The following is a 72,089-nucleotide window of genomic DNA, read 5'->3' on the forward strand; positions in this document are numbered from 1 at the left end:
GTCTTGTCTCCTGCACAGAAAGCTGCAAATCTGACTTCAACCTCCTGTGCTTTATTTATGTCCTTCCATAGACCCTTCATTTTACTTATGAACAACCCTGTGCGTAGCTATAAGGTTATTTATCTTTATGAAAGGAAGTACTGCCCCCTTTAGTTCAAATGTAGAAAGTTTTTGTAAAAGTGTTTCTGCATTTCCTGAAGATAACTTTATAATGCCTTCTCCATAAAAAGTTAAAAAACGAGATTGAAAGAGAAGGAAAGGTTCTTAGAGAACACACACACACACAGAGCAATAGTAGAAAATGATAGCTGAAAATTAGAGAATTACATAAGGTCAAATGACTGACACCTTGTCAACTGGCATACTAAGGCAGACATCTCATTTAAAAACGTTAATAAGGATTGATACTTACTGGGGACACGTATGGGTATGATGTTTTATTTTATTTTTTTATTTTTATTTTTATTTTTTAACTTTAAACAAATTTTTATTACACAAAGGTTGTCACATAATTGGATATTTCTCTACGTTGTACACAATTATTCTCACTCTCCACAGAAAGGCTGCTTAACTTCTCATCTGGTGGTAGCAAGCACTAAAATCCTGATTTTAACAGAATAGTAGTAAAAATGCCTCAGTGATTTAAGTTGAAAGCAGTACATTGGTACATGGCTCTTGTACCCATTATCAGGAATGTACAAATGTTTTTTATTCAAAAATACAAAATAAATTATCTGTAGGCATGGACAATGACAGCAGTAAACCATTATATATTTTGTCAACTGAAACCAGTAACTGATGGTTATAGTGATTTTCAGCCAGCCTTTTTCTTCATTTTCTCCAACTGACTTCTCTGAAGTTATTGGAGAGGAACACTGCCTTGGGCTTCCTGTCACAGTTCATTAATAAAGGTAAAGCACTACTAGTCTAGGAGTTAGAACATGCCACCTCCCATACCACCTCCCATTCCACCCATTGCACCCATTCCAGGGTCCTTCTCTTCTTTAGGAATTTCTGTGACGACAACTTCTGCTGTAGTTAACAGAGAGGCCACACCAGCAGCATCCAATAAAGCAGTTCTCACAACCTTTGTTGGGTCAATAATTCCTTTTTCCACCATATTCACAAAATCTCCAGCCATAGCATCATAACCAACTTCTGAGGAACTCTGCATAATTTTCTCAACTATCAAAGATCCTTCAACACCTGCATTCTTAGCAATGGTCATTGCTGGAATTTTGAGTGTTCTTTTAATAATTTCTATACCAATTTTTTGATCTTCATTAGCTGGAGTCAATGAGTCCAAGGCTGGAATGCATTGAAGCAGGGCACAACCCCGTCCCAAAACAATGCCTTCTTCAACAGCAGCTCTTGTAGCATTAAGTGCATCTGTAACTCTGTCTTTCTTTTCATTCACTTCAACATCACTTGTCCCACCAACCTTCAGCACAGCTACTCCATCTGAAAGTTTTGCCAGCCGTTCATTCAGTTTTTCCTTTTTATATTCACTAGTTGTGACATCTAACTGCTCAATGATTTCTTGAATACGTTTTTCAATTTTAACCTTGTCACCTTTTCCTTTTAAGAGCATGGCATCGTCTTTGGTCACAATGACCTCTCCAACTTTTCCTAAGTCATGAGGCTGAACATCTTCAACATTTATGGTCAACCCCTCTTCTCCAAACACTGCACCACCAGTAGCAATAGCCATATCTTTAAGCTGATTCTTTCTGTTGTCAGCAAACCCTGGAGCCTTGACTGCCACAACCTGAAGACCAACCTTTAGCCTATTCAAGACGAGTGTACTTAGAGCTTCTCCATCAACGTCTTCAGCGATTATGACCAAAGGCTTACGGTGAGCACTGGCAATTTCAAGAGCAGGTACAATGGACTGGACAATAGAAATTTTCTTTTCACTCAGCAGAACATAGGCATCCTGGAATTCACATTTCTGACCTTTTGATGTATTAATAAAGTATGGAGAAATATAGCCTAGATCAAACTTCATGCCTTCGATAATTTCTAATTCATCATTCAGTGTTTTTCCATCCTTTACTGTGATGACACCCTTTCTTCCAACCTTTTTCATTGCATCAGAGATGATATTGCCAATTTCTTTGTCTCCATTTGCAGAAATCGTAGCAACCTGTGCAATTTCTTCAGGGGTGGTCACAGGTTTAGACTGCTTTTTAAGTTCAGCAATTACAGCATCAACAGCTAACATCACACCCCTCCTGATTTCCACGGGATTAGCACCTTTGCTAATCTTCTCGAAGCCTTCCTTGGCTATAGAGCGTGCCAGTACAGTAGCAGTGGTAGTGCCATCCCCAGCCTCTTCATTTGTGTTATTGGCAACATCTTGAACAAGTTTAGCTCCAATGTTTTTATATTTATCCTTTAAGTCAATTGACTTTGCAACAGTCACACCATCTTTTGTTACTTTGGGACTTCCCCAGCTCTGCTCAATAATCACTGTTCTTCCCTTTGGCCCCATTGTAACGGCCACAGCATCGGCTAAAAGGTCTACACCTTGAAGCATTAAGGCTCGGGCATCTGCACCAAATTTTACAGCTTTGGCATAAGCCCGAGTGAGATGAGGAGCCAGTACTCTGGACACCTGTCTCATCTGGCGAAAGACTGTGGGTAACCGAAGCATTTCTGCGGGGCGGTGGCGGGGCGTGCGCGCGGCGAGACAAGTCGTCGGCGGCGAGTGAGGGACAGAGTGCAGGGCGCACACGGCAATGACGATGTTTTATTTTAATACAATGATTATGAATTTAGAACACAGAGAAGTTTTGTAGCTTAGTCTTTAGTGTAATTGAATTCTAATATGGTCTTCAAATGTGCCATATTTTCTATATTATAAATAGCATAACAAATTAAATTAAATTTAAATTCTGGGTACCTCTCTTAAAAACACAAATCAGCACAACAAAATTTATCTTCTGTATTAGATCACCTTCTGAACTGAAATTATTTCTTTTGGAAATTGAATGAGATCATTTACTGTGTTCTGTATTTTCAAAGGAGAAAAATGGTGACATAATCCTATAAAGTCTATAGACAATATATTCATGAAATTTACCAGAAGATGCCGAAAAGGCAACATAGCTGCTTACCTTCACTCTTGGTCCACAGGTAGTGTATTTCTCCATGGTTTACTATAATGGAGGAAGGAAGCAGAATCAATTGTACTTTTAATGCTGAATTAGTAGGGCAACTAGTGATTTCAGCTAAGATTAAATTCCAAAATATTTTTTGAAATTATTTTTAGCAAAGACAGATAACACATAATAAAATAATATTTGATGCATATTTTATTACGGTAATAAACATTTTGAATTTTCACTTGAAGAATAATGAAACAAATACTCAGAAAAGTTAAAATGCCTCTATTAAAAGTGTTTTAAGTCCATTAATATATTAAGTCTGGCCAGGCGTCATGGCTCACGCTTATAATCCCAGCACTTTGGGAAGCCGAGGCGGGTGGATCACCTGAGGTCAGGATTTCGAGACCAGCCTGGGCGTGGTGGCACCTGCCTGTAATCCCAGCTACTTGGGAGGGTGAGGCAGGAGAATCGTTTGAACCCAGGAGGTGGAAGTTGCAGTGAGCCGAGATCACGCCATTGGACTACAGCCTGGGTAACAAGAGCGAAACTCCATCTCAAAAAAAAAAATATATATATATATATATATTTATACACATATACACATAAAATTTATATACATATAAAATATATATATATATGGTTATGGGATAATCTTCATGCATAAATACCTGATAATCTGAAGAGAAAGACAAATGTGTAACTACATATTTACAACATAGCATGAAACATGAGTGTTTTTATGAGGAAAACATAATGGCGATCCATTAGTTCTGCTGAGGAAGTTAGCAGTGTGGAGTCAGGGAAGACCCTACAAAGGTACAGCTCTTCAGCTGGGGCCTTAAGAGATAAAGGAAGATTGATGAGTTGGCTGTGTAGGAAAAGGGCATTCTGGGCAAAGTTATCTGCAATTTTAAAAGCACACAGAAAAATTATAGCCAGGAGTGCTCAGCAAATGAACTCAGTTCATTATAGTTGAATTTCAGTATCTGTGTGTAGGAAATTTGTGACTTGATGTTAGGAAGGGTGGTCACAGGCAAAACATGAGGATCCATGCATGAATCATGTATAAGAAGGCTGATTTTCCAGGTCCATGGGGCCTAGTGGACTGTAAATCTCTCTCGCTCACGCTCTCGCACACATGCACACAGACACACAGACACACACATCATTTAGACAACAAAAGTACAAAATATACAATGCACAGATGTACCACAAGTCCCATGTTGAATCACTGGATATGAGTGACTCCTTGCCTTGCTACAAAAAACTGTTTTATTTGGGAAGGGTGTTGGTGCAAATTTTTTCAGCAAGCTTTGAGGCTGATTGTGGGTTATTGGCGACTCACGATTTTATATTTGTGGTGAATTCACTTTGTTGCGTGTTTGTGTGTGTGTGTGTGTGTGAGAAAGAGAGAGAGAGAAAGAGAGAGAGAAAAGAGAGAGTATTACAGTCCACTAGGTCCCCTAGACCTGAGGAGATTCTGCTCCTCCTGGGGTATGTATGCTGGAACCAGGAGAAGTTCTCACACTGAAGACTGTGTCATTAAAATGATTCTAAATCATATCATAGAATAATTAGAATGAAATAGAACTTTTATCTACTGAGAGTGGTGAACATTACAAGAACTGATGATGGCTCAGCCACACAAGAGCAAGAGGTTCCATTCTGGAGGTATAAAAGATTCCCAGTGTTTTGAGCTTGTAGGAGAGCAGAAGATGAGCCTATCAATTTATTAATTTTATAACGTGTTCAAAGCACGTTACAAGTCACGTTGACACTTCTGTTCCTAGGGAAGTAACCACTCTAAAGAGCCTGAATCTTGGCCTTATTCAGTTTTATGACAAGTCCTTTGCAGAATCAGTGGAGATGGGTGACACAGCTGTCTCTGCACAGGAAATTAGTTGGGGGAGGGGGTGGGGACACTTGTCATAGCATATCCATATTCATATTTGCATACACCAAATTGAGTTACCAGATATGTTTAGAGAAGTCTGTCTTCTCGAATAAAGACGACTCAGTTATACTACCAGGAATTTCTGAAACATGGGAGTGGACTTATTCCTTTGGTATCTTTATTATAACAACACAGAATTAGATTGACATATGTTAAATTATTCATAAAGTTATATTATAAGTAATTTCTTCCTGATGAGAATTTTTTAATTAAAAATAATTCCTATATCTTCACATAGTGATAAATTTGATTCTTTACACCCAGTGTTTCATGGAAATGTAGGTGACCACAGACTGCATCCCTTTTTTCCCTCTCTTCTTTCCCTTGCAACTCACCTTGCTACATGTGTTCTTTTAAGATCTACTCTTTTTCTGCTAAGACTAGATTTCTGATTGTTCTTTCTCCCAATAGGTATCTGGATACACATTTTTTTAAGGACAGGGCAACTTTCCATTGAACTAATTTATATTTGCCTAGTGCATCAATTAAGGTACAGTCAAGTACAGGAAAGTCACCATGAGTTGTATGGGATACGGGCTTAATTATGGGAATTTGGCTTTACATGATTGTGAAAGGAGACAGGGAAGTGAAGGTCTAAGGGCTGTGGGAAGGCCAGAGAAGGAAACTCTAACCAGTTAATCTGAGAAAGCAAGCATCTGCAGCTGCTGAAGTGTGATTTGAAGGCAAAGTTCAAGAAGTCTAAGGAAGCTCTTGCCTTTGTGTGGTTACCATCTCCATTCATCTGTCGCCAGGCATCTGAAGGTGACTGGTCAACAGGAAGGCATGCTAGACATGGAGTGGAACAGAGTGACGAGAAGCTGGAACGAGCTGGGCATATCCGTGTCTATTTGTCACATATGACAAATGACTGCTTCAGAGAGCAGTGGCTACTGTTTCACTTTTGCCTTCCATATCTCACACACATTTCTCTTTGGCCAATTTTATCCTGCTACCATACAAAAAAGGAAACTCTGGGAAACTTGGTTCTCTGCTTAATCCAGTACAAACCACCATTTTGTACCTCCTTATAAACTTTGCATTAGGTCATACCTCATTTGATGGTATTTAATTTCCATATAAGACAATAATAAAATAATTATTCTATCTAATATGATGCAATTATCTTCCATAAAATTGTAAGAATGTTAACCTTTTCCCCAAAAGAAAATGCAAGGTCCCTTGTGTCACTTTATACATCTTTAAGTGAAGTTTATTATTTTTCTAGTTGAGTCATACTTCTCCTTCGATAACCTGTAAATTTTATAGTGAGCCATAAAGCTAACAAATAAAAACACAGACTATTGCAGAGAGTAGAAGAACAAAATAAATAAAAAGAATGGGTTGTTAACCTCTACCCTCCTGCCACACACACACACATCAAAGGAAGATGTACCCATAACTACTTCAGATCTTGTTTCTGTCACTGGTGAAGTGGTTGTAGCTGCTAGGCACAATTTCATTCTTCTGCCATCATTCATTATTGTTTTTTGCCCTCAGCAAGCACTTTCCTTTGTCTGGTGGGATGATGACCTCAAGATCTATGTCTTTAGCAGTCCTGCCTATATTGAGTTGCTGTAGTTTTCCATTAAATTTTATCATAATTCATGGTGGGATTAAGAATTTCCACAGACATACTCTTCTTTACCCCACTGTATTGTAGCAAACCATTTCTCCATGAAAGGCAGTATCAATAATCTCAGCCAGTAGAATAACCCCCTTCTTTGCTTTTGGTTGACTGGAATGAGGAGTCCACACCATTCTCTTGCCTATACTATAATGTCAAATGAGTTTTGGCCAGCCCAGCTGCTCAGGTATCTACCTATGTGGGTCAAATGCAGTGATCTTCAGGCCCCCATAGGCTGTCCCCAAATTTGCAACTGGGTCACATATGTTTCCTGGCTCCTGAAGAGGGCTGGGCATTTACTAGGCTCACTCATCCATGATTTCAGAAAAACTTGAGGGAAATGCAATCGACCCTTTGAAAACCAAAAGCAAAGCTGACTTTAAGGATTTTTCTCTTTTTCCTTGATTTTCAGCAGTTTTACTCTGATATGGAGAAGTATGCTTTTCTCTTGTTCTGTGTGTGTGTGCGCGCATGCTGAGTTCCTTGAATCAGTGGAGACTTTTATCAAATTGGAAATTTCCACTTATTATTTCTTCGGATTGTTTTAGTTTCATTTTCTCTCTCCTCTCTGTGGCCCCAGTTACACATATATTAGGCCATTTGAATTACCTCACATCATTTGTGTGCTCAGATCTGTTCTTTAATTTTTTTTTCTTTATTTGACTTAAAGGCATTTCATGTTGATTTGTCGTTACATTAACTAATTCTGTGTCCCTCTTCCAGTCTCATATTAAGCCTACTCAATGGCTTCTTAATTTCAGATACTGTATTTTGCAATTCTATAATGTCTATGTAATTTTTAAATGTATGCTGTTACTATTTTAAAACTCTGTTAAAATATGCTATTGAAATAATTTCCTGTTGAAAATTTTGATTTATTTTATTCACGTTTCCTTAATTTTAGAAACATATTAATTATAGTTATTTAAAAATTCTTGTGTGTTAATTCCACATTTAAATCATTTGTGGGTCTGCTTCTATTCATTATATTATCTCTTGATTATTGGCCCTTGTTCTTGCTTCATTACATTTTTTATACACTACAAAATCTGTAGATTATTTTGTTTTTCTCTAAAAATGTTAATTTTGTTAAATTACAAGCAGATAACCCTGATACTGTTGAAACTTACTTTAATCTCTGTGAGGGGTGGGTTTTTTTCCTCAATTATTATTTTTGTCTTAGAACATAGCCCTGACTCTTAGCATGTAATCCCTACTCTAGTGAGTCAATTGAAAGCCCAAAGTGTTTCCCAAGGTTCCTTTGCTCTGGATAGGCCAGAACGCCAATGTCTTTCTGCACAGTGCAACCCCTGAAATCTCCATGGAGCTTTTAGACCCCCAGAAGTTGTTTTCTGTGAAGCTTCCCAAAGTTTCTCCCTGTGCATGTGCAGTTTACGTGTAGGCTCTGCAAACACTCTACACGTATTTTAAGACCCTCTTATATAAGATTCACTTCTCTCTAGTACCCTTTTCTTCAAATCACAGTTATATTCATCTCTGTTTTTTTCCATGCAGTAAGGCTGCCACTCTCTTCTGGGACTCCAAGTCCCAGTGCTGAGGCTTAGAAAATAGCCACAAGGGAGAAATGCTGAGTGAATGTGGGAGTCACTGTGCAGTCTTTCCCTCTCCCAAGAATTGCAAACATTCACTGTCTTCTTTCCTTAAAAAGAATTGTTTCATATGTCTTTTCAGTTTTGCAGTAGTTTGTAGCTAAAAGATAACTCCAATATCAGCTATACTGTAAAAATCAGAAAATCTTTTTTTCTTTAAGTCAAAGCTTTATTATATATTTCCTCCCTTTTAAAGACAATTGTCAGCTTTATTCAGTAGTCAAAAATGTATCACGTTTATGTATCATATTTTTCATATTTTCTACAACTTATCTAGAAATGCTTCCCACACTTAAAAGGGATTAGGGTCTCTAAAGAACTAACTTTTCTTATCATCAATCAGTATCATGATTCTTTTCATTTGTTCTTAGTGCAGTTATCCCTACCTGTGCTCTGTTAGGATGTAGATATGCTTAGTAATTTTGTTCCCATATCCTTCATCTTACCATATTAAGATTTACAGACGATTCATTTCAAGGTTCTTGTTTAGTCTTACATAAATGAGAGTCACTTATGTACAGTATATAATAACTTACAAATTATACATTATGTCTTAAAATTGCTATAATCTGCCTTGCTTCCTGCCTGTATATGTATGCTGTTCCTCAAACTGGAGCACCTTCCCCCACATGCTTTTGTTCTTCAGTCTGATTAACTCCTATTAAATTGCCAGATTTTGAACTGAGGCATCACATACTCCAGAAAACTTCCTTTAACAGACATCTATTTGTTTTTATAATACCCTTTACTGCCCCAGTTAAGTCCTTCTCTATTTTATAGGAACTGATAACAAAAATGTGTTCCCCACTAGAAATATATTCAACAGGCTGAGCAATTTCATGAGACAGATCCAGCCGCAGCAGCTCCTGGGCGTTGCCACTCAGCTTTGTAGTGGAAAGCTCCACCTACCTGTGGTTTAGTCCACCTTCTGCACACTGTGGTGCATATGTGTGAGTGCTTGTGTGTGTATGTGTGTGGGTTGGGGGTAATGGAGGGGTCATCTTTTTAGGGTTTAAGAATCTTTTTGGGGAAAAGTAGGAACACAGCAGCTTAGAGAGACAATAGAGAAATAGTCTATATGTCTTTAAGGAGTCAGAGATAAAAGATATTGACCAAGGTAAAGTCTGGAACATGATCAGACTGAATTTTTTTTTGCATTGTGAATGAATTGTATAAAAAGTTATATATATTTATATATAAAAATATATGTTTTTATATATATCACAATTCCCATTTTTACATTGAAATTATCTTATTTAATTAAAGCCAAATGAAATAATAGCAACTTAGGACATATGACCACCATAGGAATAAAAAGTGTCATAATAGTAGAAAAATGTTAACATCCTCATTTTGTATATATGAATATATATATTATAAATATATATATATATACACATATATATGTCTCCTAAAAGTTTTTCCTGCTCTATCAATTCAACATTCAATATGTAGACATACAGACCATTGGTTTTTAACCAGGGGCTATTTGCCTCCAGGGACATTTGGCAGTGTCTGGAGACATTTGTGTTTGCCACAGCTGAGGATCTTACTGGCATCTAGTGGGCAGAGACCAGGGATGCTATTAAACAGTCTACAGTGCCCAGAAAAGCCCCTTCCCCCAAAAGAATTACCTGGCCCAAAATGCTAATAATGTTGCTGTTGGCAAACTCACAGAGACAATGCTTTTCAATTCAGACAGTCCTTCACAATTTTCTTCTTACCTTTCTTAACCTTTTCTTCCCAGCTACACCTTACATTTTCTCAATCTGCTTCTTTTTAAAATTTTTTCTTGGCCTTGAGTTTCTTCAATTTTTAATTTTTGTGAGTACTTAAGTATGTGCATATATTTATGGAGTACATGACATGTTTTGTTACAGGAATGCTATGTGAAATAAGCACATATGGAGAATGGGGTATTCATCCCCTCAAGCATTATCCTTTGAGTTACAAACAATCCACTTACATTCTTTATTTTAAAATGTACAACTATTATTGACTGTAGTCACCCTGTTGTGCTATTAAATAGTAGGTGTTATTCGTTCTATTTTTTGTACCTGTTAAACAGTCTCACCTGTCCCCCAGCCTCCCACTACCCTTCCCAGCTTATGGTAATCATCCTTCTACCCTCTATGTCCATAGGCATGGTTTAGATAAGAACAGTGATCAGAGATTAGAAATAATTTTTGGACAAACAGATCAAGTCTCATATTGGCCCTGATACTGAAAAATATTAATTCATGAATCTATAAATAAATGTTAAACAAATTGTCTTCTTTAAATCTCAAGCTTCATTTTGGCTCTTAGAGATAAAGCAGAATTGGTGATAAGAAAGCAGGATTATGCATGTTATTAAGAATTTTATGGTCCATATACTCTTTTGCTACTGATCCCCCACCCTCAGCCTAAATTATTAGTCTTCTTCATGTTTCAGAGAGTTTTATTCTCCATTCATCCATCAATCCTCCTGACAGCCTAAGGAGACTTTTCTCAGGTTAGAGTACCACCTAGAGCTAACACCACTTCCTCTGCAGTAATGCAGATGCCCCACCCAGGGGAGGTGCCTGAGTCTGGTCTTAAACATCAGCAGTGTGTTTTCAGGAAGGCACACAGTGATTCAGGATTGTGGAGAGTGTCCAGTTTCTCTCAGAAATTATTGCTCTGAATGGAGGTTGTAGGTCACAGGATTCTTCAACTTACAGCCCCTGGAGAATGATGGCTATGGGAGCTAGTCGATGGCTATGGGAGCAAGTCTATGGCTGTCTATCACCATGAGAGTAAGTTCCTTGGAAGAGACTGTGTCCTTTCCATACTGACAGAGCAGGAACATTGCCATCTTGGACAAGCCCTCATTCTAAAGTTCACCTTAATCAGAAACCTCCTAAGTCCAAAGGGCATCAGCCTAATGGCTATGGTCAGCATAAACCACAAATAACCACATAAACCATATGCCACATAAACCATAAACCACAAATAACATCTCCAACCAGAAACATTCCAAACTCCTCCTCAGCCAGAGGCATGCTAGCCCTGAGATAACCCTGCTCCGACCAGGAAGGTGCCAGCCCTGAGATAACCCCCTCCTACCAGAAAGAGGTCAGCCTCAAGATAACTTCCCCTCCTGTGAGAGAGATTCCAACCCCCACCATAAACTTCTCCTCCACACATGAACATTCCAAGCTTGTGATAAACCCCCTCACCCTAAAACCAATATACACTCTTAGTCTGTAAGAGAAAGTGCTCCTGACCAAAAAAATAAATAAATAAATAAAAAATCAACCAGAAGCCCCCTTCAGGTTTTATCTAAAGTAAACCTGTCTTTAACTGTCAAGTTGTGTTTCGCGTTTCTTTACTCTTTCTTTAACTTTTACACATATTCCTGGCTCAAAATGTATATCAGGACACAAATGAAGTTTTGAGTGTACCTTGTGGAAGCTGTGGTTCCCACTTTCAATTTTTTACTTTTTAAGTCCATTATGCTAGGGATTTCCCAAAACATTGCTAATCTTTACAATAATACTGTAAATTAAGTATTTATACTTACTTTCTGCAGTACTTATCAGGAAATTGATGCTCATGAAGTTCGTATAATATTTCCAAATTTACACAGCCAATAAGGGACAGAGCTGCTAGAAACCCTTGCTCTTTTCTTAGTTTCATGGTGCTTTTCAGGAAGAGACATGTAAGCCCAGTGATTATGGAAAGACCCTGGGCCATTTTGTTGAGGAAGTAAAACAGAATCTCCTATCAACCCATAACACCGTCCCACAAAGGTAGAAGAGAAGGAGAAAGAAAACAGTTTTGGCTGGGTATGGTGGCTCACACCTGTAATCGCAGGACTTTGGGAGGCCAAGGCAGACAGATAGGTTGAGCTTAGGAGTTAGAGACCAGCCTGGGCAAGATGGTGAAGTCCCATCTATACAAAAATACAAAAAAATTAGCTGAGCATGATGGCACACACCTGTGGTCCCAGTTACTTGGAAAGCTGAGGCAGGAGGATCGCTTGAGCCTGGGAGGCAGAGGTTACAATGAGCCCTGATTATGCCACTGCATTCCAGTCTGGGTGACAGAGTGCAACACCATCTCAAAAAAAAAAAAAAAAAAAAAAAGAAACAGTTTCATTGAATAAGCATTAAACCAGAATGTGATGCATCTCACAGGCAATCCACTAAAGATATTACAAAGAAATAAAGAAATCTTATCCTTTTATATAGCCAAGCAGATGCAACTGATTGTCTACAATTTCTCAAGATAAACAATAACTAGAGGACTTGACAGCATCATTTGTCAAACATAGTTCATCCTCAATTTACCTGGTAATTGAGGTAGCCACCTGTTTTGTAATTGCCTTCAGGCAAAGGAAACATTTCTCATACCTTTACGACAGGAGGTTGGTTTGCAACTAGGAACAAAGTTCCAGCTGAAGTTAGGCTCCTATCCTCCCCTAAAACTAGATTAGGGCACTACCTCCCTTCGTGGTTACATTTCAAAAAAAATGCTCTCAGGTCCTTGAGAAAGACAGTCCTGGATTGTAAACTGGCAAAAGGTTTATTTAGCTTTTAAAAAGATTTACCTACATTTCAAAGGGATAGAAAAAAATTCACAATTACAAGTTTTCTAAAGTAGGTGCGCTAAGAAAAGGGAGCGGAGAGTGTCTTTCTCTTTTTGCATCAGAGAGAATTAACATTGTTTTCTCATTTCTATTTGTATTTGCCTTTAAAATTTTCAGAATTAAGAAGTTTAATGTGATAAAATTTGTAGAGGTTGCTTTTAAAATGGATTACTGGGTAGAATAAGGATAAGAAAATAAAAAAAATAACGTTTGGAATATAAAACTAAGACAAATGTAAGACAACAGTTATTATTTGCATGGAAATTGTCTGTGGTTAAAAGACTTTAGGATGAAAGTTGGATTCCATAATCTTCCATGAGTATAAGAAATTGCTATGGAAATTTAATAACGAGTCCTCTCTAAATGAAAGGTGAAGTTTTTTTCCTTTATAAAAAAATTATGGGAATATTAATACCTTATGAAATAGATATGATCAACATAAATGGAGGCCCCATGCTTGTATAAACAAAGTAATTTGTTTATATATCTTTTCATGCTCTTACACATAGAAACAAGAAATCATAAAGCCATTTTATGTCAATCTTGCTACAGTTAGAATTATGTTTAACTACAGCAACAAAAAACTCAACCAAATAATGGTTTATTAAAAATTTTCATGCAGAAATAAATCTGGGGGCTGGATTTGACTTGGCATCTAAAAGACTACCATGCATGGGATAGGGAAAGGGGATTAGGTATGTGTTTTCCTTTATGGCAAAGTTATCACTTCCATATTTTAAAAAGAGAAAGGGAGGGATAGGGAGATGTGTACTCATATCAGGAGAGAAAAAAACGTTATAGGAAGGCCCTAGCAGATTTCTGGTCCTATCTCACTGGTCAGAACTGTTCTATATGTATATGGCAATCCCTTGTGGCAAGAGAGGGTAAAATGTAGTGTTGAGTGTTTTTTTAAAGCTGGACATACTGTCGTTCAAATCAAAATTGAGGGTTTTGTTAATAAGGAGGCAGAAGAGAATTGTGATTAGGTTGGCAGCTTGCAGTGTCTGCCTTCCTGACTCCTCTGGTGATGACTCAGAGTATTAGGCAGAGAATAACTCATTCCCCCTTAAGTAGTCAGTGAAAATTCCACAGTAGCGGTGACACTTACATAGGGGCATCAATAACAACATTATTTTAGAGACATTTATTGAGTATGCATGCTATGCCTGGAACTTGAGACAATTTTGTGTATTTTATCTCATTTAATTCATAGCAACTCAACAAGATAGGTGGTCTTACTAACATTAATTTATAAGGAAATGTAGGTGAGGATAAATAATTGCCCAGGGACACAGAGCTAGAAAATTGTGAAAACGAGATTTTAATTTAAGTTATTCTGATTTCAAAACTCAAAAACTCATGTGCATTGTGCTATATCATCTTGCCTCACAGAACAAATACAAATTCTTCAAGTATGAAAATGGGCCAGTGGAGGGCTTGCTATGTGGAGGAAACTGCCAACTTCTTTCTTCTTCAACCTTGAAAACTTGAAGTTACTGATATTTGCCATTCAAAGACTCATCCCCAAGCCAGTCGTGTGCACATACAGGCCATTGTAGTTAATGTCTGGGCATGTTCAGAACCACCAACTAGGATATTGCTTTGAAACCACAGTTGAATGCTACTGAGGTGTACTATCGGTATCTTTCTTCCAAAAAAGTGGTAACTTTCTTCTAATTTTAAAAATATTTCTGCTTTTTACTGCAGTGTAAGAGTCTGGAAACAGCAGCTTCATCATCTCCGGAGTACTACAAGAAAGCTGTGAAACCATCCATTTCTGCCCCATTGTACTAAGCATTCCTGGCTGTGGTCTTCAGGAAAACGGAATGACCAATCTGAACCATGATGTATTCTGAAATTCTCCATGTTGATCCTTTGGATTCAATTAGCATGAGAGCGGAAGGTGTTCCCATTTAAATTAACAGAAATTCCTAAAGAGATGGAAAATCCCTGATGCCAACCATGAAAGGAAGAATTAATGAAAGAAGGAAGAAAGAGGGAATGAGGGGGTGAGAAAGGTGGATGGAGGGAGAAAAAGTCATTTCAGGTTAGGAAAGAATCCCTAGCCTTCTGCTTTGTTTCTACACAGGGGTGGAACACTCAGAAAGAGTCTGTCCGATAGCTTCCGTTTGTCCCTCCATATCGACTCTCTTTGCTACTGCCCACCCTGGGGAGTTGCAGGCCCATATCGTTAATGATCCTAATAGCAGGCTGCATTTCCAGATATTTGTGTTATAGCAGAGGGGTCTTGTCCTTCAGTGTGTGTGGAAAATGTTTTCTGGAAAGGCAGTAGAAATAGTTCCTTGAGGGGCTGAGGTTGTTCTCTCTATTCACGCCATAAGCTGTGTGAGGGGGAGCTGGAGGCATGTGGCAGCCATGTGACTGGGACTGGCAGCAGGGTTTGGGTGCAGGTAGCAGGTGCCTCAAGAGCACTGTGCTCCTGCACAGAGGTAGAGGCCTGTATCACCAGGCTGGGTCGCAGTGATGTGGAGGGAGCTGTCCTTTCTTGCATCACCAAACTGAAAGGTTAGTCTCTTCTGCTTCTTCATTTCTCCACGCGTAACTAGTGTCACCAAGAGGACAGGACCTTCCCCAGGGTCCTGTCTGTACCATTGTAAGCTGGTAAAAACACTTGAGGAGTTGCAGTACGCAGTGAAATTTTCTCCTTCTTTGATGCTTAGAAACCGAGGACTCTGCTCCAGCTGCTGGGTGCTCACCCCTGTTTAGAAACAGAGCAGAAGCAACCAGGAAAGGGAATTAGGGATTGTTCCCCAACCTGAAATAATTTTTCCTCCCTCCTTAGTCCTTTCTCCTCCCTCCCTTACTCTCCCCCTTTCTTCCTTCTTTTATAATTCCTCCTTTCATACTTTGCCATAAAGCAACTTGCCATCAGGGATTTTCCATCTTCTTAGGATGTTCTGTTAATTTAATTGGGAACCTTTTCAACTCACATGCCAACTGAATCCAAAGAATGGATACGGAGAATTTCAGGACCATCTTGTCTTTCTATCACATGGTGGACATGGCCCCTGACTTTAGCTGTTCCTGGAAGAGCCCGTCCTGGAACAGGCTTCTTTGGGCTAGAAGAGTGCTTGCTGCCACCCACTTTAAGTTCTGTAGAAAGGCAGGAGCCTCAGTGTGGCAGCCAATGGAATCATTCACTCTCCACCCGCCCCTTCCTCCAACTCAAAATGTATGTTGTCTTTTGAAATACTACCCTCCTGTGGAGAGATAGAAAAGTGATTTACTTCCAATAATGTTCTGTTTCTCCCAATTACATTTGGTAAGCATAAATATCAAGATTAAAGTAGAAATGTAACAGGAGACCTCACCCACTTTCTTTTTCTTCCTTCCCTTCCCTCCCCTCTCATCCCTTCATTTCTTCCCCTCTGGACACTCCTTGCCAGCAATGCATGCTTGTCTGATTATTCTCTTGCTTAAGAAATCCCAGCGTCAAACCTTGAAACAAACCAGGCACAGTCCCCATTGAGACATCATTAAGCTTAGGGGGACTTGTGAACAATTTGTCCACCACCAGGCCAAAGTCAAGATAACACCAATCAGACCCCCAGAGGGGCGATTACCCAAGATAGCCTTTAGAACCAGACACACAAACCCTGCACCCTGCACCATTCCTGCATGTCTCCCATCCTGCGTTTCATTTTTAAAACCTCATGGTGAATTTAAAAATGTAAAATGGTACTTTAGAATGCTAGTTTGCCATTTTCTCAGTTTGCTGGCTCTCATATTAAACCTGCTTTTCCCATCTACCCTCGCTTCTCGTGTTTGGCTTTCAAGTGGCAAGCAGCTGGACCTGGGTCCAGTTACACAAAGAGTACTGTGACCTTATTTAAAAAATGGAAAATACATCCTTTTAAGCATTGATCATTTAAAAGCCAGAATAAAAGAATAATAGAAGATAATGAAAGTATCATCTTATCATTTCTGATATCCTCAACAAGTGTATTGAACCATGTAGTATCTGAGTAACTGTAACTGTAGTGGGGGGCATATCTGGTGTGAAATGATACTACATTTACAGGGCCATACAGTATGAGTAAGTACAGTATCATAAACATATTTTCACTAAATTAAAAATAAACAATTCTGTTGTAGATTATTTAATTTAGAATATATTTTTGATATTCTACTACATTACTCTGTTATTAGATCCCTAGTTCATGCCTATCAAAGCCCTCATCACACTATCCAGTAATTGCACCTGTTGGGCTCATCTACAAGTTCCTTGTGGAAAAGGTTGGCTTCTTTTTTCACTCTTGTAACCCCAGCAGTTACTAGACAGAAAGATGTGAACACACAATCATGAATTAATATGTAAAGTGTTTGTGCATTGGTATAGTGATTTAAGGATATAGATGTTGTGGTGTGGGTGTAGTATGTATTCAAATATCACAAAATCTTGTGTACCGAGAGGATTGCTTCAGCCACTGCATAGAGTCATTAGTAAGGATAGTCAGATTGGCCATATGACTATTTGTTAATATCTTGAATGGGAAAATACAATGCACATGCATTTTCTTTTTAAAAAATTTACCTTTAAGTGGGTATGTGGGAATCCAGATTCCTCGAGGGGCTTAAAATAGAGGGGGTCAGCCTGTGGGGCTCACAGGAATAAGAAATGAGCTGCTCAAGGATAATGAGCTATTGACTGCTTCTTTGAGGAATCCCATAACCCAAGCCCTTTAGATATAATATGCATTTCTCTGAAAAGCAGAATAACAATTTAGCTTCAAGATGGGAACGAGAAGAAAATTTCCTTGACACTGGGATTAACTATCATTGTCATTATACTGATTGGGAATATGGAATGATCTTTTTTAGTGCTTGAATCTCCTTACACTTTCAGTCAGAAGAAAAATTCTGCCACAGTTTACAAAAAGGATAGAATCCAGAACAGCGTGGCTGGAGTCATATCTTCCTCCTGGGGTTCTATCCTAAGTAAGAACTGCCAGGTATAAGAAAAGGAAATATAGTCATGAATTGGCCTAAAAGATATAATGAACTAGAGACACCTCAAGCGTCCCTACAGTAAAATGTTTCCAGCACACCTAAGCATAAACCAGCTCTCATTTAATAAGGGCCCTTGTCAAAGTGCACTGGGGCCAAGCTGTAGGCCCGTTTTCTGAGTGCTTCTTCCATGGCATGGATTGTTAATAACAGCTCAGATTGAAGAGATGAACAGGAAAAAGTTTCTATCTTTGAGGAACCTGAGCTAGAGAGGAAATAAGAACCAAAAAATATTCATAACATGGTGGGTTTGTGCTATTGCAAAACTATAAAATGCTAAAAGACAGGGCGGGAATAGCTGTAATTTATTAATAGGTAACTTGGAAAAATCTCTTTTTTTAAGATATCATGTTTACTGGGCCTTCATGATTGCGTAGAATTTTGCCAAGTTTATAAAGAAATAACATATAAAAGAAGGAGGTGTTAGAGTGACGTCATCTGATGGGCTGAAGTTCAGAGATCATGGAGGTAATGATAGGAATGAGGATAAAAAGTTACTGGGAGTAGTGGTTTAGATGGCCAAATAAACCTAGAGTTTTATTTTTGGGTAATGAAGAGCTGTGGAAGGTCCTGAAATAGCTTAGTGATCTAATCACAGATGTGTTTTAGCAGGACAACTCCAGAGGTGGTAATAAATTGGAGAGGCATGAACTAAGTGGTAGAGGATATACTAAAAAGTTATTCCAATTAGCCAGGTGAGAAATAATGAGAATCTGGATCAGGATAGTAACAAGGAGATTGAAAAGGAGTGACTGAATATGAGAAATCTTTAAAAGATAGAATTGATATGACTTATATATCAGTCAATTCTGACTGATAAGGCTCAGTGGAAACTATCTCAAAATGTCAGTCCTCACAACAACAAATGTGTTGTCTATGGTATATTAATTGCGTGTCAGCTGCATTTCCGAGGCTCTGAGGCTGTGCTCCCTGTTGCAAGTAGACAGCAGATCTGTTCTATGACTCATCTTTTCATTCTAAACTATGCAGAACTGAGTCTGCTTGACATTAGGAGTTAGAAGCTGAAAGAATGACTATTATATGATACATGCAGAGCAGAAATAGAAGGAGCCAAAATACATGAATATATTTCGTTTCTTCTTTGATGTGGCATACTTCCTATTCACTCACATTTCATTGGTCAAAGCTAGTCATATGGCCAAGTCCAAAGTCAACAATGTGGGGGGAAGTATATCCTGATTAAATCATGGCAAAGGTGGGAGATAAATAGTTGTCATCAAATAATATTATAATCTACTACAGTACTCTTGGAAATACAGTATGTGAGAGTGAGCTTAAGGAGCACTGTGAGATTAACCGACTTGTGAGAAAGAAAGTATATTAACGTGATTCTAAAACCTCTTTAAAAATTTGTCAATTTTTTTTCCATAGAGATGGGGTCTTACTGTGTTGCCCAGGTTGGTCTTGAACTCATGGGCTCAAGAAATTCTCCCTCCTCAGCCTCCCAAAATGCTGGGATTACAGGCGTGAGCCACCATGCCTGACCACTCTAAAATGTTTATAAAAAGATTTAGTGAAGACGTAGGAGAAATCGAAGATGATAACAACTTGCTTGTCCCATCTCTCTTTTTCTTCTTTCTTTTTGTGTTGAAGGACATGACTTCAGTAAACTAGTTGTTCACATCAACAATGTTCTTCGTAAGATCTTGTTCCCCAGTTCAGAGTTCAACAACAAACTTCCAAGATGCCGCCCAAAGGAAAAAGTGGTTCTGGAAAAGCAGGGAAAGGGGGAGCAGTCTCTGGGAGTGACAGTGCTGACAAGAAGGCTCAAGATCCCAAAGGTGGTGGCAATGAAGTAAAGGTCAGACACATTCTATGTGAAAAACATGGCAAAACCATGGAAGCCAGGGTAAAGTTAAAGTCTGGGATGAGAGTCAATGAAGTGGCCTCACAGTATAGTGAAGATAAAGCCAGGCAAGGGGGCAACTTGGGTTGGATGACCAGAGGGTCCATGGTGGGATCATTTCAAGAAATAGCATTTGTCTTTCCTGTAAGTGGGATGGATAAGCCTGTGTTTACAGACCCACCGGTTAAGACAAAATTTGGAGATCATATTATTATGGTTGAAGGAAGAAAATAAAATCATATGAAAGACTGAAAAAAAAAAAGATCTTGTTCCCCTTTATCAGAGCAAATGGCTCTGCCCTGGTGACAAAGGCTCTGTGGTCTCTTAAATAATTGGAACACAGAAGTGAAGATCTAAAATATTCAGCAACTGGAAACTTTTTTTTTCCCTGATTAACAGCTATTTAGAGTGATCTAAGATCTTGTTTTAAAGTCATTGTACTCCAGATATTAATTTTATTTCCACAAGGTATCACTGCAATTGCAAATGAGCCAGGTTTGGTTGCACTCTTTCATCTTTTGGATTTGAGGACTGTCCTATGGCCAGTTTATTTACAATTATGGAAGTCTCTGAATTAACAATTCATCAGAGGCCACGTCACAAAGTCTCAAAGAAAACTCCCAAGTGCTTTCCTAATAGCTCTTGCACCCAAGTTTAATGAAGATTTGGTCTGAGATGATGAATATCCAGATGAAAGAGATTTTGCTCTTTCCCTGCCATATTCTGCTCCATCAAATACATGAAAATATAGCTCATTTTCTTATGAGCTCTATTATTCATAATATATGACAAAATTAAGTCACACTATTTAGCTCTTCATATTCTAAGTTGAAATGGAATCACTATCATCTTTGGTCAGTTACTGAAGAAATGTTTTGCTCGTTTGCTTGCAAGCAAACAAGCAGAAGAAATGTTTGCTTGTTTCATTAGTATATTTGGGATAGAATATATTTCTATCCCAAATGTGCCCATTATAAAAGAATGTTTATCAATATATTAAAAAGAAAATATTCTATCTCAAATATGCCCATTATTTTAAAAAGTTTTTTATCAGTATATTACAAGGAAAATAAAAACACTCCCGCTCAAACTGTACAATTATCCCTCTTGGTATATAATTAGAAAAAATATGGTTCCGTAGGAGTATAGGCAAAAAAGTACGAAGTTCATTCCTGACTAAAATATTCTAAGCAAGCCATTTCTCCAGAATCTAATTTTCCAACTCATTCTTCATTTAATAAACACAGTTTCAGGCCCTGTACTAGATTTGGGGGATATAAATGTGACAAGATATGGTCTCTGCCTTCCAGGTCCTTACTGTCCAAAAGAGCTGCTGTCAAAAAAATTTTTCAGAACTAATGTGTCAAAAAAGACCTGTAGCAGCATTACAGGCAAACATTGGACATGTAATAACTGCTAACAATGGGGCCACGGAGAAAGACTTTATCCAAGGTTTAGAGGGGCAACCCAACAAAGATTTGGAAACTATCCAACCTGCCTTTACACATAAAGTAGAGCTCAATAACAAATGAGAGAAATAGAATAGCCCTTTGGAGGTTGCACCAGAGAGGAAAGGGCCAGGGTCAACTGTTGACCTCCCTAGATTTTCCACATTTCTCAGAGCTTAAAATAGAACTTCTAGCCACACTATCAAGTCCTCCAGAATCATTCCATGGTAACAGCCTGTGGTCCACATGGACAATTCTCCTTCCACTCTGAGTCCACCCTGGGTAGCCTCCAGTGTGATAGGGGTGGTGAGGGGAAACTGAGTTCAAGACACCAGTTCTGTGTAAGCCTCTCCTTAGTGCCACCAATGTCCTCAAGGGAGCTCAGGATCACCAGAACAAATAGAATAATGAATATAAAAAATTTTGGATACAAGAGAAAACTTTCAGAAATATTTTAACACTTAACACTTTTGGTAGAGGAGTGATGAATTCTGCCTAAACGACTTGATACCGAATTCAGACATACTTACATTAACACTCCATCATTGCCATTTACTGGCTAGGTCACATCAAACAATTTACTTAACCCACTCCTGTAACAGTTTTCTAATGAATTGAATGAAGCTTATATTGCTTATGCCACAAGGATGTCTTGAGGCTGTATGGAGATTATGTATATAAATCAGACTGTGTTTCAACCAATCTATTTAGACGATTCCCTGAAGCTCAACTTTACTACTTCAATTCTTTCTCAACAGGCCCTAATGAAAGGCCCAACCTAGATGAATCATCATCTAGAAAAATCCAAGAATACATCAGCCTCATCAGCCACACTCATCCTAAGTGAAAAGTGCCCAGAATATATGACTATATTGTTCTGTGACAAGGGTTATGTGAAGAAGTGTAACAACTATGTAAAACTCAATAATTAGTCACCTTGTCCCTTTTTAACCAACTAATACACAAGTAGCCAATTAGATGCCAATCAAAAACACATAGGTATTTAGTAGACAGTCAAAAACACGTGGATTTTTTATATGACAAGCTTGCCAAACAATATATACAATTAACAATGCTATTGACTTTTCTGAACATTTCATATAAATCAACACGTTTATTCTTCACAACAACACTAGGAGGAAGTTAACATTATTCCCATTTTTCAGATGAAGAAACTGAGACACAGAGAAGTTCATTAATCTTCCCATAATCATACAACTAGTAAGCGGGCAGAGCCAGGCTTTGTTGTTGTTGTTGTTGTTGTTGTTGTTGTTGTTGTTGTTGTTGTTTTGAGACGGCATCTCACTTTGTTGTCCTGGCTGGAGTGCAGTGGCGTGATCTCTGCTCACCGCAAGCTCCGCCTCCCGGATTCACGCCATTCTCCTGCCTCAGCCTCACGAGTAGCTGGGACTACAGGCGCCCGCCACCATGCCCGGCTAAGTTTTTGTATTTTTAGTAGAGACGGGGTTTCACCGTTTTAGCCAGGATGATCTCAATCTCCTGATCTCGTGATCCGCCCGCCTTGGCCTCCCAAAGTGCTGGGATTACAGGCATGAGCCACCGTGCCCAGTCCAGAGACAGGCTTCTAATCTAGGTAGTGTGCTAAAGAGTGGACCCACTTGGCTCCTGTAGAATACTGCCTCTCAGGTAGTGTAAACCTTGCTCAGCAGAATAGCAGCTTCAATAGGACCTTGGAGCTTGTTAGAAATGCAGAATTTCAGGCCCTACTGAATCATAATCTGTACTTTAACAAGATCCCCAGGTGATCCACATCAAAGTTTGAGATGTAGAAGTGACACACAAACAGCCATAGATCATTATGTTAATTATTAAGAATTAACATCTAATCTAAGTGGGCATGTATACTTACCCATTTTAATTACTTCGAATTTTATGAATGTTTTAACATATATTTCCCTTGTCAGCAGCTGTGGATATTCATATCCTTGACCCACTTCCTCAACTCAACTACTGAGATATTTTTACTTCCTTAATTTAAGTCTTTAATGTAGATGCTGGGGATATCTTGTGTTTTTATCCCTTTAACCGTTGTAGGGAAATCTGTTCTACCCAATTTTATCCAAAGCTGAGATTGTTATATCTTTTCTTCCAAGGAAAAAACTTCTTATTTTAGTCAATTAGTAGCTTTACATAATCCTAAAATTCTTTTTTTTTTTTTTTTTTTTTTTTTGAGATGGGATCCTGCTCTGTCGCCCAGGCTGGAGTGTAGTGCAGTGGCACGATCTCGGCTCACTACAACCTCCGCCTCCCAGGTTCAAGTGATTCTCCTGCCTCAGTCTCCCGAGTAGCTGGGATTACAGGTGCCCGCTGCCACACCCCGCTAATTTTTTGTATTTTTTAGTAGAGACAGGGTTTCTCCATGTTGGCCAAGCTAGTCTTGAACTCCTGATCTCAGGTGATCCACTGCCTCCGCCTCCCAAAGTGCTGGGATTACAGGCATGAGCCACCGCGCCCGGCCCATAATCCTAAAATTCTTAAAATGACTATAGTGTAAATGGTTAGAGCTTAATTCTGAGATGAAAGGTTTAATTCCTTTGGATGTTAACAAGTGCTATAAATTAATTAACTGATCTGCATTCCTGATTAATTTATCAAAGCAACTGTAAGTCGGTTTTATATGAATAACTACCTCTTTAGTGACTTAAACCTCTAACCAGATTGCAATTTAATATACAATCCATTTCAGAAATAGTCTACATTTTACTTTACCCATACAATGAGGCTCATCTCATCATATATATAATTCTTTCCTAGTTCTATATTATTTGATGCAAAGAAATCTTCATTTTGGAAGATAATTCAGAATAATCCTGTTAAGAGGTAGGGCAGGTAAAATTGTCTTCATATGATAGAGGAGGAAGCCTATCTAAGATCACAGAGTAGGTATGGATAGATGAGAGAAGTCAATTTCCTCTTGCCTGATCCTCTCAAGGAAACAAAGAGTCAGCAAAGAAAAATTGTGAGGTGGCACAAAGAACAAAATGTGCACATTGTTGAAATGGAAGAAACTGGAAAAAAAGTAACCATAAATTAAAGAGATCAGCACTGCATTCACTAGTAGGCGATTATTGAGATTTAAGCACAAGCGGGTGTGTAAGTGGGGAGTGCTTATATTGTAGGTCCCATTATAAGATACTATAACCAACATTTAGGGGATAGAAACAGAAAAGCAACTATTATAGGCCAATGCATATGCTTGAATAATATTGAGTATCATATAATGCCAATAAATGAGAGAGAATAACTGAGTTACTGACATGGCTAAGGCAGAGGAAGAGAAGTTGATAATGGTTCATATAATTTATAAATAACATTTATTAAATGTTATATGCTTGTATTTCCAGATCATTTTTTCAGAATATTAAAAATATTTGATTCACTGAGTTTGCCCTTCCCTATACACCTGTTGAGAATAAGTTCGCTGCCTTGACACTGGGAGCCATAAGCCCAGCAGCACCACGGGGGACAGGCTGCAGGTGCCAAAAGAACATAGCACACAGACGTAGGTGGTTGAGCCTCAGGCTGGGAGACTGAAAGGTGGAGGAAGTTCTGCCTCCTTATTAGTAAGGAGAGCTCTTACTTCTTCCTTTTCACTCCAATTTAGATTCATTATGAATAGGATATTGGCAGTCTTTCTCAGAATTTTACTTGTACCTGTTAAAGCATGAAAATAAGCTTTGATCTTCCTTCCCCCTTTGGCATGCTGAGATCAAGAACTCTGCTCCCTATTGATGGGTGGAACTGCATACGATTGTGAGTTCAGGATTACTACAGAATTTACATCCTTTTTATGTTTTTCTCACAGGGAACTCTGAGTAATCCACAATGAGCATGACTGTTTGCCCTATCCCTTAGCCTTTTCCTCTGTGCTCACTTCCAATGTGAAGCCACAAGAGCTGAGCTGAGGGATTCCCAGGTCTTCTTCATCTGTCCTGGCCCAATATCCAAACTTAAGAACGGTTGAGATCTAATGCTTCAAAGATCTAATGAGACCTGTGTGTGTGATTATAAAGACAACCAAGACAAGTTCTGTTCTTTGCCCAGTAATCATTCTCACAAGCCAATTTTACTATAAATGGTGCCACTACGGTCTGTGAGTGGAATCACAAACACAGCCTTCTTATCCAATGTGTTATAAACTATTTGTGTTAGTGTGTATTCCAAGTGAAAGGTTTCTGTTTTTCAGGCTTATGGAGTCCCCAAAATCTTTTGCAAGCCTGAGAACTGTTTCTCATTAACAAACAACCATCCCACTCTTGGGTCTTATTAATTCTCAGAGAGTTGTCAAGAAACAACGACCTGTTCCCTGCTGCCCAGGACCCACAGACCTCTTTCTTCTCTTCTGGAAAAGCCATTCTCTCTTCTATTTATCACCAAAAACCTCCTTCCACCTCTTCCACTTCCATAAACCCTATTATTCCTGGATGAAATTAGATTTTTCAAAGCAAGCCAGAAGACTCTATAGGCAAACACAGCTTTCTGTCTTCCCAGGTATCATCACTTACATGTTGAAGCACAGAGACACCACCTGCTTGAAAAGAGGTGAAGGAAGGAGAAACACACGGAGAACTAAAACATAAATTAAGATGACAAAATGATAGAAAACTGTATAATGTAAATATAAATGTGTCTATACACCTGTATAATACCTATTACATAGGCCCTCTCTTTTTTGAATAATTACTTCAATAAAAGAAGAGTTAATCTAATTTTCTCATGATGCAATTTTTAAAAAATTATCCAATTCTACTTTTTTCTCATCATTTAATTATGCTTATACATTTATCTATACCATTTTCATGATTTCCTTAGATTTATTTTTTCTTCTAATTATTTGAATTTCATGCTTACTTAATTGATCCTGTTTTCCTGTTTTTTATTTATTACTAATGAAAATGATATTAAATGATGTATTTTAATATCATTATCATCATTATTGTTGTTACCTGGCCCCTAGACCAAGGAAGCATATGAAAGATGGGCTTTCTTATCAAAAAGAAAGAGTAAGCATTCTGTTCTTTCTAGTGTGTTTTAGGTATGTTTTCTTCAACTGGCTTCCAAGGCTGCCATCCTTTTTATTTTTGTCGTGGGGCTATCACACGGTAGCAGCCTCATTTGTCACTCTCATGCCTTTCAGAGCATAGTCATATACAACAGCATCTCTCTGGTTCACACTGGGAGGTTAGGGTTGCTGGACCTTCTGTTCGGAAGAATTGACAAATTGTTTTTGTCATTTGTCACAAGAATCTTGTACCTGGAATCAGAAAATCTAGTCTTTGGAAGGGATGCTATGAGCCCCACACTATGTTTTTGTTTGTCGCTGAGCTGGCTGTAAGATCCCGAGTGACTGCGATGAGAGACTGTGGGGTCTGAATGCTGTTTCCAGGACTAAAGGAGAGCCATGGGATAGAGGTACTGCAGAGCATTCATCCCCAGGACAGGAGCATAGTGGGGGCCTGGCTCGCCATTCCCACTAGAATGGAAGCCATACTAGGATACTGGGACTTGTTTTCAATGAGGTCTGTGATCCAGAGGACACATACCCTAAAGTCTGGCACTGACTAGAGAAAAGGTAAGAAGAGAAAGATTTAGCCCTTTAGGTAATTCTTCACTCAACCCACAGGTGCTTCAGAGATTTACCTACTGAAGAAAGGACATTTAGAAGAAACTCAGGAAGTTCTGATGGCACTCACAGCTCTCCAACGCCCAGTACGTACACTCTTTCCTTAGGATTTCATGTGTTCTGTGTTGTACCTGCAGTCACAGAGCCCTAGCCCAGAAATAAGGACATTTATGGACATTCAATCTCTGTTATCTTTTCTTGCCTTGAATTTTCTGGCTCAACTGTACATCCCATTCTGCCTTTTGCTTCTATCACCGCGTTTTTCTACATAATTCTTCGTAGCTTGACCCTATCAATCTGTCTGTGGTAATATGTGGTACACATCAATCCTTTTTTAGTTCCCACATTAAGATCTGCCAGGAAAGAGCCCGCTGCTATAGAAGGTGACAGTGGGAGAGAGAAGAGTCATGAGAAGCTGTGAGACACTGAGGTCTTAATGAAAGGAAGCTCGCACAGTATAGGAGTAAACTGCCAGTCTCCCACTTCATTTATATAAATGCCTGTTTACTGAATAATGGAAAAGTCAAGCTAACTATCCTGATCTTCCCTCTTACTAATTGGATTAAATCATAGTCTTGAGAATAAAGAGAATACTTTACACACAGTTTGTATAACAATAGGAGGAAAAATATTGTAACGCCAGTTAATAATCAGGACCCTGTCAGGACAGAAGAGAAAGGATTTTCCATTTCATTAATACGAGGGGAAACAGCTGAAAAGAACATGACATTTATAACCTTGTAGAGAGATGTGGACCAGATCTAGGGCAACAAATCAATTGAAGATTACAGAATGTTTTTCTAGGTTCTCTTTTATCAAGTCCTGCAGCCCTGGTACAAATGGCCATCAAGGAGTATGCCTATCTGTGTGATTGAACACCTCAAGAGGTAATATGTGTTTGGTGGTTTCAAAGTGCTTCCCCTGGTTTCTCTCTTTCCCTCTACTTTTCTCTATTCTGCTCATCTTTTACTCCCAGTAAATGTATTCAAGAGGATAGATTAGTGATATCACAAGTTGAAGATACTTGGCTTAAATTTTATAGCTAGGATTTCAAAACTCAGTGTTCTTTCTATAATGTGCTAGATTTCTGATTACGAGCAGAATTCGTTATATTTTCTGGGCCTCCATTTCTTTACCTATAATAATTTATTAAGTGTTTACATTGTGCTAGAATATGAGCTAAGCTCTTGAAAGATATTTTCTTATTTGATAATTGGAACAACTTCCAATAGGGTGATCATGATGATCTCCTGTAAGAAGATGATAAAATTGAAATTTAAGACATTTATTAACTTTTCTACTATAATTCAAATAACGACAGAGTTGAGAGTTCTACACACCCTATCCAACCCATAAACTTATTCTCTTAAATTACTTATTATATTGCTTTTCCTAACAGAAGTTATTTCTACTTTCATGTTAGTATCATTAAATTATGTAACATATGCACAATTTTACATAATGCATGCTGCATAATAAAAACACAACCAAAGAAGCACCAACGCAAAAAGTTGAAGAGAGTACGCAAGGCAGGAAAGTAGGAAATAATCCAAGCTGGTTGTAGTAAATATTTTCTATGAGATTGAGCTCATTGGATTGATTTTTCTTTTTTCTTTTTAGCTTCTACATTAAAATGGATTTTTGACAGTTTAATAGACTCTTTTAGAGGAGTTTTAGGTTTACAGAAAAATGGAGCAGAAAGTACACAAAATTATCATATACTCCCTCTATACCTGCCCACAGAAAAAAATCAGATTTTTATACTCTCAAAGATCAAATAGGACACAGAAAAGTGGATTGTTCCCTCTGTTGTGTCCTATAATGCTTCTGACAGTTAAATGAGATGTCAGTGTGTTGTTACATTGCTATATTGAGATGCATTCAGCGAAAAATAAAGCAAAAGGTGGGCACGTTGTAATTGAGAAAGGTTATACACTCCTCACATCCAGTTCATTCGGCACTTATGGACTTATTATATGTTAGTCTCAGCTAGTCCAGAACCTAGCCTGAGTCTTTCTTTATTCTATCAGCTTTCGTATTTGTTCTTAGGCTTGATCCACTGCATAACTTGAATATTCTTGTGCTTATCCCTTGAAAAGCTAAGGAAAAACATAGTGGCATAGCTCCATTTAATAATTAGTGATATCTCACCTTGTGTGAAAATATACAGATTGTATTGTAAGGTACCCTATAATGTCCTATATAATTCATCATGTGTGTAACAGAATTCATTTCGTGGCAAACCATCTTCATAACTGCTATTTTTTTAAAAGATGAAGGACTAAACTTACTTTATACCCTTTCTGATATCATTACTGTAATAGGAAGGCTCATAACCTCCTCCAGAACTGTGATATGTGATATAAATATAATTAATCTCATTTTAATCTTTGAGCATAAGAGAGCAACATAAAATATGAGACATATCATTTTCCAGTTGGGTACCTGGTGCAGTAACAGCAGAAAATACTCTTGTTTGCCTGAACTCAAAAACAGAGTTTCTTGGATTGCTAGGATTATTATTTTTTCTATGTAGGACATCATCACTGGGGACTCACACAAGGAGGAAATATAATTATTGATTTGAACCTTTTTTCTTTTTCTAATGTAAATGTTTACTGTATAAATTTCCTTCTAAGCATGGCTTTATGTGCTTTCTGTCATTTAGTGGAGTGTTCCATAAATGTCAATATAATAGTGTTGAGCAGGTCTGCTGCATCTTTGCTGATTCTCTAACTGTAATACTTATTCTATTATTTACTGAACACAAAGGGTTTAAGTCTCCAAGTGTAATAGTGGTTTTGTCTATTTTTCTTTTAGTTATAACAATTTTAGCTTCAAATATTTTGAAACTCTGTTGGTAGGTACAAGCACTTTAAACATTTTTTTAGTGAAGCAACCATTTTATAATTGTGTAATGTTTCACTTTATTTCTTTAATATTTCTTTTTCTGAAGTCCCATTTGTCTGATGTTAACATAGCCTTTCCAGATTTCTTTTGATTAGTGTTTTCATGGATATTTTTTCCATTCTTTTACTTTTAATCTTTGTCATTGTATTTAAAGTGAGTTTGTATGTAGATGGATCTTCTTTTAAAAAAAAAATCCATACTGACGATTTCTGTCTTTAAATATCTGTGTTTAGACCATTTACATTTCATGTAATGTTAGACCATTTCATTTCATGTATTAATATGGTTGTATTTCAGTCTATTACTTCAGTATTCATTTTCCACTTCTGTCCTTTGTTTTGGTCTCTTATTCTATTACAATGTAGCTATTTGATTTTTGACTATTTCTTTTTGCATCATGTTTTTAGTGGTTTCTATTAGGATTGCCTATTACTACTATGCTTACTACTTAATCTTTCATAGTCTGTTTATATTTATTATACTGTTTCATGAAAAATATAGAAATTGTATATAGGTTATTTCACCCTCGTTCCTCCATGTTATAGTTGTCAGATGCCTTCTGTCTTTAGACTTTGAAAACTCCAACGGGGAATTTTATAACATTTTATTTCAACAGTCTATGCATTTTAAATAAATTAAGAAGGGAAATTACTGTGAATAATGCTTAAATTAACGTGGAAATACAGATACCTATTTGAGATCCTGATTTCAATTCTCTTGGATATATACCCAGAGGTGGGGCTGCTGGATTATATGGTCGTTCTATTTAAAATTTTTTGAGGAACCTCCATAATGTTTTCTATAGCAGCTGCACCATTTTACATTCCCAACAACACTGCACAAGGATTTCAGTTTTGCCACAGACTTACCTATACTTAACTTTAAAAAAAAACAAGGGTCATCTTGACACTTGTAAGGTGATATCTCATTTTGGTTTTGATTTGCATTTCCCTGAAGATTAGTGATACTGAATACCTTTTCATACACCTGTGGCCTATTTGTCTGTCTTCGTGGGAGAAATGTCTTTTTGAGTCTTTTGCCCATTAAAAAAATGTTGTTGTTGTTGTTGTTACTGAGTTTTAGGGTTCCTTACATATTTTGTAAATTAGCCACTTATCAATATATGGTTTGCAAATATTTCTCCCTTTCCATAAATTGCTCCATTGCCATACAGAAGATTTTTAGTTTCATGTAATATTATGGGTTTATTTTTGCTTTTGTTGTCTGTGTCTTTGGTGTCATACCCAAGAAATCATTGTCAAGTCCAATATTATGAAGCTTTTTCTCTACATGTTCTTCTAGTAGTTTCACACCTTCTGGTATCATGCTTAAGTCTTTAATTCATTTTGAGTAAGTTTTTGTGTATGGTGTTCAATTTTATTCTTCATGTGGTTTTATAATATGCAAAATATGGAAAAGAAAGTTAAGTGGTATATAAAATAAATAAATTGTGGTATAGTCATACAATTAAATATTACTCAGCCTTGAAAAAGAAGACTATCCTGCCATTCATGACAATATGATTGAACTTGAAGGGGAGTATGCTAGGTGAAATAACCCAGTCACAAATGGACAAATAATGCATGATTACACTTATTTGAGGTATCTAAAATAGTCAAATTCATAGAAGCAGAGAATAAAATAATGGTTTCCAGGAATTTAGGGGAGGGAGAAATTGGGAGTTGTTGTTCAATGGTTTTAAAGTTTTAGTTATGTAAAAATAAGCTCTAAAGGTCTGCTATACAACATAGTGCCCATAGTTAACAATACAGGCTTGGGCACAGAGAAATTTATTGTGGGTAAATCTCATGGTAATTTTTCTTACAACAACAACAGCAGCAATAACAACAAAAACAAAGAGTCACAAGGAAACTTTTAGAGGTGGCAAACATGTCTATTGCCTTGATTGTGATGATCATTTCATGGTTGTATGCATATGACAAAACTCATCAAATTGCATATATTAAATATGTATAGTTTTTGTATATAAATTATAACTCAATAAAGCTGATTGTAAAAGAGAAATGAAAACTAGTTTCTTGTATCTTATCACACGTTTACCATTTCTGTTGTACTTCCTTTGTATTTGAAGTTACAGATTTTCCTCTGGTATCCTTTCCCTTCAGCCTGAATAACTTCCTTTAGGACTTCTTTATAGCAGGTCTGCTCACAATGAATTCTCTCAGTTTTCCATTTGAGAATGTTTTTATTTTATTATAATTACTTTGTGATATTTTTACTGGTATACAATTCGGGGTTGACAAAGTTATTTTTCTGTTGGTGTTTTTAAAACGTAACGAGAGATAGATCATGCATTCTTACAGGTCACTGTAAGTACTTTGATGTTACTCTAAGAGAAATGGGGAGCTATTGCAATGATTCGAGCAGATGAGTGACCTATCTATATTTGAAAGCTCTCATTGGCTGCTGTATTAAGAATGTTCTGTAGGAGGACGAGCAGGGAAACCATTTAGAAGGCTATTACAGTAATTCATTGAGATGAGGGTGGCTTGACCAAAGAGATAGCAGTGGTCAAACTTTAGGTTAATCTTTTAGTTAGGACCAACTGAATTTCTTGATGGATTCGACGTGAATAGTGAAAGAAAAAATAAGAGTTAAAGATAACTCTGAGGCTATGGGCAGAGATTCTGAAAGAATGAGATGCTGTCGATTGAATAACAAAAGGTAATAGAAGCAGCATGTTGGCAGTGAGGAGAAAGATCAGGAGTCCAGTACTGGTCACACTAATTTAAAATCCGGACCCTCTTCAATGCGATATTTCCAAGCAGAAGGAGGATAGTCATACAAGTCTGTCTCTTCTAGGTCTTGTCTGATGTAACCCAGTAGTAAAAGAAGGAACGTGTTGAAGTCTCTGTTTCTTCTCTGGAGTCAAGCACTCCTCATGGCTTGTTTTTCCACCTTTCTCACTTTCATCAAAAGAGAGCTTGCTACAAACAGGTCAGGTTGTGCCCTTGAGTTGCTGAAGACCTCAGTGTCTCAGGAAGTTTGTGTTCAGCCGCCCTGCAGTCCCAGGCACTGTGTCACTCACAGCACAGAAGTACTCAGCAGCATCGCTCACATGGGCTGATGGCTTCCTCAGGTAGAAGGAGGTTTCGCTCTTCTTAAATTCAGCCTCAAAACCTTTGATGCCTTTAACCTGGGTGGCCCCTGATAGGTCCTTGAGGAGAAGCTCAAAGCTTTGGCTGGGGTATTGGACATACCAGAAGAGAGAAGGAATTCCACTATAGGAATAGTTGCACTTCAGTTCCAGAGGGTCTCTTTCAGAGACAATGATGTGGCCATCAAGCTGGGTCACCGACTGGGCTCTGGTTCCTCCTGCAACATCAACACTCTGTTAGTGAGACCAGAACAGATCTACCTGTAGTGAGACAGAGTCTCTATTTAGATTCCGATTGGAACCATGTGCCTTGTATGGAGACGGGAGCAGGGAAACAATATTATTATACTTACTCAGTGTGAAGAACATTCCAAGCAGTAGAATGACCACTAAGAGCATGGCTAGGCAGTGAGGAGGCTGAGAGCTCTATTCTAGAAGATCTCCTGAGTGGGAAGGAATGTGCCAGAGGATGGTGAGTCCTTATAATGGGGAAAATCTAGGATTCAAGAGTTTCCTGTTTAGTAAGGCCTAGAGACCACTAGTAAGAGCTTCTCTCTTGACAACAACCCCTCTGGTGTTGATCCTACTCAGAATGTGCACCTCAGTGAGCTGTCAGATAAAGCCGCTCAGGAAAGACAGAACTCTTCTTAGCAGAGACATTTCCAGTCTATGAAACATTGCCCTCTGGAGGTCAAACACGGAAACACACTGAGTCTTTAGGGTTTGTGCTCCATTTCCTTGGTTTAAATTTCTTAGCAGAATAATCTGATGACGGTGTTTTCCGGGGTCTGCTTATGAGGAAACTATTTTAATCTTATCAAGTAAATAATATTATTTAATCCTATGAATTAAGTAGTATTATCATCCTCGTTTTACAAACGGGGAAACTAAAGCATGGAAGAAAAGATTCCATTTGTCCAAGATCATAGTAAGTGATAGTGATGTAGGTGATCTCCAAAACCAGCCCAACAGGTTTCCTGGCTTCACACAGGAAAGAATTCATGAGTGAACTGACAGAGCAAAGTGAAGCCAAGTTTATTGGAGCTACAGAGCACAGAAAAGTGGTTGCTCCATAGACAGAGTAATAGCAGCAGCAGTGACAGCCCTTGTGGATTGTTGGATAGATATATATATGGCTATTCTTTGATTATATGCTAAATAATAAATAAATTCATGAATTACCTGGAAAAAGAGCCCTGAACTGAGTATTCCTCCCCTTTTAAGCTGTATAAGGTAACTTCTGGGGGTTGTCATGGCATTTGTAAACTGTGATGGTAGTGGTGGGAGTTTCATTTAACATGCAAATGTATTATAATAAGTGTATAATGAGCAGTGGGGCCAATGAGAGGTCACTTTCATCTCCATCTTGGTTTTAGCTGGTTTTGGCCGCTCTCTTTGGTGCATCCTGTGTTGATCAGCTTCTGCTTTGTTCCAGTGCTCAGAAAACAAGTCCTGCTGATCTGCTATCTCAACAGAATTGGAGTTTGTCTCATCAGTATGATTTAATAATCCACATTATTGATCACTGATAACTATGGCATATTTTACACTATAGCCCTTTATAGTAGATCTTATTTATACTGAACAGACAGGAAATCAAGTCTTTATGAAGTTAAATAATTTGCCCAAGGACACACAAGGATTGGAATCCAATTCTTTTCCACTCCAAGCTCAGTTCCTTGCCCACTATGTTATCTGTGACATAGCACTACCCTATGAGACTAGATGCAATTTTACCAAGACACATGCTTAGAGCAAAATTTAGAAGAGAATAGGGACTTAAAAAAATACTCAAGGAACCCAAACACTGAAGGTATAGATGGTGGAAAAAGTACTAAAGAAACCTCGAAGCTGGGCACAGTGGCTCACGCCTGTAATTCCAGCACTTTAGGAGGCAGAGGAGGGCGGATCACCTGAGGCCAGGAAGTCAAGACCACCCTGGTCAACATGGTGAAATCCCATCTCTACTAAAAATACAAATAATTAGCCGGGCCTGGTGGCTTGTGCCTGTAGTCTCAGCTACTTGGGAGGCTGGGACATGAGAATCACTTGAATCTGGGAGGCAGAGGTTGTAGTGAGCTGACATCAAGCCACTGTACTCCGGCCTGGGTGACAGAGTGAGACTCTTTCTCAAAAAAAGAAAGAAAGAAAGAAAAAGGAAACCTAAAGGGTATCCAGGGAGGTAAGTGGCAAATCAGAAATGGCTGAATTTCTTAAAGAGAAGGAAAAAGGAATTCTAAAAAGAAATGAATGGCTAACAGAGTGAGTGGTATATAAATGTCTATAAGATGATAACTTTTTAATGTCTATTGATTTTTTAATGGTGCATAATAATTGTACATATTTATGAAGTACATGTTACATTTTGACACATACATACAACGTGTAATTATCAAATCATGGTAATTGGGTTAGCCATCGTTTCAAACATTTACTATTTCCTTGTGTTGACAACATTCCAAATGTAACTATTTTGAAATATACAATAAATTATTGATAACTATAGTCACCATACTGTGCTATTGAACTATTGATTTTTTTAACAACACAAAAATCATGATTTTTATCTTTGCAGCAAAAGGTCAGATGCAGTGGGAAGAGGCATTGTGATGAGACAAGGAAGAAAAAATTTGAATATAGAAATCTCCTTCTAGAGATTGCTGGATCATCTGCAGAGGAGAAAAGAGTCATGGTGTTAAACTGGATGAGGATGTTTAAGTGGTAATGGTAGGGTGTATAAAAATTGGGGTGTATTTACATGCTTTTGGAAAGAATGTATAAACAGTGGATCAAAATTCTGAGGAGACAGATGGGATTGGAATATGGATTACAGGTAGAAGAACAAAGTTTTGGTAGGAGGAAAAACAGTTATTTTCAATTTTATTGAAATGAAGGAGAAAAGGATTACAGTAGTTAGATTTAAGTGATTCTTTGGAGTGTGAAGGTAGAAATGTGAAACACCTACTACCTTCTAATGGGATCTTTTTTCTTGTTATAAACAGAGATTAAATGTCTCCCAAGAGAGTGAATGGAGGAGGATCTGGGTTAGGAAGTCTGAGGTATGTGAGAAGTTTTGAAATAGCCCAGTAGAAAATGGCAGTGAGATGTGATTACAGAGAAGAAGAATACTTTCCTGGAAACATTGTGGGCCTAGTTAGTGTTGAAAATAACAACATTTATTTATTTATTGTTTTTATTATTAGAGACACAGTCACACTCTGTTGCCTAGCCTGGAGTGCAGTGGCATGATCTCGGCTCACTGCGACCTCTGTCTTCCGGGTTCAAGTAATTCTCCTGCCTCAGCCTCCAGAATAGCTGGGATTACAGGTGTGTGCCACCATGCCCGGCTAATTTTTTGTAGTTTTAGTAGAGATGGGGTTTTGCTGTGTTGGTCTGGCTGGTCTCAAACTCCTGGCCTCAAGTGATCTGCCCACCTTGGCCTCCCAAAGTGTTGGGATTGCAGGTGTGAGTCACTGCTCCTAGCTGGTAACAACATGTTTTAATGACACCAATCTGCACACCTGTGTACTCTGATCAGACAAGATATGCATGGTAATAAGGAAGATATGGATTCATGATTGGGAATTAATTAGATCACTGCTATGATGCAGAATTGGCATGAGAAAAAAGAGTTAATGACTAAAGATTGAAAGCAACAGGTCATAGAATCTAAGCATTATAGGTAAGAAAATAAAAGATAAGAAGCTTCTGAGAAATAAGTTGAAAATAAAGGGGAACAAAGCTGGAGGCATCACATGCCCCACTTCAAACTATACTACAAGTTTACAGTAACCAAAACAGCATGGCACTGGTACAAAAACATATACATAGACCAAAGGAACAGAATAGGTAACTCAGGAATAAGACTGCCCATCTATAACTATCTGATCTTTGACAAAGCTGACAAAAACAAGTAACGGGGAAAGGATTCCCTATTCAACAAATGGTGTTGGGATAACTGACTAGATAAATGCAGAAGATTGAAATGGCACCCCTTCCCTACACCATCTACAAAAATTAAGTCAAGATGGATTAAAGACTTAAATGTAAAACCCAAAGCTATAAAAACCTGGGAAGACAACCTAGCAATACCATTCTGGACATAGAAAGGGGCAAAAATTTCATGACAAAGATACCAAAGGCAATTGCCACAAAAGCAGAAATTTACAGATAGGATCTAATTAAACTAAAGAGCATCTAAACAGCAAAAGAAACTATCTACAGAGTGAACAGACAATCTACAGAATGGAAGAAAATTTTTGCAAACTATGCATCAGACAAAAGTCTAATATTCAGCATCTACAAGGAACTGAAACAAATTTACAAGAAGAAAAAACCCTAACAAAAAGTGAGCAAAGGACATGAACAGACACTTTTCAAAAGAAGTTTGTATAAGACATACATGCAACCAACAATAATATGAAAAAAAGCTCAACTTCACTGATAGTTAGAGAAATGCAAATTAAAGCCACAATGGGATTCCATCTCACACCAGTCAGAATGGCTATTAGTAAAAAGTCAAAAAATAACAGATGCTAGCAAAATTGCAGAGAAAAAGGAACACTTATATACTGTTGGTGGGAGTGTAAATTAGGTTCAACCATTGTGGAAGACAGTATGCCAATTCCTTTAGATCGAAAAACAGAAATACCATTTGACCCAGCAATACCATTTCTGAGTGTATACCCAAAGGAATATAAATCATTCTATCATAAAGACGCATGCTCGTGTATGTTCACTGCAGCACTGTTCACAATAGCAAAGACGTGGAATCAACCTAAATGCATATGAAAGACTGGATAAAGAAAATGTGGTATACATACACCATGGAATCCTATGCAACCATAAAAAGAAATGAGATTATGTCCTTTACTGGAACATGGGTGGAGCTGGAGTCCATTATTCTCGGCAGACTAACTCAGGAACAGAAAACCAAATACTGCACATTCTCACTTATAAGTGGGAATGAAATAATAAGAACCCATGGAGACAAAGAGGGAAAAACACACACTGGGGCCTACTTGAGGGTGGAGGGTGGGAGTAGGGATAGGATCAGGAAAAATATCAAATGGGTACTAAGTTTAACACCTGGGTGACAAAATAATCTGTACAACAAACTCCCATGACACAGAATTACCTATATAACAAATCTGCACAAGTTTACCTGTATAACAAACCTATTTTAAGTTCCATACCCCTGAACTTCAAACAAAAGTTAAATAAAAAAAGAAAAAGAAGAGAAAGGTGTCAAGGGACTAGATGACCATTATAGCCAAAGAACAAGTACAATGTGAGTAACTGAGGGTGAGAATCTCAGGGTGGGAGGTTTTAGACTGCAGGTAAGATTTCAGAGGTGGAACAGCACATTGTCATAAGACCTGTCTAGATTGTGGCTATGGAAGTTAATGACTAAAGGGGATTCAAATTAATGGTCTTTAAAATTGATGAGTTCGGGCTTCTCACTGAATGGCTCAGGTGGATATTTAAGTCATGTGGTATTTAGGTTACAGTGGAATCTGTGTCACATCTTTCAATGTGAGGAGGGCTGTTTGCTGTTTATGAGGATGGTAGTGACTAGAGGAAGAGCAGTAGAACAAAAGGAATGGGCCTCAAAGCTAATAGCCTGGATTGTACCAGGGGACAAAGAGTATGCTGTCGATGCCTCTAAAGCCAAGGTGTTTTAGATGCAGGAGAATGCCTAAAATCTGTAGTCGTACATCTGTGTTTAACGGATGTACTCTTATTCATATAATAGCCTGGGAACAAGAAAGGAAAACTAGGATAAAAACACTTAAATTTTTAGTTTTAGTTCACAGATCACTTTGTAATTAATATAAGGCCAGTGTATTTTTTTTGTTTTTATTGTATCCTCATAGCAAATCTAACTCATGTCCCTAGTATTGTATTGTATCCTTAGTATTTGCCAGTAAAATCCTCATAGCGAATCTGACTCATGTCTCTAGTATTTTATTGTATCCTTAGCATTTGCCAGTAAAATTTTCCAGTTATAAATAAATATATTTGTTCAGTAAATATTTTCTGAGTACTTACTATTTGCCAGGCAGTGTCCTAGATACAGAGGATACTTCAGTGAATAAAAACCAAAAATACAGGCTTCAAACTTTCGTGTGTTCAAATATAGGAGAGTACAGGATGGTGTTAAGCAAAAGGTAAATGAGATTAAAGACTGTGAGAAAGAGAAAAGGATTGTGAATAAAGTGACTGTAAGGACCTTGAAAGTGATGTGTCAATCTTTGGAAACTGCTACCAGCACATCTCAATTGCACTTTCTAAGATTTGTGTGTAGATATCTGTTCCATTATCTTTCACTCATGGAATCAAAGCAATTTCCAAGTATGATCACCATAGTAATTTACATTTATCTATCCATTCTATGGACCAGAACAATTCCTCAATCTGTGTGAAGTTTCTAAGAATACTTGGAAGCCACTCAGATCCAGCAACAAACTCCTCTTTCCTACTTCCTTTGCTTTATGTTCTAATTTCTTCAATATCCATTCTGCTTGGGAAATGTATGGCTAATAAAGAGCGGAAGATGTGTTAGAGTTCTTCTACAATCAAAACACACATTTTGACTGCTATTTGAATGTTTAGGGGACTAGAATTACCTTTCTACGTGATTAAGGACCATTGATTTTCTCAACTCATAACTCACAATTTTTACCCTAACGTTCCTGACCTTTTGATCTAACATGTGTCTTGGATGGTAACTATAATCCATTCCACTGATGCTTTATTTGATTCATTATTTTGGAGTTTTCTTCTTGTGACTGCTTCCAGTAAGACGAGGTTAAATAATGTGTGTTCAGATTTTAGTGTTTGACAATCTCAGGTTTAAAAATAAATTTAAAATTGATGCCAACTTATTAATACTGTGAATATTAGCAGGTTTTAAAATTTCTTTGAGACTCAGTTTTCTAATCTGTAACATGCATCTCAAAATAATTCTCAATCAAATGGTAATGAATATTAAAATATGTAATATACTTAGGAATTTCCTATAAATATATTGACCTTCAAGGCCTAAAGGAAAGGAATACTTGATAAACTATGTAAAAATTTAAAACTGCATTAAAAATACACACAAAAAAGGTAATGTTAGAAAAAAATATTCAAACAAATAAAAAATAATGTATTATTTAAGGTATGAAGCTAATTCTTACGAATAAAAAGAGAAAGGAAAACAACTAAATAGAAAAATGTTCAAAAGGTAGGAATAAGCATATTGCCAATTGAAAAAGTGCCAATACATGTAGAAAAAAGTTGCTCAAAACACTATGAATCAGAAAAATGACCAAAGATAATATATCTTTGGATTATTAAAAACTGGGCTGGGTGTAGTGACTGATGCCTACAATCCCAGCACTCTGGGAGCCCAAGGCTGGCAGATCTCTTGAGCTCAGGAGTTTCGAGACCAAACTGAACAGCATGGCAAGACTCTGTCTCTACAAAAAGTAGCCAGGAGTGGTGGTGTGTGCCTGTAGTCCCAGCTACTTGGGAGGCTGAGGTGGGAGGATTGCTTGAGCTTGGGAGGTGAAGGTTGCAGTGAGCTGAGATCCGGCCACTGCACTCCAGCCTGGGTGACAGAGTGAGACCCAGAATCAAAATAAATAAATAGAATAATACAATAAAATAAAAATAAAAACTGTCAGTAATTCTCAATTTTTATAAGAATGTAAAATGAGTTCTTTAACCTACTGTTGGTTGGAAGCTATTTAACACATTATATGTATTATATTTATTAATTATATGATAATTATGATAGATAATTATGTGTATAATAATACATATATATGTATTATATGGAGTGTAGTTTTATCATTTGGAGAGTAAATTGCTACTTTTTCCAAAATTTTAAATGCATCTTCCTTGGACATAGCAATTTCAGTTTCAAAAATCTCATTAAAATAAACACTTCCACACACACAAACTAAGGTGAATCTATAAAGAAGTAGAACACAATATTCTTTATGATAGTAGGCAATAGAAACAAATATGCATCAATAGAAAAGCAATTATATGATGGAATGTCTCAAAGTACTAAATAAGCACCAAAAAGAATAAAGTGAACTTCTCTACTGATATAGAAAGGTCTCTAGGATACTTTATTAAATGAAAAATAAATAGCAAGTTAAAAAATCTAATAAATCCAATTTACATGACAAAACTGTGTGTATATATGTAAGTTTCTGTGTGATTGCATAAAATTATATGCAATGATATATAACTGAAATTAAACAGGCTATCATGATATACCTTAAAGTGTCAAAGCCAGTGTTCTTTAAGAAGAGTGGTGTGAGACAGGGAAGAATGAAGAAATGCAGGTAGGTCTTTCGCCTTTGCTTTACCTGAGTCTTATATGGTGAGATGGATTTGTGTGCTGCTTAGGAAATAAAACACGATGAGGTCCGTTTATAGATTCAAGACTTCAAGAAAAATAAAAATAAATTAATATTCATTTGATTTTTGTTTCTTTCCAAAAAGAAAAACCTTCATCACAAATATGCATGCTCTAGTAACTAGTGTTACTGCACTAGTAAGAAGGAACATTTCAGGTTTTTCTTGCAGAAAAATCAACTTGTTTCTGGTAATTGGATCAACTATAACAGCATGCATTTTGAAGCTTGAACTTGCCCCTGGATCCAGAGGAAAAAAGCCTTGGGACAAGCAGAATTATCTTGATTTTCCTTATCCGTTCACTTTTACTAACAAACTGAAATGAACATTTTTTTGACATGAAGAGGAGTCGTGAAAATTCTTAACCCTCTTCATTTTATTGCTATGTTCAAATTATGACTCACTTTATTGCTATGTTCAAATTATAGCCCCTTTATCATATTTCTCAGCCACATCAGCAAATATAGTTCTTATTCCTATCTTTTTACCCTTCATCCTATCTCCCTTATTTACTTTCCTTCTCTCCTTCCCTTCCTTTTCCTCTTTTCTTGTTACTTTTAGACTCCTATCGACATTTTGCTCTAGATGAATGCTACCCTCCTCCTCACTTGCCACCAGGGAGATATTGCACAGGTGCAGCCCCATCTGTCCCAATGTGCGACTCTCACGATGCAATAGTATACAGCAGTGTCTCTCAGCGTCGCATGGGGCAGGATCAAGGTGCTGGACTTTCTGTCTTCTGTGATGATCAGAGAGGCCATTGCATTGGTCTCATTGTTTTTTAGACCATGAATGACATACTGTGGCCCCTGGGAGTGAATCTGTCGATACCAATGTATGTACTCATTTCCACCGATGGTAGAGTGATTACAAGGCAGGTTTACAGCTCTTCCTTCAGCACAATCCATGGAGGTGGGTTGGGTTGTCTTAGCATCAATTATAGTCCCTAAGGGATCAAGAAAATCAGATTAGCTTCTGACTCTCAAACCAAGGTAATTCTGTGGATCAAGGATACAACACTCCCTTAAAGCTCCAAAACTTTTATGTCCTGCGAGAACACAAAAAATAGCATTGGTTTTATTATAAAGACCAAAGATACATGCCAATAATAATAGACTCTCTAGGCTGTATTCCATGGGCTCCTGACTTAATAAACCCATAGATTTCATACAATCGAATACTGCCAAGGGCTCTTCTGGGATTATGGTTGTGATCTAGCCTGGTATGTAGATGTATGTACTTCCTAGACAAATGCACAGAATGGTTCTCAATTATATCTAGTATGCTGGAAAAAGCACAGGGAGCATAGAGGGCAAACCACCCTTCGGGGTCCCTTGTCCTCTGAAGCCCTCCCTAGGTAGACCCAGAGCACTTACCAAAGGTCAGAAACACAGTTACTCTTGCCACCAGCCTCATACTTCAAGGACAAATGAGGATTATGGACCCAGAGTTCAGTTTTTGTATCTGATTCTAGGTTTAAAGAATTTCCAGAGAACAGAAGCAACAGTTACTGGTAAAGACTTGCAAGGAGTGCAGCTCTCATTGTGTTGTTGTCAGGATCTTGTCAGCCAATGATAGAGCAGTTGCTTTTCTGTGTCTTCCTCTCCAGGTTTAGTCTTTCCTGAGAAGACAGTGAGGATATCAACCAGACATCCTCAACTCAGGGGGTGTCTACTGAAATCATTTATGAGGTTTAAAGTCTAAAAGGCTGGCACTGAATGAGGAAAATCGATCATAAGGATGTATCTATCCAGACCTTTTCTTCCATCATTCTTTCCTCAATGTACCAAATAAATTGTCCTCTGCTCCACGGAGCTTGTGGAAAGTGTCATTAAATCCCAGAAGCCTATACTGAGCTCTGTGTTGTAAGGAGATTAAAGTTCCCATCTACATTCTAGAAAATGGGAGTGAGGTTCAAAGTAGGAAGTGATGTGCTCAGGGGGAAAATAAGCATTAATAACATTGACACTGAAAGCTAAATCTCCCAGAACTCGGGTTTTCTACAGAGGTCCCTGGAATCATGTATTGACTGTTGTCTAAGTAGACATTTCTCAGTGCATCTGTTCTTGATATAGTGACTAATGACATAAATGGTGCTGGCTCTCATCCGCCTTAAACTCTCTGGCCTTAAAGTTCATTTCCTAATTTCTATGCTCATGCTTATGGCTACTGTGTGCACCAAGGACACTGAGGCAGAGGGAAAAGAGACCAGGAAAAGCAAACAAGGTTGGGGCCGGGGGTGGTAACAATAAGGAAAGGAAGAAAAAGGTGTAGGGAATGGGGGAGGTAGGAAATGATTAGGGAAGTGAAACTTGGAGAAAGCAGTGTCAAGGGAGGTGCTCTGAGAAGACTTAGTACATCGGTGTAAGGGTCCCGGAACTTTTTAAGCCATAACACACTTAATAAGAGATCATAAAGTATAATTTGTGTAAAGAGGATAAAAGTGTATCTTTGTTTCCTGTTTTCTGTGGAACTTGAGTGGAAAACATAAGCTTAGTGTCCCCTCTCCAAGAAAGAAACCTAAGTTTTAAGGTGAAGCAGCCCCCTCTTGTGACTGACTGACTGAATGAACTGTGTAGCTATAATCAGGCAAAAAGTCAGCCAGCAATCTTCTGACTCTTTTATCAGGTTTGAAGGTACATACTTAGTTTTAATACCTCTGTACTCATCTTTGTTTTATCAGTCCTCTAACACTCCAAGAAAGGTTTTAACTATTTTTTAAGTTACTTTGTTATTTCAATAATATTCCCATTATAATTTTTAATTGCTGAGGTGGAGTTAATTTCTCTTTTGTTTCTAATCATCCCATAATTAAAGGCTGGTTCAAAAGCCCATACTATTCAATGCTTATAAGAGATATTGGCACGGAATAAGTACTCAATAATTACTTGTTTCGTGAATGCGTACATGAGTCATAATTGACAAATTTACTGAACTTATGCTGAGCAAATCTTTAAATTATTCTATATGTACTCTTTCAGTTATCTGGAATACATTTTGAACCAAAGACTACAATGGGGTAAACATAGGGTCAGAATTGTAGGCAAAAATTCAACGATAGACAATAAATTTCCCCAACATGGGTGTGAAAAATCAAGCTACAAAGATATGGAGTAAAAGTCTTAGTAATAATATTCCATTCATTTAAAAAATATTCACTAAGAGCCCACTCTGTACCACTTCATAAAGATGTAAGTTAACAGGACAGTACTGCCAAAAATATAAGAAGAAATAGATAATTACTTAAAGTAGGGAGGACTTTATCATGTTGTTATATTAACAAAGGGAGAAGAAAAGTAATTAATACAATTTCCTTTTTTTGCTTTTGGTTTGATCACCTTTATTTTTTGGCAGACAATTGAGGCTACTGACAGGTGATATTTTTAATGGTATTGAAAATCATTAAGTATTTTGCATAGCTCTAAAGAATAAAAAATATATTTGTCCAAGCTCAATACTCTCCAAGCTATTGAGTATTTGCAGAGTATTTTACATTTTAGAAGATTATATGATCTCTAAGATCATAACGGGTAAGATTTTCTCCTCCTTTGCTTGATGAAAAACCAAAATAATGGGTTCAACCTATTTTAAACTTCTTTATCATTTACCACCATAAAATATACACAAATCTATTATTAAAATTTTAAATTTGTCAAAACTTACACACACACGAGAATCTGATATAAGGCCAATACCCTCACATGATGAATACTCTCAACAATCTAGACATGTAGAAAAGATTCCTTAATCTGATAAAGAGTATCTATAAAAATATCCAAGGCTAACATTGTAATTAATGGTAAAATACTGAACATTTTTTCTCTGAGTTTAGGAAGAAGATACATTATCACACTTCCATTTATTATCACATTGTAATAACTGGCATCAAGTCAGGAAAAAAATAAAATGCATAAAGTCGGGAAAGGAATAAGTAAAACTACTTCTTCATAGATAACATAATTTGAATATAGAAAATTTAAAAGAATCTGTAAAGAAACTACTAGAACTAATGGATGAATTCACAGTCATTGAATAAAAAATTCCATTCTATTTCTAGATTCTAGCTAAAAGCAATTGGAAAATAAAATAAAAATGCCATTTACAATGAAATAAGCAAATGAATGAATTTAATTAAGGATATGAAAGTTCATTAAAATGAAAATTATAAAACATTAATAAAAGGAATTAAGGAGGACCTAAATAAATGGAGGGCTATATTTATAAATCTAAGGAATCCATATGTTAAATTATCAGTTTTCTCAACCTTATCATAAACTCAGCAAATCTGAATCAAATTACCAGAAACTTGTTGTGGTAGAAGTTTGATAATCTGTTTTGCAATTTCTATGGAAATTTAAATCCTATAACAAGTGAGATAACCTTGAAAAAAAAGGTGGGCGATAGCTGGAGGAATTGCATTTCCAGATTTCAAGACTTATGTGAAACCTCAGTAATTAAGAGAAAATGGCCTATTGGTACGAGAATTGTTAAAAAGACAATTTAACAGAATCATGTCCAGAAGTAGATGAACACATATGTAATGACTTGATTTTCTCCAAAGGTGCCAATGCAATTCAGTGGGGGAAGAAATGGTCTTTTCAATATAAATGCCAAAGTAACTGTTTAATTATATATATAAACACACACACACAGACACAGACACAGACACACACACACATATTCCAGATGAGTCAGAAACCTAAATGTAAAGAGTGAAGCTGTAAAGTTTTAAAAGAAGACACAGGAGAACAACTGTATTATATTAGAAGTGGACAACAATATTTTTTAAAGTACACAAAAAACCCTAATCATAAAGAAAGAAGAATAAATTACAGTGGAGACTGCAGTTGACCCTTGAACAAGTTTGGACTGTATGGGTCCACCTATATGCGAACTTTTTTTCAACAAATATATTGGAAAAATTTTTGGAGATTTGCAACAAGTTGAAAAAACTTGCAAACACACAATGTAGTCTAAAAATATCAATAAAATTAAGAAAAAGATACATCATGAATGTGTAAAATGCATGTAAATACTAGTCTACCTTATCACTTACTACCATAAAACATACACAAATTTATTATAAAAATTTTAAATGTATTAAAACTTAAGCACACAAACACAGACCATATGTGGTGGCACTTGGAGTCTGGAGAAATGCACACAAACTTAAAGATGCAGTATTAAATCACAACTGCATAAAATTAACTATAGTACATACTGTACTACTGTAATAATTTTGTAGCCACCTTCTGTTGTTATTACAGTGAGCTCAAATTTGTGAATATCGACTTAAAATGCAATGCTAATTATCTCCACATGAGCAGTTCATCTCTCCAGCCCCTTGTCCATTGTAGTAAAAAGTCATCTCTCACAGTTCTCACATACTTTTCACTGTTTAGTGCAATAGTGTAAACCTTGAATAACACCATGGGATCCATGCAAAATTCCACTAGTGATGTTGGATGTGCTCCCAAGAAGCAGACCTTACAAGAAAAAACTTAATTGTTTGACATTAAGCTGCAAGCTGCAGCTGCAGTTGCAGTTGCCTGCAATTTCAGACAGATGATTCATCTTGTAAACAGACTACATAAACTTACAGAACTGCTATATACAGTATGGTACTGTAAACATATTTTTTCTTCCTTATGATTCTCTTAATATCATTTACTTTTCTCTAGCTTGCTTTATTGTAAGAACATGGTGTATAATCCATATAACACACAAAATATGTGTTAATTGACTGTTTATGCTATCAATAAGGCTTCTGGTCAACAGTAGGTTATCAGTAGTTAAGTTTTGGGGGAGCCAAAAGTTGTATACAAATTTTTGAATGCATGGGGGTTGGTGCCCCAAACCCTCATGTTTTTCAAGACTCATCTGTACATAAGGACCCAGAAGTCCAACCCCCACCTGGCAGTTTGATGATCCTCCCTGCCCTCTGATGTCAATGAGGCTGAATGGGGACACTGGATTCTATCTCTACCAGGTAGTGAGGTGGTGTTCCCCTTCCCCTGCTGGAGTGGCATCAGAGAAAGGAGATAAAACAAAAATTTTAAATAAGATCCAGAGTTTCAAACACAATACTTAAATGTTCAGATTTCAATTAAAAAATGCACTCAATATACTCAGAACCAAGAAGATCTCAAATAGAATTTTAAAGAGACAATCAATAGGTGCCAACCCTGAACTGAAAGTCATGGTAAAATTACCTAATAAAGATATGAAAGCAGCCATGATGAAAATGTTTCGAAGGGCAACTACAAACATGATTGAAACAAATGAAAAAACAGAAAGCTTCAGGAGGAAATAGAAAGTCTAAGTAAAGAAGTAAAATACATAAAAAACAACCAAGATTTAAAATGGAAATTTTAGAACTTAAAAATATAGCTGAAATAAAAAGTCCACCAGATGGGCTCAGTAGCAAAATGGAAGGGACAGAGAAAATTATTAGTGAACTGGAAGATAGAACAAAAGAAATTACTTAATCTAAATAACAAAGGGGAAATAGAATGATTTTTACAAAAAATGAACCATGCCTCAGGGAATTGCAGGACTCTAACAAAATATCTAACATTCCTTTCATCATAGTACTAAAAAAGAAAAGGGGTAGGACTGAAAAAGTATCAAAGAAGTAAAAGCCAAAAACTTCTTAAATTTGGCAAGACACAAAATATAGCAGAATGCTGAGTTTAAAACGTCAGTCCCCAAAGGTCATTTATACAACATATATGAAATTGCAAAATTATAATGATGAAGGACAGATTAATAGTTCCCAGGGATGAAGGGGGGGATGGGAGCAGAGAGGAAATTAATATGGCTACAAAAGGACAACAGAAAGCACCCTTGTGGTGATAGAAATGTTCCATGCCTTGACTGAGTCAGCGTCAATATCCTGGTTGTGATATTGTACTATAGTTTTATGCCACTGGAGTAAACTGAGTAAAGGATACATATGACCTGCCTTAATTTTTAAAAATATGTGTGAATGTATAATAATCTCAAAATTTTGAAGTTTAATAATACATGTCAACAATATTAGTAATAGCAAGGTTATAGAGAATTGAAACTCTTTTCCATAATGATATAACCTCAAAAACAGCTTGGAAGTTTCTAATAAGGTAAGATATGCCTGTTCTATGGCCCAGTGATTCTACTACAACAATAAAACTTACATAAGTATGTTCAACAGTTTCATATGTTCACAAAAAGACTTACATAAGAACATTTATAGCAGTTGTATTCATCATGGCCCCAAACTCGAAACAACACAAATTTCTATTACCAAAGAAGTATATAAACAAGATGGCATATTCATACAATGGAACAGTGTTCAACATAAGAAACAATAAAAATGTAGTGTATGATTTCATTAATATGAAATTCAAGAGAAAGCAAAACTAAGCTAAGGCAATAAAAATCAGAATAGTGGTTATCTCTAGGGGTAGGTATTGAGTGAAAAGAGGAATGAAATAATGCCTGGGTTGGTGGAAATATTCTGCATCTTGATTGGTGGAGGATTATTACACAGGGATGTGCATAACTAAACATTCACAAACATTTGATGAATGTTAGTGCACTTTACTGTATGTGTATTATGCCTCAATACAAAAACCAAAGAGATATACTGACGGAACTAAATATGGTGACAACACAAATACTGTATCTTTCCTAATATCAAGACCACCTAGGTTTCCCAGACATTTCTTATCTACTTTGCTGAAGGTCTTTCAGGCTTTTGAATCAATTTGAATAAAGTAACCACAGGCTTGTGCTTTGCTGTTGGGCATCAGAAAGCACTCAAGTCTCCTAATAATTTTATTTATTTATGTATCAACCTATACCTATGAATGTTATAAAAAACATGAGTTCAACTCCACTGGGTCTGCATGGATTTCTCCCTTCATTATTTATTACTTTTCCCAACAGTGAGAAATCTGGCTCTCATGATTCATGATCTATTATATGTTTTACCTATATACATTTGTTCAATCCAAATGCTCACATAAATTAGTTGAAGAATTGCTAACCCATACCCCTTGAGAAAAAATTTATTACCTACAGAATGGTATTTGTGTGCCATTCTTTTGCCTTTAGTCTTACAGTATCTACTCAAAATACTGTTTTCAAAAATTATTTAGGTTAGTTATTTTCTTCCACATTAAAGACAGTGTCACTGTGTTTACATTATTCACTATAATATTGTTGGATGCATTTGTTACAGTTTCTCTTTCTTTTGGGAATCCGCTCACATTCTAGTTATCAAAAAAATTTATACACTGTAAGATTTACTTTTTATGGTACACAGGTCTCTGGTACAGTTCTCACCAACACTTTTATCTGTTTCTTATCTTTATAGTTTTGCTTCTACCCATATGTATTCATAATATAAATAAACTCACACAATATGTAGTCCTTTGGACTTAGTTTCTTTTATTTACCAAGACACATTGAAGATTCATCCATGTTGTTGCATAAGTCAATATTTCATTTCTTTTTATTGCTGAGTAGTACTCAGTCATATGGACGAACCACAATGTGTTTAACCCTTCTCCATTTGAAGGACATCTGGTCATTCCCAGGTTATAGTAATTATGAATTAAGCTTCTGTAAACATTCACATGCAAATTTTTGTGTGAACATAACTTTTATTTCTCTTGGCTAAATATGCAGGAAAGAGATTGATGAATCATATTGTAAGTGAAGTTTAACTTTATAAGAACTGCCAACGTGTCTTACAAAGTGCTGAGCATTTCTCTTTCCTATCACCAATGTATGAGAGTTCCAGTTGATGTGTAGCCTATCCAGTACTTGATATTCTCATATATTTAAACTTTATCCATTCTTATAGGTGAGCAGATGTAAGTTACTTAATATCTTGATGTTTTAATTTCTTTCTTTATAAGTTGGAAATTATAATACCTGCTTCATAAGATTGTTTTTAATCTTATCTCCTGTGAGTGAGCAAGAAAAGCAGAGATGTGGACTAATGGACCCCATAGTTGTAAAGGATAGAGAATCACTCTAATAACTCTAGACAGCATGGAGATACAGATCGGATGTGACGAGATAGAAAGAAAGAAAGAAAGAAAGAAAGAAAGAAAGAAAGAAAGAAAGAAAGAAAGAAAGGAAGGAAGGAAGGAAGGAAGGAAAGAAAGAAAAAAATAAAGATAAAAAGGTGCAAAGAAAACCGTAATTAATGCCTTCTGAATGAGGTCTTTTATTTTATTTTATTTTTATTTTTTATTTTTATTTTTTTTTGAGACGGAGTCTCTCTCTGCCACCCAGGCTGGAGTGCGGTGACACGATCTATACTCATTGCAACCTTGAAGGAGATCTTTTAAGCAGATTCTACAGATGTGTTTTTGTACAGTAGTTAGGTGTAGTCTTTGCGAAAACCTTCAAAAAAAATCCTATGAAGAAAGGGTTTTGGAGGAAGAAGCCAAACACTTCAATCTGACACTAGAGTCAAATTGAAATTGTCAGTCCACCCTTGTTTCTGTACATGGTGTCTCCCAGACAGAACATGTTGGAGAATCAGAGGATGAGACCCCCTCATGTATGCTTAATAAAGTATACACTGGGAAGAAAAGAGAAACAATCAGTGAGGGAAACCAAGAAATATCGGACCGTACTCTCCTTAAATTTGGTAAAGAATCAAAATGAGACACTTAATTATACTGGTAAGGTGGTGTTTGTGGGTTTTGTTTTTTTTTTTTCCTTCTTATGTGAATCATCTCCGGCAGCTGTTTTGATGGATGAAATCATTCCCCTACTGGCTGTAAAGGTCATTTTTTGATCTTTCCAGAATTATTTATGAGGCCTTTTATAATTCATGTCTGTTTTCTAGTGCTTGTGATTTTGTTAATTAGTATTTTTTTTTTTTTACTTTGGCGTGATTGTAGCAGAAAAACATAGAAAATGTATGAAAGAAAAAAAGAGAAAGGAAGGAAAACTTCGTGGGAGAAATACCCACCTGCCCCGCCCCGCCAAAAAAAAGGGTAATAGTTTGAGAGGATCAGTGTGCAAAAGGGCCAAGGCTATGAAAGAAGAAGAGAAAATCATTTTTACAATAATTTTAATGTAACTGTTTTTGGCACAACTCTGAAATAGCCTTGGAAATGTGATAATGGATGAAAACAACTACTAAATAATTATGGTGCTCTTAGAAATCAACCTAAACATGCGTGTGCTGCCATCCATATTTTTCTATACATATATATATATGTTATTTTGTTTTATAAGTGGCATAGTACTATTTTGTATTTGACTTTTTTCATTCGATAAATTAAATTAATTCCTATGTTACAAAATTTTAATCACAATAATTTTATGGCTACAAAATGTTTTATTAAAAATGTGCAAAAGCTTTATTTGACTATTTAGCTGACCAGTCTCACTTGATTTTAATGTTTAAACTCTCCAATACAGTTGTATTTTTTATCCTCTCTTTCCCAGGAGAAAAATCTTTGTAAGTACTGAGAAGTAAAGTAATTGGTCAAATTAGTGAACACCCTTTGAAATCTTTGGCTAACTTTTCCCCGTAGTTAGACCAATGAACACGGCTACCAGAACTTGAATCATCAGCTTCATCTGGGCTTGGGGAATATAATTGCAGTCAGAAGAGTGAAAGAGAGACCATGCCTAACTCTCTTCATGGATCACCTTCCAGTTTCGTCTAAACTCCTCAGTTTAAAAAGAGCTGTCTTCACTCAGTTCTCTGGAAAGGTGGTTACCGCACGCATAATCTTTATGCTATGTTGGACTGCATTGCATTAAAGCAGATGAGTTTTACAGAGGTGACTCTTCAGGGAGTTTGTCGTAAACTTTTAAGTTGCGTGTACGTAATGAAAAGTGTTTAATTTTCAAATCTTCCACAATACAATTGAGCTAAAACCTTAAAGAAACTGCTTGGAAACCTCTGCTACCACCCAAACAGGGGTCCCAAACCCCGGCGGCGGGGAATCGGTAACCTTATGTGGCCTCTTAGGAACCTGGCCGCAGAGCAGGAAGTGAGCGGCAGGTGAGCATTACTGCCTGAGATTCGCCTCCTGTGAGATCAGCAGCAACATTAGATTCTCACAGGAGCCCGAAGCCTATTGTGAACTGCGCATGCGAGGGATCTAGGCTGCTCGCTCCTTATGAGAATCTAACTAATGCCTGATGATCTGAGGTAAACAGTTTCCCGCACGGTTAGGGGGATCCCTAAACCATTCCCCACCCTGCTCCGTGGAAAAATTGTCTTCAACAAAACTGGTCCCTGGTGCCAAAAGTGTTGGGGACCACTGTACTGAAAGATGAACTCAGACTTTTTATATAAATATCTGTATCACAATTTGTTAAAATCCACCGATTCTTGCTAAGACAATTCGAATTCTTTGAGACTCCTGTGTAGAAGAAAACCGGTAGTTAAGTTTTAGGAAATAAAACTGCTAAACGCTTCCAGGTCTTAACAGAGTGATTTTCTATATGCATTCCTGCTGCCGTGGGGAGGAGTTGCTCGATATCCTCACAGACATTGTGACTTTGGCTTTCTCTGGCTCCTGCTCTTTGGGGAGAGTAGGATGATCTGCTCCTGAAGACCCAGGGCAAGATTTGGAGACAGGCAGCAGGTGCTTGGGGAGCACTGTGCCCTGCGCAGAAGTAGGTTCCTACATCTGTAGTCTGGGTGGCTGTGATGTGCAGGGAGCTGTTCTTTTTTGCTTCTCCAAACTGAAATGTCAGTCTTTTCTGCTTCTTCACTTCTCCACTCTTCACTAACATTATCAAAAAAACAGGATGTCCCCCAGGCCTTTGCTTATACCACTGTATATTGTTGAAAGTAGTTGAGGAATTGCAGTACGTGGTGAAGTCCTCTCCTTCTTGTACATGCTGGTACTGAGGAATTTGCATTATTTGTTGTCCATTCACCTCTGTTTAGAAAGACAATGGGGAGCATCACATAAAATCAGAGTAGATATTTAGTCCCTGAGCTACGCGGGTCTCTCTCACTTCTCTTTTCTTTTTTTCCCTTTCTGTCCATGTTTCCCTTTCCATCTCCCTCAACCTTTATTCTTTCTGTCTCTTTCTCTCTGTTTCTCTCCCTTTCTCTTAATTCTTGTTTTTCAAACAGAAAGTCCATTCCCTGCCTGCAGATACTTCTCTATCCTGTTGGATTTATTCTCTGGAAGCAGTCAGGGACATCTCAAACTCACGTGACAATTGCATCCATAAGACCAACACTGATGTGATGAGTAGCATCTCCCCCTCCTTCCTCTTCATCCAACTGCTCCTAAATGGGTTGCCTGGTATAAGCTTCTTCCAAATCAATAGAAATAGTTGCGGTCTATTTTGGAAAGCAGATGTGTGCATTTTGGAAAGAAAGGGGAAGTGACTGCAAGTTAAGAAAACCAATCAGACCATTTTGCCCACCCACTTCAGAGGAGAGTCTATGTTTGCCGATGCTGCCTCCTTGTGGCTGGACTCAAACATTGCTCATTTGACAACATTCTTTTATTAATAAAGTTGCTTTGTAATTTAGGTGGTATGTATGTGTGTCAAGGATTGGAAGGAAAGAGCTTCCTGATAGTGACATTGTTCAAGGAGAAATAATTTGCCTCTTAAAATGGAGTCTGTGATTTAAAACTAGGGTATCCAAAGAAAATTGAAAGTTCCGTTTTGTCGCTTCCATCGTCATTAAGAATCACCTTGTGCCACGTAGCACGTGCTTGTAAGTGTGTTAATGGGACATATTAGGTCACAGACATTTTAATAAATGTGGGAGACCCTTGTAATTTATTGTTAGACAACCCATTACCTCAAAACAGAAGATAAGAAATACATATTTCTCTTTTGTCACCCAGATTTCCCTGGTAAACTATCCAATTTAGAGATCATATCTACCACCCCTCTATGTTACTTTTACATATGCCAGCAGTGACGAGGGAAGACATTAATATAATTAGAAAAAATGTCTTATCTAACAGATAATCAATTTCTATAGGAAGGCTTCCATAAACAAAACACTTGGATAAAGTAGCTTTCTGTTCTGATCTGGCTGAGAAACATCTACAATGTGTGGTGGAACAGGTTGGAAGATAAAAACAGAAAGTAACTTAAAAAAGCTGCTGGCTCCCACAGAACTTCAGCCACACTTATCGCACTGTTTATACCTGTATAACTACTGATTAATTATCTGAGTTAGCCTTTTTGTACCTTGAAGGTGTGAACTGTATCATCTTCAAGAAATGCACTGTCTTATGTGGTAGCTACAAGCCACATGAGGATACTTAAATTTAAATTAAATACAATTTAAAATTTAATTTATCATGCACACTAGCCACATTTCAAGTGCTGAGTATTCATATGTGGCTAGTGTCTATGTAGATGCAGAACATTTTTGCTATCTTTGAAAATTCTATTGGACAGTGCTGCTCTAGAATGTAGGGTCTATGAAAACAATGAATTTTGTCTTTTTAGTTTGCTGATGGATCACTAATATAAACCTGATATGTGGTAAGCCCTCAATAAGTGTTTGTCTATTATTCACCAACATGTCCGACTCTGATAGCTGGTAAATTGTGGATACTCTGGTGTTCGTTAAATGATTAAAAAGAAAAAAAGAAAGGTGTGTTTGTATATATATTGTGTCACAGTTTAAACTCAAAAATTTCCAAAAAGTATTAAAATATTTGAACCATATTCAATACCATATTCAAATGGTATTGGTTGACCATGTGACCTTCTATAAAACAATCAAGGTTTGGTTGTAGCTATTTAGAAATAGTACCTTTAGGAGATACTAGTTTCGTAGGGTTGTCGTAGCCAACAATCTTGGTGACTTGACAAAAATTTATTTTCTTTACAGCCCTAGAGGCTAGAAGTCTGAAATTAAGGTGTCAGCAGGGCTGTGCTCCCTCTGAACGCTCTAGGGGAGAATCCTTCCTCATCTCTTCCAGCCTCCGGTGGCTCCAGGCATCCCTTGGATGTGGCTACATAACTGTAACCTCTACTGCTGTCTTTAGATGGTCTTCTCATCTGTGTGTTTCCTTTTTTTTTTTTTTTTTTCTGAGACAGAGTCTCACTCTGTTACCCAGGCTGGAGTGTAGTGGCTCACTGCAACCTCCGCTTCCCGGTTTCAAGAGATTCTCCTGCCTCAGCCTCCTGAGTAGTTGTGATTACAGATGTGCACCACCATACCTGGCTAATTTTTGTATTTTCAGTAAAGACAGAGTTTCACCATGTTGGCCAGGCTAGTCTCGAACTCCTGACCTGAGGTGATTCGCCCGCCTCGGCCTCCCAAAGTGCTGTGATTACAGGCATGAACCCACGTGCCCGGCCTCATCTGTGTGTTTCTTAAAAGAACAGTTGTCATTGGATTTAGGGCCTACTTGAATAATCCAGGGTGATCTTATCTTAATATTCTTAACTCAATTACATTTGCAAAGACCCTTTTTCAAATAAGCCCACATTCACTATTTCTAGGGATTAGGACATGGACGTATCTTCTGTCATCATTCAACCCACTGCAAGAAATCTAATGTCTTTAAAGTGTTGCCATGTAAATGTATTAACGGCGGATATCTCAACAATTTGTATAGGGTAAAAAGTGAATCAAAATCTGAATTACTGCATGAAATGGAAACAGACCAAGAAGCAGTTTTAGGATGTGCTGAAAAATGACAAATCTCGTGAATTAAGATAAATTTTTGAAATGCATGCCACTGGGATGCTTTTTTCCTCTTTAGGAATACTGGATTTAGTTCTCAAAATGAAGACAAAGTTAACAATTTTAAGACCATAAGAACTCCTTCCCCATTCAAGAAGAGCAAGGAGTGTGGAAGGAGCACCTGTGTGGGCTTTAGAAATCCTCTTCCCTTCATCCAGGGCACCAGCACTGGTGCAGTTTACGTAGGAGGTGTAAACCAAGACAGGAATCTCGCCCAGGTCAAGCTTGCCCTTTCCCAACTAGCAGCATGGCCTCTCTTGGAGCCTCTCTCTAGATCTTATGGTTGGAAGTGGAAATTTACTAAAGGAAGAGAAGGGAAGCTGGCCATGCATTGGTTCAAGGAGTAAAAGAAATCTCTGCACTTTTAGACGGAATCTCTACATTTCCTTGCAGGAAACATTTCCATTGAATATAAACATCTGATAGCTCTCAGTGGCAAATATTTTTGTCAAAAGAGTTGTAAGAGAGGATCAGATTAAAAAATATTTATAATAAGATGTTACAAGTGTTATTCTATGAAATCTCAGATAAAAAATTAAAAATGCTGCCTGAATTGGGCCATAAAAGGTGAGTAGACCTGTATGCATATTACAATGGGAAAAATATATTCTGGGAAAAGAGGACAGATTTAGGAAAGCCCTTAATATTCATATAAAGGGTTAGAATTTAAATATGCATATATAATATATATGAAATATGTATCATGTAAAAATATATTACATATATGAGAGAAGGACGGAAGATTAAAATAGAAGGTAAATGGGATTCTGTAGATGGCCTTGTATTTCTTTTTTTTTTTTTTTTTGAGACGGAGTCTTGCTCTGTCACCCAGGCTGAAGCGCAGTAGCATGATCTCAGCTCACTGCAAACTCCACCTCCTGGGTTTAAGCAATTCTCTTGTCTCAGCCTCTCGAGTAGCTGGGATTACAAGAGCATACCACCACGCCTGGCTAATTTTTGTATTTTTAGTAGAGACAGGGTTTCACCATGTTGGTCAGGCTGGTCTCGAACTCCTGACCTCAGGTGATCCGCCTGTCTCAGCCTCACAAAGTGCTGGGATTACAGATATGAGCCACCACACCTGACAAGCCTTGTATGTTTTAGTATAGAGTTTCAACTTTATAACTTCTAATGGTTCCTCATTATCCACAGGGAGGCAGGAAATGATCTTATTAGATACATTTTATAATGACTCTAGTTGCCATGTAGAAGTTAGATTCAAAGAGTTGAGACTAGAGGCAGGAAGACAATTAGGAAGTCATTGAAATCATCCAAGTGAGAGATGCTGAATGCCTGAATTAGGAAACCAGTAATATCGAAATAAAGAAACAGATATGTGCAGTATTTGGAAGTTCAAACTGACATGACCTTGATAATTACTGGACTATCAAGGTCGTGTGTTATGCTTCATTAGGACTCTGATATCTATCTGGCATAGGAGCATGTTTACTTAGTTAGCTCTTGTGGGAGTTAGTATCCAAAGATGCCCCCAAAATCCTGCTTCTGATATTCATGCCCTTGTGTAGTTCCCTTCCATGTTGAGTCTGGGCCGGCTCCATGACTCAATTTTAATTATATTTACAGAGGCCCCTTTTCCAAGTAACGTCACATTCATGGTTCTTATGTGTGCATGAGAATGCAGTAGAAATAATATTGTGGCAGTTTTGGCCTAAACATTAAAAATGCCTGGCACCTTCCACTTTTGTAATATTGGAAGCCCTGAGCCACCAGGTAAGTTGTACCCTAGAGAGATCTTGAGGAGAAACCACATGCAGAGGCCATGTGTAATGAAAGCCCTGAGAATAGTTGGGATGAGAGATGAGCCCAGCCTTCCACATTCCCACCAAAGCTCCAGGTACGGCAGTGAGCTCCAGGGGTTCTAGTCAGGCAAGCTCCCAAAGGACCCTAGCTGCAGTCAACATCACAAGGAGCAGAAGTGTCATGAGATAGTACAATGGCACTTGCTTAAGTGAGTTGTAGACTAGTTTGTTATTCAGCAAGCCACAAAAGCTCTGGAGTGCAATGAAAAATAGTCTTTTTGAGACCTTGTGAGAAATCAACAATAAAAATGTATGCTTCCTCTGTCTGATCTCTGCTAGTCTCTAATAGCTTGACCTGAAGCATCTGCCAGTTTCACCAAACTTCTTTTCCAAAGCCATCCTTATGCTTCTGCACTGGCACAGAAGACGTGGTGGCAATGATCAGAGGTAACAAGAGCTCTGTGCTACCACAGCACAGGAGCACGTGGCTGATTGCTCAGGTTGGGGCCCTGCAATCAACAGAGATCTGTGTCTCTCATTTAACATGATTTTTATATTTCACTCACTCTTCTCATTCCACGTGGCTAAACTAACAAAATTTACAAGAACTTACCTGTCTGTGTCTATAAATAATCAGAATTTAACACATTATTTTCTTTTGTTTATTTTTATTTATTATTTATTTATTTTTTTATTTTTTTATACTTTAAGTTCTAGGGTATATGTGCATAACGTGCAGGTTTCTTACATATGTATACTTGTGCCATGTTGGTGTGCTGCACCCATCAACTCATCAGCACCCATCAACTCGTCATTTACATCAGGTATAACTCCCAGTGCAATCCCTCCCCCCTCCCCCCTACTCCCTCCCTGTGATAGGCCCCGGTGTGTGATGTTCCCCTTCCCGAGTCCAAGTGATCTCATTGTTCAGTTCCCACCTATGAGTGAGAACATGCGGTGTTTGGTTTTCTGTTCTTGCGATAGTTTGCTGAGAAACACATTATTTTCAATTGCAGATCAGTTTTAGAATCCAAAGAGACTGAAAATTTTGGTCCATATTTATTTGGTTACATACAGCTTTGATAAAGATAGGGATATTTTTGTAAGGACCGTGCACTACAGATTTACATTTTTCTTGATCGTGTGTGTGGGAAGATCTCTATCTCATCGTGGCTTAACGCAGGCAGAGTTCTCAAGGCTGGTTTCAAGCAGCGTCATTCCACACTGAAGTATGGTATGAATGTAATTAATTTCTATGTGTGCTTTGACATGCAGGAGACTGTGAGGCATTGTGTTGCAGGCACACACAAATGAGTCAGACGTGCATCTTTAATTTTACCCAAGTCTTTTGATTCTACCAATTTAGAGTTAGTTCAAGCCTCGAGATCATTGCTGGAAATATTAGAAATTCTTCCATTGATCTTTATGCCAATAATAATGGAGAGCTGGTTTGGGAATTTGACTACCAGCTGGAACAGTGATCAGTCTTCTTTTGTGTAGTTCTTCTCCACCAACACTAGTGTACAATGAACCATAGCTTCTCTGCACTCAGTCCTGTGCTATACCCTTCCGATTCCATATATGTTCAAATGGTATTACAAATTTAGCCACTTCCAATCCGATAGTTAAATAGATTCATTACCACCTTGTGAATAAATTTTGAAAAACTATTTCTCTCTCTGTGTATATATCTTTAAAAGCGTCCAGTCTGAAAGATTTGTATACACTCCGTTATTATTCTTAAAATGTATCGGCTTTTTTCCTAAATATGTGATAATAACAATAAGGAGATTTTTAAAAAACATAAATCCACAAAAGAGAGAGAAAGTGCAATAGCAGCATATTAGGAAACTGGACAGGAGCTGGATAAATAGCTATTAATGTAGATGTTTAGAGAAAGTTGAAATTCTAGCTTTTAGATGAGGAAGCCCAGAAACAAGTTACTTCATCTTAACAACCCCCAAGAAAGCTCGGAATTATATGCCTCTAGAGTACCAATGGGACCTTAAACTGGTGGGTTGTTTGGAAACCTGCAAAAGGAGCAGAGCACCAAACACTCAGCCTGCTGAATACACCTGGAAATTACAAATGAAGAGACTTCGATAATAGAGTTCAGTGAGTCATCCAATATCACAATCGTGGTACAACTGGGGGATAGACCATGTTAATAGTGAAGGTCCTTCATCAGTGCTCCTTTATAATATTATGAGTGATATTTAAAAATGAAAATAGCCACATGTGAGAAGAAATAAAAATAAAAATGTTCATGTAGAGGGGAAAGTTGAACTAAAGCAAAACCAAAATCCCCAATGGATTAAAGGAGACATCATCACCTGTTCTGGTATTAAACATGCGTATTTCCATGCCAGGTGTGTGAGGAAGGGGCATGCCGACATGCTCCATTTGTGCTGTGATAAAATATAATAGAAGAACTCGTTTTCAGGACATAGCAACAATGAGGGGATAAATGTTACTGTTATTTACCCAGATTGTTTTAGATAGATTTGAGTAACTATTGGGTTCTTTCAGAGTCATGCCAAAAGAGCAGGCATTGGGTCTGACTCCATGACATGGTTAATGTGTTGTTGGGAGCTGGGGTTAGTATTGTTTAGTAACAGCCCAGTTACCAGGTCATGTGTTACGCTTCATTAGCACTCTGACATCTGTCTGTCATAAGGAATATGTTTACTTAATTAGCTCTTGTGGTAGTTAGCTATGATCACTAGCATGCTTATTTTTCCATGTTAGCATAATCCTCTTGAAAAAAAAAACTGTAATTCAATGGATTTGTCTTTTCCATCCTACTCATGGTTCTTTGCCAATGCTGGTAATAGTGCAACACAAGACACAGGTTTGCGTATGGGCTGCAGGTGCCTGAACAGCACTGTGCAAAGGCACAGAGGTATGTGGCTGAGTCTTCAGGCTGGGATCCTTTGATGTACAAATAGCTGTAACCCTCCTTGGTATTAAGAGTGACACTTATTCGTCCTTTCTTCTTTTCATCCCCATTTAAAGTCATTACAAACAAGGCCTTGGGGATTTTTGCAGTTTCCCATCTGTACCAGTGCAAGGCATAAAAACTGCTGGAAGGGAAGCTGCAGGTGAAGTTGGTGCTGTCTCCCTCCTGAACATGCAGTGACTGGGGACTTTGTTCCACGTTCAGGATGCTGCTCACGCCTGTTTTATTAAAAAGAGTCAGACATAGAAATTGGTCTCTCTATAGGGTTTGCATTTTCTTCACACATCCCCCAAATAAAACCTAGAGTGTCTGACTGCATCCTCCTCTTTCCTCATCATCACCCCAGACTAAGAACGTCTCCTGTAACTCCTGGACTTACAGTCAAGATGAAGCCAGAGGATTAGTAATGGGGCTGCCAAAGGATTCTTCTCCATGTTTCCTGCTCACGTACCCTCAGCAGAAAAACGTTTTGAAGCCAAAATCTGTGGAAGTATTCTGCCTCAGAAAACAGGATTCTGCATCTGGTTGCCTAGCCAATCAGAGACCAGCTCCTATAAATGTCCTTGAAACACTCTGCCCTATTTTCAGTTTCCTGTGGTTCACAAAGAGGGGTCGAAGTAACTGCTTTCTTCAGGCCAACTTCATAAACTTTGAGGAAATCCCCCATGAGTCTGGAACACAAAGATAATTGACAACCTATCAGAAGTGCGCTGCCTAACCGTGGACTGCTATTATTCAAATTCAGAGGGAGTTACAAGTGGGATGGCAATTTGTGGCAGGAAAAGCACTTTTCTTTGAATCTTCAAACATTGAAAAACAACTTTTGAATCCCTCTGAAATTATAAATGTGTGCACATCTAAACTACCTTTTTCTTTATGTACATTATTTAACAAGAAAGTCACACAATAGAGACATTACTGTTTCCAATTTACAAACATAAAATAACCCAAAGCTCAAGGAGATAGAATAATTCACTCAAGGAGAATGAATAATTCACTCAAGGTCAATTACCTATATCTGTCTAGCTCTAGACTTTATAATATTTGAAATCTGATATGCCACCTACATTTGTGATGCACCATGATTGCTTTACATGTTAGATATGTTCTAAAAGTAATGGAAGTCTAATTTGTCGATATTCTTTATAATGGCTAAAAAATGAGAACAACCCAAATGTCCATCAGCTGGTGAATGAATAAGCAAAATGCAGCATATTCATACAAGATATGAATGATATTTGACAACAAAAATAAATCAAGAATAAATAAATAAAATAAATAAGCAAAAATGAAATAAATAAAATAAAACATCTAATATGTGCTACAACACAGATGAGTCTCAAAAATACTGTTTTAAGAAAAAGAAGCCAGCCACAAAATATTACGTATTGAGTGATTCCATTTATATGAAATGTTCAGAAAAGGAACATTGTCTATAAAGATATAAGCTGGTTGCCTGGGGCCAGAGATGGGTTAGAGATTAACTATAGTATGGCATGAGGGATCTTTCCAGAGTGTTGAAAAGTATTTACAAATAGATTATGGTAATAGTTTCATAAATCAGTTATTAATTAAAAATCATTGAACCATACATTCAAAATGGATGAATTTATGGAATGTAAACATACTCCAATAAACTTGTTTAAAAGTAAATAAGAATTGTGCTGTCTTGCTTCTGTCACAGTCCAGATATAATGTTAGTTTGATTCAATATACATGTAGTTTTTAAACAGTAATTTTTGTGTTTTGAATTTTCCTAGGAGCTCTGAGGAATTAAAAATTACAAAGCTATAGCCTCATCTAGGGGAGAGGCAAAGAAAGAAAAAAAATTACAAAGCAACATTCCCTGTTCGCTGTGAGCCCAAAATATAATTGGAGAAATAAGATACATCCAAGGGAAATTTACTAGTATAAGAGAGCATTAATTAATTTTTTCAGAATATAAATTCAACCTCTAGGTATTTTGTGTATGAAGTGCCTTTAAAACCTTTCCAGTGAACAACTGAAATAAGCAAAGGAAACAGCATGGGGTTTGTACTAATATCAGGGGACAGCACTGTCCACATACATTTAAATCATGTTCCAAAAAATTAGAACAGGATTAGAAAGCATCTCAATGGTTAACTTCTAGCTTTCCTTCCCAGGAAAGGAGATAAAGGTATGGGTAGTAAAGGAAATCCTGGAAGCCTCAATAATGACTCCCAGTTCAGAAGCATGAGGACTAGAGTTAGGGATGGCTGCTAGACAAAAAAGTCATTCTTTTTTTTTTTTTTTTAAATTATACTTTACGTTCTGGGGTACATGTGCAGAATGTGCAGTTTTGTTACATAGGTATGCACATGCCCTGGTGACATCAACCCGTCACCTACATTAGGTATTTCTCCTAATGTTATCCCCCCCCAGTCCCCCACCCCCCGACAGACCCCAGAGTGCGATGTTCCCCTCCCTGTGTCCATGTGTTCTCATTGTTCAACTCCCACTTATGAGTGAGAACATGCAGTGCTCGGTTTTCTGGTCTTGTGATAGTTTGCTGAGAATGATAGTGTCAAGCTTCATTCATGTCCCTGCCGAGGACATAAACTCATTCTTTTTTGTGGCTGCATAGTATCCCATGGTGTATATGTGCCACATTTTCTTAATCCAGTCTATCACTGATGGACATTTGGGTTGGCTCCAAGTCTTTGCTGTAGACAAACAAGACATTCTAATAAAGGTAGTTTCTTCTCCAGATCACAGCATTCAGATAACTTCATTTCAGGAGAGTGAAGGCATGGCCACAATCACTCAGAAAGCCTACATGCTGTGGAGCTCATTTCTGGGGAGAATACTGATCCACTGATAAATTCACCCACATGTTGGAGGAGCAGTGTCCAGACCAAGAAGGACATACGTCTAACGGCAGCGAGAATTCCTCTATCTATAATAGTAGGACAGACTCCTACAAGGTAGAGCCACACATTTGACCTGAAGTAAAGGCCAAGCCTGTTGGCAACTAAATATGGCCTTACAGGGAAAGTAAACAGTGAGATTCTCTTTCTGGAAGAGTGCATGATCCTAGTTTCCTTCCTCCTCACTTTGGCTGCAAGACAACTCAACTAATATCAATCTTTATCATTCTTAACAGCCTAATATATCAAGGGAGGATTCTAAATGCACTCACCCTGATAGTAAAGGGAAACAAGGTTAATGTACTTTCTCTGTTTTGAGCAAATAGTAGGCCTGTATATCTACTCTTATGCAAGGAGTGTGCGTGTGTGCACAGAATTTTTTAAAACATAAAAATATATACGTATATATAAGTCCTCTGAAAAACTTTTGCAACATAAAAGATAAGATGCACGCACTACAGAGAAAAATGCCTCAACATTTTTTCCACCTCATCTCCCCAGTGAGTAAAGTGAGGGATTGATAGATAAAATTTTTAGTAAGATTATTTATTAATTCCCGCAAAGTGTAAAAATAAACCAATGTAGATAAACCAAAGCTAGTATTCAACTATTTAGCACTTACATACTTAAATATTACATTAAGAAAGTTATGGGATAGAAATCTTGACAATTCTGGATAAATAACAGAAACATAAATCCAGCCTAAACTTGTATATTAATATTTGATTTGCATGGACTCTGGACATAATTTTACCTTTTGTGCATTCATTCAACAAACATATATTGAGTGTGTCTCCTGTGTGCTAGGCATTGTTCCAGGCATAGAGAACATGGTAGTGAAGAGATAGAAAAGGGGCTAGAGTGCAGGGAGAAGAAATTAAATAAATGAGTTTTTACAAAATAAGATAATTCTATACAATGATAAGCTCTATAAAGACAGTATAACACTGTAATGAGTTAGAGAGTTATTCTTGGGTTGAGAAAAGAAATCTGCTCTAAATAAGGTATGGAGGGAAGGCTCAACTCTGACACTTTGTGATGCCAGGCAAGACATTTAATCTCTCTCATATTCAATTTCCTTTTCTGTAAGTCACCAGTAGCTTTTTGTTGGTACTGGGCTAAGCATTGGCATTTGTCATTTTATTTATTTCTCAAAATAACCCTTTGTAGTAAGTACTATCGATATCCACATTGTAGGGATAAGGAAATTGAAGCATTAAAGTTATTAAGTAATTTGCTTAAGATAATTCAACCAATGAGTGGAAGGTCCAGAAATCCAATCCAAGTCTATGTAATGGTTATGCCATTACATTATAAGTAATGGAAAAAACAGAAATTACTCTTACACCAACTGAATAATCATCTAGTTCGATAATTTCTGTACCTTAGGCACTCAACCAGATGCATTCAATATAGAAAATATTGGGGGATTGGGAGGCACCATCTGAAATTGCAGTGCAGTCTATCTACAAGATAAAATTCATTATTTTTCCGAGGGGCATTTTGCAATTTGCACAGCATATTTTATGTACTATAATAAATATCCATGTTCTATCACATTTCTTACTGTTAGCGGGAAATCAGTCGCATTATGGTGCTGTATTGGGAGGTTGGGAGGTATATGATAACACGGAGAGAGCATGCTATACAGTGTTCCCTACAATGGCTTATTTTTATCCATCATTGACTCTTGTTCTCACTTCTTAGGATATTTCTATGTTACAGTAAAGGACAGAGCAGTAGACAAACTCTCACTTCATAGAGAAAAACTTCCCACCTTGTGCAATAATGCCAACCTTTGTTGCCAAGGTATTCTATTAGCCTAAACCAGCCCATATATCATATTTGCCACTTTGAAATCAATCACCCTCACATATTCGGGGAAAAAGATTTTTTAAATGAAAAAAAAAAAATCACAGCCAGTCCTGCTGAATCCTGTCTCACATGATCACTACCATGGGAAGGTTACTGACATTGGTTCAGAAATGTTAGCTCCTGTTGCAAGCAGGCTTCACCATAGCTTAGCCCATGAACACTGGAGGGCAGCAGGGAGGCCACATAAACCTCACCAAACAGTTTAGCGGGACACCAGGTGGCAGTGCTTCAGAACTTGGTGCTTTAGTTCTCAACGCGTGGAATATGCTAGAGCCTGATTCTCAAAAAAGGAAAATATAATAGAAAGATTTTGATAAAGGCTTCACAAGGTGGCGAACTTTGCGTAAAGACGTAGAGGAGTTCAGAGGTACACCATGAAGTCTGGTGGGGGTATAACATTGCAGGCATAGTGGGCAAAGGCCTTGATATGGAAGCCCGCTTGGAGTGTTTAAGGAATAGTATCTCATCTTTCCCTCTACCCTCTTGTGCTTCATAGCACACTACTGTAGAAGAGACTCACTGAGACATTCAGCACTCTTAAATGGTTAGTCAATTATTTCCTCCATCTGTTGATCCTGAGGCAATTTGTGCCTAGGTTTGGCATCTTGTCATCCTCACTGAGAAAGCCAATGCTGCTGCTTTGGGGCTGTTTGCTTCTCCATGGTCCAAACTTTGCTTTATAGGAGCCCTTTAAGATGTTACACCCTGCTTGACTTTAGTTAGAGATGCTTTTCAAAGTTAGGAAAAGTTGTGTCTCATTTCCCAAATATGAAAAACTGGAACACTAAAACCTATCTCGTAGGGTGTACGATGCTTAAATTAGGTAATGAATTTGAAATGTATAAATAGTGCCTGACATATAGTATGGCCAATGAATATCAACTCTCTTCTTTCCTAGTAAAACCTGCTTTTCCTTCAGTGTTCCAGTCTGGAGCCTGTTACTGCTTTTTCTTCTTACGTCGAACGTGGTTCAATGATGGGAGTGTTAAAAGAAAAACTTTAGACAAATTAAATTTTACGGAGTTTAATTGAGCAAAGAACGATTAGAGATTCAGGCAGCCCCCCACCAGACCAGAACAGATTCAGAGACTCTGGCACTGCCACATGGTCAAAGAATATTTCTGGACAGAAAAAGTAAAGTGACTTATAGAAAAAGGAAGTAAGGTGCAGAAACAGATGGATTGGTTAAAGCTTGGCATTTGCCTTATTTGAACGTGATTTGAACAGTTGGCCACCTATGGCCAAAACTTAGGGATTTGTAGAGAGTAGACTGTAGCCTGTTTATGCATCCTATTAGGTTACAGGGCACTGTGTATGGAGAAACCTTTGCCCTGAGCTTAAAATAAGTCAGGAGGCAGCTTTAGGCTAAACTTAATTTAACAGAAGTTTCTAGAAAACCTACTTGGCCATCTCTTCCCCGGGGAGTAGTCACTATTTTTCATTATCCTCTCGTGGTCATTTCCTCCTGGCTACATTAATACAATTGGGGTGCTGAAGGGGCACAGGAGGATCACTCAGTGGGTTTCATTTTCATTTTCCTAATGAGTAATTATATTAAGTGCTTTTTGTGTATGCTTATTACTATTAGATATCATATTTCTGAAATATCTCTTCAAGTTTTGGCCATTTGTATTGTTTTATCATTGCTTATTGACTTGTACAAGTTTTTTATGTATTCTGCATTTGAATCTTTTTCAGAAATATGTCAATGTAAATATAACTTTCCAATCTGTGTACTGACTTTCCACCTTTTTAACAATGATTTTTGACAAAGGGTTTAAAAATTAGACTTTTATGTTCATGGGAAGCTAGTTAGAGAGGTTTTTTTTGTTTGTTTTATAAGTACTTTAAAAATACTTTTTCCTCTTTAGCTTCTGTCGATTTTGATGAGAATTCAGCAAGCATTCTTAAAGACATTTCCCAGAACATGATATATCAACTTTCTCTGGCTGCTGGCAAGTTTTGCTTTGTTTTATTCCACTTAGACATTCCGAATATGGACTTTCGTTCCACATCTGCAGTGCTTCGGGCAAAACCACAGTGGTGGACTTAGAGAATTCCTTACTCAACTTTATGGCATTCTGTATAGCATTGCTCCTGACCAAGGAGCTTGTTTTATAGAAAGTCAAGTGTACCAGTGAGTGGAGGTGCTTGCTGAAAACAAACAGATTATGAAATGGGTAATGGAAGAGATAGTTATGGAAACCAGCTACAACCATGAGATCATTTGTGGATAAAAAAGACTATACTGTTATAAACATTTTCTTTCCATTGTGATATGAAAATATTAAAATACATGGTAACCATTTTTTACTGTCCTCCCATTTGTCTATACATAATAGTGAAAGATATGTTAATAAGTTAATCACATGCCTTGTTAAATTTCAGAAGCTAAACTACAGGATATCAATGGGAGAGTGTGACTCAGCTAGAAGAGGAAAGACTATCACCCAAAGATGAATAAATGAACTTTGTATTCTCTTTGAGGTAGAGGGTTAGGGTATTTGTGGTTGAGTGAAGAATAGTGGCATCATATTGGCAGGAAACATGCTTTTTAAAATTGTCTTTATTTGAAAGCTAAGTGTTATGAAAAGAGGTGCATACGGATGTCAAGTTTACAAGGTAGGGGTATTGTGGTAACTTCGTACTGTCTCATCGTAACTACCTGGAAATATATTTCTAAGAAAATCCTTCCCTATATTATTCTCTATTAAGTTGAAAAACATTGTGCAAGACAGGTGCCAGGCTCCAGGAACGGTGGCAACTCTCACATGTTGCTACTGATCTGCTAACTCATCTTATGGTTGATTCACAACTCCCCCACTGCCCCCAGGTCCTCTTTCAGCTTCTCTTTTTCTTGGGCCAAGTCCCCAGGGAGCAGGATAGCAAATAACACCATTTCTTCTGAACGTCACCAACACTATGAGATTGAAGGAGGTAAGAGACAAGTTTTAGTTTGTCCTCATGGGTTCCACCTGTCACCATGGGTTCCAAAATGTCCTACAAATCAGTTTTTGCATGCTCTTGTCCACATTCAACTCTCCTTCCCAAATGTGAATCTAGCTGACCTAGAGTAAATTCAGGCTCAATACTAGATGCAAAGACAATAGCTTTGCATAGGAGTAAGAGCAGATTATGGCATTGTATCACATAGAAATCTGGCATGCTTATCCGACTGTATATTACAAATAAAAAACATGCCCAGCCACAGAATTTAACAAGTGAGACTGAATACTTTGGATCAATGGGATAGAAATGTGATATCAGGACAATTCTAGGACACATGATCTAAGAAGTACTATTCTACTTGTGAAGGCAATAGGAATGAATATCCTGATCCTCTTCAGCCTAGTAAATAAAACGCAATGTCAGATTTTGAAAATATTACATTTTATTCCTGTTATAATTTCATAAAAACACAAACAACTAAGTAACTTCTGAGAACCACCAGCTCCAGCAATTGCATGAGGTCTAATCCTTATAATTAATCTTATTCTACATCTTTCATGATGGTTCTGCTTCCCTGATTGTACCCTAATTGACATAAAGCCTAAGAGGAAAGGGCTAAGGAAATGATTTTTATTATGATTCAAGATAACTAGACCCAGATTTCTGCTGTGAGCATCGTTAAGTGAAACTGCCACTTTAAGTTATTATGTGGAAGTGTTTCCAACTTTAGACAACTTTGCACGTTTTCCGTCTGATCTATTTTCAGTAAAAATTTAAGTATTAGAAGAAAGTTGCTCTGAACACCTGTTTCCAAATGAGATAGAAGGAGGTCTTACTTAGAATTAACTCATCTGATCCAGACCACAGATTAAATCCACAGACCACAGTCACTACCCTCTCTTGCCTGAGATCTGCAGGTGTGCACTTCAAATCGGCTCCTGTAGCAAAGGATGCGGAGTAGAGGGTTCTCTTGTCGAGCCCTAGGGTTTTTGTTTTGCTTTTACTATCACTTCAAACACTGTGAGTTCCCGGAGAGCACAGAAGTATGTTGCTGAGTCTTCTAGCTGTAAGGCTGAAATGGTTAAGGCGATGAAGCTAGCTTCTTTCTTGAAGTTGACAGAATAGCGACCATCTCTTGCATTCTGTTCAGAAGAACCCTGGCGAATAAGGAAAATCATCTCTTTGCCGGGAAGTTGCTTGTACCAAAAAAGGTCATATGACCACGAACTTGTTTCATACTGGCAGTTCAGGGTGACTGCTTTCCCTACTGGCATGGATACTGATGACTGGGCTTGAGTAACCTTCTGGGCCACACTGAATCCTGTGGGAAAAAATCAGAAAACAGAGCTGATCCTTTGATAGAGTGAATATCGTAGGAACTAGACTAATTTAGGACCCAGAGACAAACCAAACTAAAATCATAGTATGCTCGCCTTTTTCCAATTTCACCTTTCCTCCTCAAATCCATGAGAAACACAACATGTCTGTCTGTAATCCTTCCATCCTTAACATTTTTACCCACATTTGGAACCATCCATACCAGAGTAGCTGAAGGCCACAAATATGCACAGCAAGCTGGAGAACAGCATGTGGCATGTAGCTCTCTGCACAAATGTGAGTTGTGCTGCCTGACGCTCCAAGTTCAGTACCCACAAGGGCCCTGTGGTGTGCATACGTAGTTCCTGAGTTCTGATGCTATCTCCCCAAACAGGAAATTGAGTCTCATGTTCATAGACTACATGGCTATGCACAAATGAGGAAAAATGTCGGGTTCACCCTGAATCTTTACTTTGTCTAGTTGTCTTTCCCTAGTCATTAGGATAGACAGAACCTAGAAAACGGATATAAGAAAAGCAATTTGTATTGAGGGTTGTAGCTGAGGGGAACTGCAGTTGAACCAGTTGACATACATTGATAATATTCATTTAGCATATATTTACTTTTTGCCATCAGAAATGAATTAAATTTAAAAGAAAAATACTCAGATATTTGACTTTCTCTGTGAAAGGCAGTCCTATTCTAAACAATTACTGCATCTCTTTCTTCCTCCTTACTGAGTTCTAGGGCCCTAGTTAAGTTCTGTAATAAGTAAAGCTACTTCAAAACCAAATGATAAAAATAAGTCCTTCTTGACTTTCAGAAGCTGCTCAGTTGTTTACGTTTTTATGAAATTATAATAGGAATAAAATGTAATCATTTCAAAATCTGACACTAAGTTTTATTTACTAGACTGAGGAGAATCAGGATATTCAGTCCCGTTGCCTTCACAAGTAGAATTGTACTGCTTAGATCATGTGTCCTAGAATTGTCCTGATATCACATTTTCTATCCCATTGATCCAAAGTATTCAGTCTCACTTGTTACATTCTGTGGCTGGGCATTTTTAAAAATTGTAATGATAAGCATAAGATATTGTTTGTCATGATAAGCATACAAGATCTCTCTGTGATACAATGCTATACTATACTCCCACAGAACGTGTTATCTGAAGGTTGCAAGAACTTCGTGCATGTCAATACCACAGAAGTTGGTGGCTGAATTTTTTATATTCTGTTATGTGATTGTATGGAATTTAGATGTTAATCCTCCATGTGATTTCATTGTCTTTTTTAAAATTTTAAATTGAAAAATTTTTATTTTAGAGTTGGGGTCTCTCTCTGTCACCCAGACTGAAGTGCAGTGGCACAGTCATAACTCATTGCAGCCTGGAACTCCTGGGCTCAAGTAATCTTGTCACTTCAACCTCTCAAATGGCTAGGACTCCAGTTGTGAGCTACCAGGCCTGGCTAATTTTTTATTTCATTTTGTAGAGATGGAGTCTCTCTACGTTGCCCAGACTGGTCTCAAACTCCTGGCCTCAAGTGATCTTATCTTGGCTTCCCAAAGTCCTGGGATTTTATGTGTGAACCCAGCCCCTAGTTTCACTGTCTTAATGGATGAGTTAATATAAAGGGACCAAGAGATAGCTAAGAAAAAAAGTGTAGACAAGGTCTAAAACATTTCCAGTTCTTTTATAAAGGTCAAAATAGCATATCACTGAATGGTGCAGGGAAGAGTTTCTCATTGTTTGAGACATCTTATCCTCTGTCCATTTCACCTCTGAGTGCAGACAGGTAGCCATGCTCTGGTTTGCAATTATTTGCACTTAAGTAGCTGGAGACCATTAATACCCACAGTAGACTGGGAACCAGTATGATGGCAGGATTTCCCTCCTGTTGAAATAGCCCTGCTTTGTACCCTGACAGTATAGGTGCAGGATCCCGCAGTTCTGTATAGAAGCTGCCTCTGAAATGTGGTTTCTGGGTGGGTCAAGTGTTAATGTGCTGTGATAACCCCTCGGTGGGGAAATTGGTTCTATCTTAAACATTGTTTTGCCCTTTCTTATAACTTAATTAACAAATGACAAAGGATTATATCTGGTAAAGGACATGCATGAAACAATATTGAAGGAATTCTTAAAAGGAGATGAATCATTTAAAATTTCCAAGTTTAGGAAACTGATCTGTGATAAATCTGAGGGGCTTATCTCAAACCAATTTATTATGAATCATGGCTTTGATTACAAATATTCATTCATGTTTTGATTGTTCACTTGCTATCAACCTGAG

General features: G+C 37.5%; 2 pseudogenes and 5 gene segments (V, D, J or C); 1 reads left to right on the plus strand and 6 right to left on the minus strand.

Moving 5' to 3' along the window:
* Nucleotides 1–563: 563 nt before the first annotated feature.
* LOC105499656 (60 kDa heat shock protein, mitochondrial pseudogene) lies at nucleotides 564–2,733 on the minus strand (annotated as a pseudogene). Its single transcript, XR_003013711.2, has one exon. The product of XR_003013711.2 is annotated as a 60 kDa heat shock protein, mitochondrial pseudogene (transcript).
* Nucleotides 2,734–15,154: 12,421 nt separating this feature from the next.
* On the minus strand, nucleotides 15,155–15,999 carry LOC139364346 (T cell receptor alpha variable 27-like). The segment is given in 2 exon segments: nucleotides 15,155–15,629; nucleotides 15,862–15,999. Coding segments are annotated over 2 exon segments (342 nt in total).
* Nucleotides 16,000–19,619: 3,620 nt separating this feature from the next.
* Nucleotides 19,620–20,046, plus strand: LOC105499639 (peptidyl-prolyl cis-trans isomerase NIMA-interacting 4 pseudogene; annotated as a pseudogene).
* Nucleotides 20,047–40,973: 20,927 nt separating this feature from the next.
* Nucleotides 40,974–42,988, minus strand: LOC105499638 (T cell receptor alpha variable 26-1-like). The segment is given in 2 exon segments: nucleotides 40,974–42,289; nucleotides 42,720–42,988. Coding segments are annotated over 2 exon segments (405 nt in total).
* A 9,469-nt stretch (nucleotides 42,989–52,457) lies between these two features.
* Nucleotides 52,458–53,646, minus strand: LOC105470444 (T cell receptor alpha variable 25-like). The segment is given in 2 exon segments: nucleotides 52,458–53,255; nucleotides 53,538–53,646. Coding segments are annotated over 2 exon segments (570 nt in total).
* A 6,895-nt stretch (nucleotides 53,647–60,541) lies between these two features.
* LOC105496633 (T cell receptor alpha variable 24-like) lies at nucleotides 60,542–61,438 on the minus strand. The segment is given in 2 exon segments: nucleotides 60,542–60,987; nucleotides 61,149–61,438. Coding segments are annotated over 2 exon segments (501 nt in total).
* A 7,816-nt stretch (nucleotides 61,439–69,254) lies between these two features.
* Nucleotides 69,255–70,162, minus strand: LOC139364345 (T cell receptor delta variable 1-like). The segment is given in 2 exon segments: nucleotides 69,255–69,802; nucleotides 70,022–70,162. Coding segments are annotated over 2 exon segments (474 nt in total).
* Nucleotides 70,163–72,089: the final 1,927 nt, after the last annotated feature.

The sequence above is a fragment of the Macaca nemestrina genome, chromosome 7 (assembly GCF_043159975.1).
Source record: "Macaca nemestrina isolate mMacNem1 chromosome 7, mMacNem.hap1, whole genome shotgun sequence".
NCBI classification, from domain to species: domain Eukaryota; kingdom Metazoa; phylum Chordata; class Mammalia; order Primates; family Cercopithecidae; genus Macaca; species Macaca nemestrina.